The sequence below is a fragment of the Gossypium hirsutum genome, chromosome D04 (assembly GCF_007990345.1).
Source record: "Gossypium hirsutum isolate 1008001.06 chromosome D04, Gossypium_hirsutum_v2.1, whole genome shotgun sequence".
Lineage (NCBI taxonomy): Eukaryota > Viridiplantae > Streptophyta > Magnoliopsida > Malvales > Malvaceae > Gossypium > Gossypium hirsutum.
In genome coordinates this window covers 8294246-8366334 of record NC_053440.1, presented here as the reverse complement: position 1 = coordinate 8366334, position 72089 = coordinate 8294246, and the positions used below count along the sequence as shown (strand labels likewise).

Below are 72089 nucleotides of genomic sequence, written 5' to 3'. Positions count from 1 at the left end.
GATGAAAATGATGATGATAATAATAATATTGTAAAAACAAGATAATAATTACGTAAATAAAGCATACATATGACAATATTTAAGGATTATAAAAGAAATAAAAAAAGCAAAAGAAAAATTAAGATTTAAATATACATAAAAAATAATAGATATAAAAATAATATTAACTAAAAAATGAAGAACAATAGACAAATCAATAGGTAAATAATAAAGTAAACTTAACCAAAGGACTAGATTGAAATTAGAATGAAATTTGAGGCAAAATTCGTAATAAATTTAATGATATAATCGAAATAGGATTAAAATGTAACATGCGTGAAGAAACGAGGGCCAAATGGGCAATAAACCCAATTCCTGGACACGCGTCACTTCCCCAGAGGATTAGCGCGCCAAGGACTAAATTGCAAAATAGAAAAAATTAGAAGTCCAATTTAAAGATAAAAGATAAAATGATAAAAGGACTAAATTGAAACATACCAAAAATGCGAAAAAGCTAAATGTAAAAATATCCCATTAATCAAAAAACACGCGGATCCTTCCCCGGGTAGGGTCAACGCGTAAGTCGTGGCCTTATACAGTGTCGTTTTGGTGCCAGGAGCTTTGGCCCAAAACGGCGCCTTTTTACAAGTCTATATAAATAAAAAAAAAATTTAAAAATTCATTTTCTCTCTTTCACTTTAAAAAAAACAAACAAAAACTCTCTCTCCTCCCCTTTACACATTTCCAGAATCCGGCCAGCTTCGGTGTCGGACCATTGTGGTGGCCGCCAGTTGTCGGCGACGGCGCCGCCGTCCGCTATGGCCAGAAAACCAAAAAGTTACCATTTTTTTATTTTTTTAGTTCCTGGGCCAATGAAACGCTGATTTTCGTCAGAATCAGCACCTCTCTCGCAAACAAGGTACGTTTCGATCTTTTTTATTTATTTTTTGTTTTTTCTTCTAAAAAAGTACAAAGAAAAAAAATAATATAAAAAATAAAAAAAAACTACCTTCGAAAATCTGTGTATTTTTTTCTATTTTCATCCATTCGTCCCTTCTTTTAGAATACAGAAATGGGTTTTTATAGCCCCAAAAATCATATTTTACAAACTATTTTCCTCTTTTTTTTTTGCTTTTAGATTTTTCTAGGCTATTTTGCAGGTACAGTGACGTGGCGACACACGTGGAGGTGCGGCGCGTAAGGGGCGACGACGGCAGCAAACTTTGTTGCTGTTAGGCGCGCGACGGCTTAGGGTTTTTTTGTTTTCTTTTTCTGAAAGTGTTTTGGGCTAGGGTTGTATTGGGCTAGTAGGCTGATGTTGGGTCTGTTATTGGACTGTTTATTGGACTTTTTTATTGTTTTTGGTTATTTGGTTTATATTTGTTTATGCGAGCTCCGGTGAAAATTGGGCCCTATAGCTGCCCCTCTTTGCTCGTTGTCGTGTAACGAGAATGGAGCAAAGACTAAAAAAAGGTCAATTTTGCCCAGTCTTGCCAAGCCTCGACTTCTTTTGGTACTTCACTTCTTCAAGTAACCTCTTTTTAACCCACTATAACTTCAGGAATATAAGATTTACTACTTTCAATCTGCTCCACTGCAACTTCAGAGAGATAAGGCTAGTGGCTTCAATCTGCTCCGCTGCAACTTCAAGAAGACAAGGTTCGCCATGATTTGTAGCTTTAATCTGTTCCACTATAACGCCAGAGAAATAAGATTCGTTGCCTTCAGCTTTAATCTACTGCAACGCCAGGGAAATAAGACTCGCTGCCTTCAGCTTTAATCTGTTGCAACGCCAGAGAAATAAGACTTGCTGCCTTTAGCTTTAGCCTGTGCAACGCTAGGGAAATAAGATTTGCTGCCTTGAGCTTTAATCTGTTCTAATGCAACGCTAGGGAAATAAGATTCGTTGCCTTCAGCTTTAATCTGTTCCACTGCAACGCCGAGGAAATAAATTCGCCATAATGACTTCAATCCATCCCACTGTAACTTCAGCAGTATAGGATTTGTGGTTTCACTGATCTGCTCTCTGGGGAACATGACCTGTAAAATCCATTTCATGGGCCTATTCATACCTAGTGATTAGGATGTTATGATTGGAATGAAATTAAAATCTCCTAACTAGATGTGTATGAATAAATGCAGAATGTCTTGAAAATGATCTCTTAATGTTTGAGTTGTTATTGCTCGTTGTTTATTAAGGCTCCATCATTGATGCATTCTTGTTTTGCTGGTACCTTCGACAAAAGACCCAAAGAAACACTCAATCAGTTTGCCCCACTATAACCTCAAGGTTCAACCGTACTTCTGGGTCACGAGTCTTGTGCTACTGAGACCCGGGGTAGAAAATCTGACACTTTTTTCATCCTCTCCTACTGCAATTCAAGAGTATAGGATGTGAATCCTCTTCCATCACTTTGGTCATTTACACCACTCCTAGGGTGTAGTGATCAGATGTTTATGCACAATTGTAGAACTTTATTCTCCAAGAATAACTTCTTTTTATTGCTTGGCAATCATTGTCTATTTGTTCATTGAAGCTTTGTCACCAACACAACATCTTGTCTGTTTGTTCAATCAATGTCTTGACAACAAAATCCGATGGGATGGTCTTAATTTAGACTTTTCCTTCTTAAATATTTCAACCTTTAAACTTGGTGAATTCTAAACAATAGTTCTGTTTCAGGTTCCTGTATTATTTAGAAACTTCTAGAGTAATATGCAAAACTTCCTTTGTGAAAGTATTATTATTCCATTAATCATTATTCCAATGCAACATGCTTGCAAAAGATCATAACAATGGATAAAAATGGGATTGATTTGGGAGCATGGCTCGAAATGAATAAAATATCAATGATAGTAAAAATAAAAGAGGAATTGATTGGGAACACGTATCTTGAAAAAGAATGAAGTATTCTAAGAATAGCAAATTCAATATAAATAGTACGAAAACTAGGTGCCCCAAATATCGCAGCTTAAATTTCTCTGTACAACCTTCCTAAAGACCATTTTGAGTTTGACATATGTTTAGGAGATCTACAGTACTTTGTCGATGCCCCAAGATGTTGCATACCCCTTTCTTGTTAATTCAGGTATAGCAAAATCACCGCATGCCCCATTTTGATCACTATTTGAGCCGCCTTTTTCGGGTTTTCAACTCAAATCCCCTTTGGTCTCAAGGTGCCCTTTGCAGGTTTTTACCTTGACCTCTCCTTTTTCTTTTCCTTTTTTTTTCTTCTCTTTTTCTTTCCTTTTTTCATCATTTTCATTTTCATCTTTTTCTTTCTTTCTTTTTTTTGAAAAATATTTTTTGATTTTTTTGAAATATTTTTTGATTGGATCTGAACTCATAGGATTAGACAAGTCCTTGTTATCCCTTTCAATCAGAATCAATGTTTTTCTAGATAAAGTCTTCCACACAAGATTCTTCTCATCTTCTTTTATTTTGTATACAAAGGATCTTCTTTGGTATCAGGTTTCTCTCATAGAGCTTTTTGGGGCAAAATTATTTTTGGTACATTTGACTATGACAGAAAACTTTGGATCTTCCTCTAACAAAAACTCGGATGGAAACTCGACTTCAATGGGTAAAACTGTGATAAGCCAAAGAGAAAGGCGTTGCTTCGGTAGAGGTTTTTCACTGTATCGTTCATGATGTTAATCTTGAACATACTACAAATTTCTGATATCGTGTTGTTGTTTAATGCATTGTCATATTACAATGTCAGTGCTTAACCCGGGCATATCCTAGTATGACCATGCGAAGACATCTTTGAACTCTTGAAGTAACTCAACAAGGTCTTGCTTTATTTCTTCGTTTATGCATATACCCTCAAGGTCACAATCTCATGAGGTAAAATTTGTTTCTCTTCTTATTCTACCATCCTCAACAAGTCTGGAGATAGGCTACAATCTATGTCATCTTCAAAGTCATGAGATCCCTCTAAACACATGTCTCACTTAAAGGAGATTCTGAGTCTGTAGCAGTGTCACTCATGTCGTTGATATCCAAGGACCTATTGTAGGTAAAAACGAATATACAAAGAATATATGAATTTAAGAATAATTATCTGTACAGTAAGATTATGAATGAATGAAAGATTGATTTGGAAGAAAATCCAAAAGAATGAAAGAATAAAAAATGATTACTCTTATGGAAAGAATGAAAGAATATTTGCTCAAAATGATTGAAAAGATGTATTTCATTAAAATAATGACGTTCAGACATGAGCCTATTTCACAAAGGAGTTCTTATTGCCTCTAGGCTAAAAGCAACAAGTGTGTTCTGAATATTACTCTAAGTAAGCTCTAAATATTATAGGGACTTCTTCTGCAGTCCGATTGCTTAGAACACTCACAAGTTTATAAGGGCAGATATCTAAGAAGGTCCCTTTTCAGTTGTTTTCATGTACGAGATTAATGTGAGCATTTCCCTTTTTTTTAACCTCTTCATAGAACTCCATCTCTTTATTGTCCATCATATCTTATTGGATCTTAACTAATTGTTCTTGCATTTGCAACTGTAGTTGGTCTTGCTTCTCTCTTTGGAGTCATTCAAGTTTTTCCAATCTTTGGTCCATGTCTTTTGTTTTTGCTCGGGTGCAGTAACGGTGTTTGGTTGGTAGTTTGGTTTCCAGATTAATTGAGGAATGATTTTAATTAACTAGGATACTTTAATAGTCTTTAATGCATATGATGTTATGTAATGCATGAAATGAATGCAAAAAGGCGTTAATTCTGATTCAATTCCATTTAGAAAACAAATTTCTTTACATAAAATGGGCTACAAATAAGGCTTTGCCCTAATGCTCAAAACTTTAATCTTTCTAAGTAATGAAGCTAGTTCTTGCCACCGATCTGATTCAAGTTTGTACTTCACACTCAGCGTATCGGCCTGTACTGCCAAAGTCTGCAAGTGATCGACTGCCTCTCGAATCTGAACCACAGCTTTCCCATAATGTAACCCCTGTTTCTAACTTGGTTCTGAAAATAGTAAATCTTTTCATTCTGACGTTATTCGCTTGCTTCAAGGAACTCAATCCTGCTTTCACAGTTTTGTAGCGCCATCTCTAATTCTTCTATTCTTCTTTTCATCCCTTCAATCTTGCTTAAACTCGCTTTCAGCTCTCTTACGGAATTACGATTTTGGTATTGATAAAGAGATCTTTCCAGATCAGGCACTCTGGCCCTTAATTCTCTTTTTCCATTTCGACTTTCAGACAAACTTTTCTTTCGGTTCTCATTTCACGTCTGGGCCTCCTGAAATTTCCTTTCCCATCTATCAGCCTTGATTTTTTCCTCTTAAATTTCCTGACGCCCCTGCTCTGAAGTTTTCCCCAACCCGGCAGTTCTTATCGAGAGACGTAACTTCTTATAGTCTGTCTTCAAACTATCCAAATCCTCATCAGCTTTATTCTCCCTTTTCTTAATTCTCAGTTTCTAGCTTCTGAACATCCATTTCTAGTCTCACATTCATCTTCTCTTCTTTCATTTGTTCTATCTTCTTTTCTAACTCAGAATTTCTTCTTTCAAAATCCTGTCTTATAATTTCTAGCTCGGAGGGGACAACTCGCAAGTGCTTTTCTATCGGCTGACTGTCTCTCTGACTTGGCTCGAGGATATTATCATTAATCCTCCTACCCCACCACTCAATATATTTAGGGGCCGTCATCAGACCTACTGCCAATCTCTTCATCTGTCGAGTCTGTTCTATGTAACACCCCTAACCCGTATCCGTCAACAAATTAAGGTTACGAGGCGTTACCGGACAAAACACAACTCAATACAGACATTCAGTAGAATTCAAGAATTTAACATTTATGTTAATCTTAGTCAAATATTAAGTAAGTATAATTATAAATTCTACTTTAACCTTTTATAACAAAACATAACATTTCAGTTCAATTAAACCATAAGAAAAATAAGTTATTTTCGTATGGCTATTAATATTATATATACAGTACATTAAAGTACGACTTCTAAAATATTATCTAGCCTATACATGCCATAAGTTAAAATTTAAACATTTCAGTACCGAGACAGTAGATAGAGTGATGATCTTTGCTGACGATCCCCGAGTCTGTAGCTTGGTTTATATATATAAAACAAATGGACAAAAACAATCAAAGTAAGCTTTTATAGCTTAGTAAGTTTATAGCATATCTAAAATACATATAAAGGAATCATATAATTCCTTAAGTAAATTTATTAAGATCACAATTATCAAATATCATTACTTTCCACACATTGCTATCTTAAGTCATTTTGTTTAAATCGAAAAGAATGTATATTTAACTAACACATATAAACGAACATATGTATATACATTATATGCATATAATCAAGTTACAAACATAATCATTAATTGCATATATTGATTGCTAGTATACTTATCATTTGCACTTCATCGAATGCATATCTATAATCTTTCAAATACATATGTCAAAAGCATATATTTATACTTATCAACTACATGTGCCAAATGCACATCTATACTTATAATCCACATATGCCGAATGCATACATATATATATATCCAACAATTTCATAACAACCAATATATGTGCTTACTCACTAAACACAAAGATCCAAACGTTTATATGCTCATCAAATACATATAAACAAATGTTCATATACTTATCCATTACATATAACCAAAATCATATAAATATATATCCAATGCATATAATAACTTAATTTAACAGATTCACCGGCACTTAGCCTGCTAGGCTTATAGCCTGATTCAGATCACCGGCACTTAGCCTGCTAGGTTTATAACCTGATTCAGATCACCGGCACTTAGCCTGCTAGTTTTATAACTTGATTCCGATCACCGGCACTTAGCCTGTTAGGCTTATAGCCTGATTCAAATTGCATAAGATATAATTTATTTTCGAGCTATATATGTATACAAAATTCCTGCACAAAGATTCTGTTTAAACTTTATAACTCATATTCTTTGATACACATGGATATATAATAAACTCGATCATCAATTCCAACTTACTAATTCAATGATTCAACCGAATACATATATATTTATACTATAGATTTCTAATATTACTATCATAATATTCAACTTATTTTATACTTGAATAATATACATTTAACATTCAAACATATTAATATAAACTAGGATAACAATTTCATACTTTTGATTCAATGCAAATCTTATACATATATACATACATATTCGACTTCATATGTACATATATAACTCCAAAACTAACTTCGACACAAGAAATTATACCTGTACAAATATATATAAACATATTCGAATTTATAATATACATAAATAAATTCTTACTTAATTTCAAAACAAGATCTTATATATATACGCATGTATACTTATTCGAATCTAACAAATATATATTTCTATACTTATTTTCGAAACAAGAACTTGTACCTTTATACATTATACACATACATATTCGAAATTAACACATATATATAAATATAATTTCATACTTATACTCAGTATAATTATTTATTCATATATAGATATGCTTATTCAATCCAACTTATACAAATATTTGATACACATATATATATCTTTATATATATCTATTCGAACATCATGTAAACATATGAAACAAACAACATTAACTAAATTCAAACTTTATTGACATATACACATACCTATAGTTCCATACCTAAATTATTTACAAGGACATTGATGTATATATATTTGTATATTCATACTCATTCGAACCTAACATATATATATACATAATTTTCATACTTTTCATTCGATTTATATACTTTTAATTTTAATTCAACATAAATACATTTGATATTCATACATATAAACTGATTTAATAAAATTAAATAGCTAATAAACTTACCTCGGATATCAGTGGACACGATCGACTATTCAACTACTTTCGTTTTCCCCTAATCCAATTCTGTTTTCTTCGTTTCTTGATCTAAACATATTCAAATTTAACCTTTTTATTCATCAAAACATTCAATTAAATCCAAAAATACATAAATCAGAAAATTACCATTTTGCCCCTGACATTTTACACTTTTTGCAATTTAGTCCTTTTTGCACAAAACACAAAATACACAAAATTTGCCCACACTAAGCTAGGGCCGAATGTTCCTTGTCTTCATATAAGTCCACACATTTCATTTATTTCACATTTTAGTCCCTCAAAAATTTATTTTCACAATTTAGCTCTAATTACTCAAATTCACTAAAAATTCAAAGACAAAACATGTTAATCTATCACATATCTTTCATTTTTTCATCATAAACTATCACAAAGTTCAAGCATTCATCAATGGCACATTTCAAAATCATCAACAATTCACAAAATTAAGACATGGGTTTTGAAGTATTCAAAGCAACGATCTCAAAAACGTAAAAATTATCAAAAATTGAGCTAAAACGAACCTTAAATCAAGCTTGAGTATGGCCGAACCTATGCTTGTGTTTTTCTCTTCTTTCTTTTCTCTAGTTTCGGCTAAACAAGGATGATAACAATTGAATTTTACTTTGTTTTTTATTAACATATATTAGTATTTTATTTATTTACCTTATTAACCTTTAATAAATAATTTATATTTCATATAACATAAGGATATAGTTGTCCATAGCCACCCACTATCATTTAAATGGTCTAATTGTCATTTAAGTCCCCCATTTTTAAAAGACAACAATAATTAGGTATTTTTAGATTTAACCCCTAAATTTTCATTTTACACAATTAAACCCTTTTTATCGAATTGAACATTCAAACGATTAAATTTCCACACGAATTTTTCACACCTATAACTTAACATATAATAGACACTAAAAATAATATTAAAATATTTTTTGACTCAGATTTGTGGTCTCGAAACCACTATTTCGATTAGGGTCAAAATCAGGTTGTTACATTCTAGGTATTGGACATCTCTCGAATTTTCTTCTTGTAACCATCACCTTTATATGAGAATTCGCACTGAGCTAGTCCTTGTGTTGCGGGTACGAACTGCCTTGACCTATACTGTCTTAGTACTAGCAACGGTGCATAGCCAATAGCCCCTCAAATCCTAAGTAGAGAGACCCAGTTGAAATCACCACATCTATAAAAGATCTCATCTAGAAGCATCCAATGAGCTCTCCATTCGATGTCCTCTTCTTGAAAATTCTGAAGAATTGCCTTCCATTTTTTTTCGAGATATCATCTTGCCTCGGTATAGCTACTATCTCTTTCAAAGACGAATATTTTCGGAGAAGACCTGATAAAAAACCTTATCAACTTTCCAAAAGTGATTGTGGAACCATGCTAGTAGGAGCTGCACACATCCGATAAATCTACCCTCACCCGCTCTCCGGTATGCGTTTAGCGATCTGAAGGTTTTTGCCAAAATTACCGGGACCGGTGTAACCCTCTTATCAAGTCGGTCAAAGAGATCAGTGATTGCTTCATCAATGTGCCCCAAGGCTTTGGGAAGACAGCTAAACCGTAGATACTCAAGGAAAAAATATCAACTTTCTTCTTCGTATCTGGGTGTGCTAGAATTAAATCCTTCAAGTTCCTCCAAGGAATGCATTTGTTTTCCCCCTTCTGCTTGATCCGTGCTACAACCCATTGGTCACTCATCCCGGTGATATTCATCAGTTTCTTCAAAAATTTTGGGACATTAACAACTCTCGAGTAGGCTTTGTCTACTTGAATCTTTGAGCAACGAAGTAAGGCCATGTATTCCTCAACTGTAGGGACCAGATCAACTCCCCAAAAGTGAAACAACTGTAAGCATGATTGTAAAACTGGGCGAGGGCGCGAAACAAGTGCTTATCCACCTTTGTGTCGAGCAGATAAGGCAGATCTCCACAACTAGAGTTAAAAAGCTGCTTGACCTCATCGTTCCACTGACCCCAGATTTTCTTCAATTCTTGCAGACTAGTCTGGGTTACACTAATACGAGTGAAGTCCCACGACTCTAATACATATCCTTTGGCCAAACTATCACCTTTTTCCCAATGTGTCATCTCAGACTAGGTTCAGACAACCGCATTATCCTCCACCTTATCAAGAAATCCCTTTTCCATGATAAGCTCTCTATCTAGTAACCAAATATGAACCAATGTATTTTATGATGAAATGCCATGCAGTCAAAATGTCATGCAATCAAAGCAAAACACAAAAAAGTTAGTATCATGTATAAAAAATAGAATTCAATGCAAACAGGAAATAATAAAACACCTACTCGGGAATCTACTAGGGTTTGGTATAGTTCTACCTAGGGCGAGTTCCTAAGGTTCACTACATGAGGTTTGGCTTCTAGGGCAAAGGTACCCGAACCAACAAATTCTTCGATCCTCACCCATTATAGGCTCATGCGGACCGAGTTCGATTTAGGAGAACATATTTCCCCATGGCTACACAGAGATGAAAATCTCACGAAGACATAGGTACGGATGTATTCCGAAAGCGATCCGTTATCTTACACGGAAGTGAAGACCTTACGAAGGACTAGTTTCTCACTCCCACTTAAAGGGGTAAAATTGACCAACTTATGTAATGCAAAATGCAAATACACATTAACAGATTTGGACCAACCAAACAAATACACTATGATTAAAACCATAAAAATAATGGATAGAATGCAAAAGGGGAAATTTAAAACAAATTTTGATTTTTCGACAAAAAGACAAAAATTAATCAATTTGTGGCTTGACTCTCAACCAATCCCCAGTGGAGTCGCCAAGCTGTTGAAACTATTTTTTGACAAAAAGTGGTCGACTTTTATTTTGAAAACGAAAATGAAAAAACAAAAGTCGCCACCGATATTTTATTGAGGTGTGATCGGATCAACTTGCAATTTAATCATTTTAATAAAATGTTTTGATCTAAAAAAACAATATTTTGGTCTACGAAATTTAAGAAAAATGGGTTCGAGAGTCGGTTACATGCGAGGAAGGATTAGCACCCTCGTCATGCCAAAATGTTTCACGTTAGTCAAGAAAATGATTAATCCTCAAAACGAGAATAAACAATGAGAATTTATTTATTTTTGGAAATTTTGATTATCCCGGTTTCGGAGAAGAAATCATATCCCGTAAGTTGGGACACGATCCTTTTTTGATTCCCTAGATAATTTTAAAAATCTATTTTTCTTGAAAATAGTTTGTATATTCAAATTTATCAAAAAATCGAGACTCCGTAAGTTAGGGAACGATCTCTCGAATTCCAAAATACGAAATATTACTTTTAAAAAAATGCATTTGAGTCAAAATTAATGTAATATTTAAAATGGTACACGAAATAAATATAAAATTGACCAATGGCTGCAATACGAATGTATTAATAAACAGTTCATAGCATATACAACAACAATGATTACATAACAAACATCATTTTAATACTAATATTATCAATCAAAAAGAATAAAATAAGTAATAACAACGTATAGCAACAACAATAACCGTAATAATAAATTTAAAATTTGAAAGTATTTTAAAAAAAGGCAAATAAATTAATAATGGAAGAAAACAATACTAATAATAGCAAAAAAACATAAATAAAAAATAAAAAAATAAACAAGCCAATATATAAAATGATAAAATAAAAACTAATATAAGATAAATTAAAATTGAAAGTAAGTAAATAAATAAATAAAATATTAAATGAAATATTAAATAAAACAGTAAAAAATGATGAAAATGATGATGATGATAATAATAATAATAATAATAATAATAATAATATTGTAAAAACAAGATAATAATTACGTAAATAAAGTATACATACGACTATATTTAAGGATTATAAAAGAAATAGAAAAAAGAAAAAGAAAAATTAAGATTTAAATATACATAAAAATAATAGATATAAAATAATATTAACTAAAAAATGAAGAGCAATAGACAAATCAATAGGTAAATAATAAAGCAAAATTAACCAAAGGACTAGATTGAAATTAGAATGAAATTTGAGGCAAAATTCGTAATAAATTTAATGATATAATCGAAATAGTATTAAAATGTAACAAGCGCGAAGAAATGAGAGCCAAATGGGAATAAACCCAATTCCTGGACACGCGTCACTTCCCAGAGGATTAGCGCGCCAGTGAGTAAATTGCAAAATAGAAAAAATTAGAAGTCTAGTTTAAAAATAAAAGAAAAAAAGACAAAAGGGCCAAATTGAAACATACCAAAAATTTGGAAGGGCTAAATGTGAAAATATCCCATTAATAAAAAACACACGGATCCTTCCCCGGGTCGGGTCAACGCAGGTTATGGCCTTATACGATGTCGTTTTGGCGCCAAGAGCTTTGGCCCAAAACAGCGCCGTTTTACAAGTCTATATAAATCAAATTTTTTAAAAAAAAATTCATTTTCTCCCTTTCACTTCAAAAAAACAAACAAAAACTCTCCCCACTCCCCTTTACAAATTTCCAGAATCAGGCCAGTTTTGGCTGTAACAGCCTAATTTTTAGTGGTATCAGAAATATTGATTTGGGATCACTAAATCCGACAAGTAAGCTTGAAAATGTAATAAATTAATAATTATGGGTCAAGTGTGAATTTAGAAGAATTTCTTTTTTTGAACAATTTGACTGGATTTATTTATATACTAAGGGAAAACAAAGAAATAAGGGTCTATGTCCATACTGAAGAATAGACTGGAAACGGAAAAAAAAATTTGGGCCTAACAAATACTTCTCGATCCAAATAAACAAAATTAAAATAAATCTCATTCTTATCCTATACCAGTCAAATCAATATAGCTGGATGCCACTTAGACATTTCCTTTCAAATTCACCGACCAGCCTTTATGATAGCAGGTTCCAATGCTTCTGTTTGCAGAAGAGAAAACTCTTCATTTCTTCAGTCCGGAGGTTTCAGCCAGAGTCTCTCCAACGCATGACAGACCATTTCTGGGACTCCCCTCTCCAGGTAAAAGCTTTCTCTTCTCTTAAGAGCCTCCGTTGCAATAGTGTGAGCATAGATGTTTTTTGCTTTTGGGATAAAAGAAAACTCAATCTCCTGGTAGTTGTTTTTCCTGTTTTGAATATCATTGATTATTGCTCCAATAACTGATCTATCTATAATAGAATTTTGACACTTCTTGATAACCATTTTCGAGTCGCCCATAACTTCGATTTTGTTGATTCCCAAGCTAATACCTAGTTTATTGCTTGTAATCCTGCATATGCCTCTGCTGTAAATGGATTTTCAATGTTGGAGTGATGAACTGCCTGTGATGTAAGGATTTCCCCTTTCCTGTTCCATACTATTAGCCTCGATGACGATTTGAACGTCTGACAGTCAAAAGCTGTGTCAAAATGAATCGTTGCCCTTCCCCTTTTGAACACCTGTTGAAAACTGTCAGGAGAGTGGAGAGTAAGTTTTCCTTCTTTTGTTGCTTCAAGTTCTGAAATATAGTTTCTAATTTTCCTTGCGATTTCAGTTCCTGATAGTTGTCTTCTTTCATATACGAGTTGATTTCTACTGAACCATATAAACCAGAGACCACAATAGAAAAGTCGAAGTTGCTCTTCATTTCCTTGACCAAAGACTCCAGTAAGCCATCTCCACATATTCTCACTACTCTGATTCAGTATCCATGACATATTTAAATGATTCTAAACCTCAAACACTGTAGGGCACTGTTGAAAGATATGGCAGTTGTTTTCTTCTTCACAATCGTATTTGGGACATTGAGTATTCGCCACTACCCGCTTTATTTTGAGGTTGAAAAAGGATGGGATAAAGTTCCATGAAATCCTCCATATTATCATTATGATCTTCGACGGGATATGTAATTTCCATAGCTTTCTATAGAAATTTATAGTTTCAGTATGTAAAGTTAAATCATTAGGATCCAAGGTAGACTCATGTAATAGTTTATAGGCGCTCCTAACTGAAAACTCCCCGGTCGGCTTCCCTCTCCAAACTTGAAAATCTTAATGTTCCATCTCCGCCAGTGGGATTTTCAAAATTTTCTCCACTACATCCGGTTGGAAGATATCTCTTACTAACTCTGTTTTCCACCTTCTATTACTTGGGTCAATTAAATCTGAAACTAACTCAAGATTTCCATTAACTTCTTGACTTGGTACCCTAACCATTTCGTTTCCTGGTATCCACAGATTATCTCGAATGGAAATTTTATCACCTCTTCCCACCCTCCAGCAAAGACCTTTTTCAAGCAGACCTTTCGCAGTCCAAACACTTTTCCAGGTAAGCGAAGGTAAATTTCCCAACCGAGCTTTGTAGAAATCTGAATTGGGATAATACTTAGCTTTCAAAACACAAGCCAATAATGAATTTGGGTAATTAACAAGACGCCAACCTTGTTTCACTAATAATGCAATATTAAATTTCGCAAAATTTCGAAAACCAATGCCTCCATCTTTTAATAAACATAGATTCTCCCAGGTGCACCAATGAATACTCTTTTTATTCCATCCCTTTCGCCACCACAAATTAGCAACTATTCTTTCCAATTGTGTACAAAGGGTCTTAGGGAGTAGAAAACAAGTCATCAAATAAGTTGGAATAGCTTGTAGGACCGCTTTAATAAATACTTCCTTTCCCCCTTGGGAGAGAAACCTAATACTCCAGTTGTCAATTCTTTGTTTGAGTCTGTCCTTCAAACCTTGAAAAGATGATTTCTTCATTTTCCCCACTATGAAGCCCTAGATTTCGCTCTATATCATTTGCTCTTCTAACTCCAAGGATCATTGAGATGTCTCCCTTTGCACCCTCTTTTATATTAGTACTGAAAAAGACAGCCGATTTTTCATAATTCACACATTACCTTGAGCTCAACTCATATTCCTGTAGTATCTGTTTTAAAGATTGTGCCCCCATTTCTGTAGCTTCTACAAATAAGATACAATCATCTGCAAGAGTAAATGGGAGATAGCTGGTCCTCTTCGGCTTGCTTTAACTCCTTTAAGAAAGTTCTCTTCTGTTGCAAGCCTCATTAGACTCGATAGTCCTTCTGCACAAAGTAGAAATCAGAATGGACTTCAAGGATCTCCTTGTCTTAGGCCTCTGGATGGAATAATCGTTTGCCCTATGTTTCCATTGACAATCACCTAATATGAAACCGAAGAGACACAATTTAAAACTGAGTCAACCCATCCTGGATCAAATCCCTTTTTTTCATTACCCCTTCCACAAAACCCCATTCAACCCTATCATATGCGATTTCAGTTCCTGATAGTTGTCTTCTTTCATATACGAGTTGATTTCTACTGAACCATATAAACCAGAGACCACAATAGAAAAGTCGAAGTTGCTCTTCATTTCCTTGACCAAAGACTCCAGTAAGCCATCTCCACATATTCTCACTATTCTGATTCAGTATCCATGACATATTTAAGTGATTCTAAACCTCAAACACTGTAGGGCACTGTTGAAAGATATGGCAGTTGTTTTCTTCTTCACAATCGTATTTGGGACATTGAGTATTCGCCACTACCCGCTTTATTTTGAGGTTGAAAAAGGATGGGATAAAGTTCCATGAAATCCTCCATATTATCATTATGATCTTCGACGGGATATGTAATTTCCATAGCTTTCTATAGAAATTTATAGTTTCAGTATGTAAAGTTAAATCATTAGGATCCAAGGTAGACTCATGTAATAGTTTATAGGCGCTCCTAACTGAAAACTCCCCGGTCGGCTTCCCTCTCCAAACTTGAAAATCTTAATGTTCCATCTCCGCCAGTGGGATTTTCAAAATTTTCTCCACTACATCCGGTTGGAAGATATCTCTTACTAACTCTGTTTTCCACCTTCTATTACTTGGGTCAATTAAATCTGAAACTAACTCAAGATTTCCATTAACTTCTTGACTTGGTACCCTAACCATTTCGTTTCCTGGTATCCACAGATTATCTCGAATGGAAATTTTATCACCTCTTCCCACCCTCCAGCAAAGACCTTTTTCAAGCAGACCTTTCGCAGTCCAAACACTTTTCCAGGTAAGCGAAGGTAAATTTCCCAACCGAGCTTTGTAGAAATCTGAATTGGGATAATACTTAGCTTTCAAAACACAAGCCAATAATGAATTTGGGTAATTAACAAGACGCCAACCTTGTTTCACTAATAATGCAATATTAAATTTCGCAAAATTTCGAAAACCAATGCCTCCATCTTTTAATAAACATAGATTCTCCCAGGTGCACCAATGAATACTCTTTTTATTCCATCCCTTTCGCCACCACAAATTAGCAACTATTCTTTCCAATTGTGTACAAAGGGTCTTAGGGAGTAGAAAACAAGTCATCAAATAAGTTGGAATAGCTTGTAGGACCGCTTTAATAAATACTTCCTTTCCCCCTTGGGAGAGAAACCTAATACTCCAGTTGTCAATTCTTTGTTTGAGTCTGTCCTTCAAACCTTGAAAAGATGATTTCTTCATTTTCCCCACTATGAAGCCCTAGATTTCGCTCTATATCATTTGCTCTTCTAACTCCAAGGATCATTGAGATGTCTCCCTTTGCACCCTCTTTTATATTAGTACTGAAAAAGACAGCCGATTTTTCATAATTCACACATTACCTTGAGCTCAACTCATATTCCTGTAGTATCTGTTTTAAAGATTGTGCCCCCATTTCTGTAGCTTCTACAAATAAGATACAATCATCTGCAAGAGTAAATGGGAGATAGCTGGTCCTCTTCGGCTTGCTTTAACTCCTTTAAGAAAGTTCTCTTCTGTTGCAAGCCTCATTAGACTCGATAGTCCTTCTGCACAAAGTAGAAATCAGAATGGACTTCAAGGATCTCCTTGTCTTAGGCCTCTGGATGGAATAATCGTTTGCCCTATGTTTCCATTGACAATCACCTAATATGAAACCGAAGAGACACAATTTAAAACTGAGTCAACCCATCCTGGATCAAATCCCTTTTTTTCATTACCCCTTCCACAAAACCCCATTCAACCCTATCATATGCCTTATTTATGTCCAGTTTGACAGCCATGAATCCTTTTTTCCCCACCCTCTTGAGTTTTAGAGTATATAGAATTTCATAAGCAAGAAGAACATTATCAGAAATCAGCCTTCCTGGAACGAAAGCACTTCATGTTAAATCAATACATTTATGAATCACTCCCTAGAGTCTTCTAGCAATGACTTTAGCTATCAATTTGTATATCACATTACATAAGCTAATTGTTCTAAATTGAGTAATCCTTGAGGGATTCGAGATTTTTGGGATAAGCACAATGTTTGTTTTATTAATTGAACGTAACTGCATACCTTCGTTTAACTTCTGAAGACAAAATTTAGATACGTCCTCTCCAATAATTGACCAACACTTTTGATAAAATAAGGCTGGAAAACCATCCTCTCCTGGAGCTTTTGTAGGTTCCATTTCTGAAAGAGCTTACAGTATCTCATCCTTCGTGTAACTTGCCTTTAGATTATTATTGTCTACCTCTAAAATACATCTTTCAATTCCTATCAAAATTCTCTCAAAATTTTTTTGTCCTCCTATTGAAAATAATTTTTGAAAATACGTTCTAGCGATTTCCTCCTTCTCCTTACACTCCTCTGTCTCCCTTCCATCTTCAAATTGCAACCTATGGATTTTATTTTGTTTTTTTCTCTATGACGCATGCTTGTGAAAGAAAGCTGTATTTCTGTCGCCAAGTTTCAACCAATTAATTCAGGCCCTCTGTTCCCAATAGCTTTCATCCTTTTCAATCTCAAAATTCAGATGGATTTTTGTATAAATAATCTCTGCCAGATTCTCATCACTTCTATTAGATTCAAGTAAAGTTGCCAGTTTTGAAGTTAAAACCTCTGCTTTCATCTTTCTATTCTGTTGGATCTTAGCTCCCCACCTCTCTAAACCTCTTTTTGGTTTTTCCAGCTTATTCACAAAATCCCCTGTAGAATTTTCCCAAATTTGTTTAGTTTCGCTAAAGAATGTTTCTTCCAATACCCACCATGCTTCAAACTTGAAATTTCTTTTTACCGTCCCTCTAGTCCTGTAAACCGTATCCAAAAGAAGTGGACAATGGTCAGAGAATGAATGTGGGAGGTGTCGGATCAGAGAATTTGGGAATAAAGCGCTCCATTGCTCCGTTGCAACTCCTCTGTCAAGTCTTTCCTGGATATTTATTTCAAATAAGTTCCCTCTCTCCCACATGAACCACCTACCTGAATAGCCTTAATCAACTAGGCTGCAATATTATAAAACCTGACAAAAAGCTTCCATTCTTCTTTCCTCCCTAAGCAATCCACCTTTCTTCTCGAATCCATATAAGATTTCGTTAAAATCCCCGCAAACCAGCCATGGATATTCTCCATGATTCCGTAATTGTCTCAACAGATTCCATGCTTCATCCCTGTCATGTGAGTAAGGAGAACCATAGAAACCTGTAAATCTCCATATTTTATCATCTCCTCCCTCCCCGATAATCACATCAATATGTCGATTTGAAAAACTTTGGAGCTTAATGTTAACCTTTTCACTCCATGCTAGACTTAGCCCACCTCTAGATCCAATCGAATCCACATCTATTCCAAACTGAAACCCACAACTTCTTCGTATTTTTTCCATCCTATTTTTGTTTAATTTTGTCTCTATTAAGAAGATCACTTGGGGATAGTGTTGCTTCAGCGAATGCCGAAGTCGTCGAACTGTCCGGGGATTCCTCAAAACTCGGACGTTCAAGCTTAAGATTTTCATTGCTACCGGTCGGCTTGCCTTTTGGCAGCCGTCGATAACAAATGGTTGAATTCAACCTTTCTCTTATTTCTCTCTCCTATCTCATTACTTTCTTCAATATCCCCTCTTGCTCTCTTTTTCCCCTCCTCTCCTATAACCACCTCATTTTCCAAATCATGCTCTAACGCCATGTGATTATTATCGATTAACTTTCTTGTTCTCCCTAGACCTAGGGAGAACCTATTACCATCCAAGTTAAAACCTAAAATAGGATCAGGAATGCTCTCAAATTTTCTTACCTTCCTCCAATCTCTATTTCCCCTGAATTCATCTCTATTATTTCTGCCTACAGATCCTCCTTCCTCCCTTAACCAGGCACTGCTCATTGCTTGGGCTCTTCTTGACTGTGCACGCAAAGAAAAATCCCAACCCATCTCATCAATTTCAACCCCAGCCTCCATCTTTGCTTCACAAAAGGAGTCATTATAACCTAGACGGCCACAATAGAAGCAAAAAAGAGTTAATCTCTCATACATAAATCTAACATAAGATCACTTATTCTTAAACATAACTTGTTTTTTCCTTTTGAGAGGACGACGAATATCTCTTTGTACTCTAATTCGCATAAAATTCATATTTTCTTTCCCCAAACTCGAGCTATCATACTCTTGGAAAATTCCAATAAAATTCCTTAATTGTATGACCAGATTTTCAGAATAAAAAGCCAATGGGTACATCATGGGCTTGTACCCAGAAGGGTGATGAAATTAATGGAACTCTTAACGGGTCCTTTCCCCATGGCAACTTATGCAAAACCAGCAGATGATTATTAAATGTCCAAGGGGACCCTTTTATAACTCTTTCCATATCCATAACATGAAAGAATTTAAATATATACCTCTTTTCTCCCAGATCTCTGATTTGAACACCCTTAACCGGATGCCATAAGTTAGGCATGGTACTTTTCATTGCTGGATAATGGATGATACTGGCTGTAAGAAAACATCCAACCAGACTTAGAACTTCTTCTTCACTTACCGATTCTATATCTCTTTGTGCTTGCAGGATTTCTTCATCATCATCATCAAGGGATAGACTGGCGCGTAATACGTGAAAAACAAATAAAGATAATTATTCAAAACACTGGAGATGTCAGCCGTTGGACCAAAAAAAACTTTTGAAAACCTAGACTTGCCAGAGAAACAGACAGAGACGTGCTTGGGTAGCAGACTAATTGAACTCCACTCGAATTTAGAAGAATTTTTGAATTAGTGAATTCAGTGATTTAGTGAATTTTGTAATTTAAAAAGAATTTAATTGGTAAATTGGGTCTAAAATGAGGTATTGAGACCTCGAATTCATAAATCGAGCCATAAATATTTTTATAAATATTTATGGAGTGTCAATGAGTTATTATAAAAGTTTCATTAGAAAATTTTAACGTTTGGATAGTAAATTAATTAAAAAGAACTAAATTGAAAATAATGCAAAATTTGTTAAATTGTGATTAAATTGTTTAAGTGACTAAATAGGAGGGATTTAAAAGGAAATTAGGCCTAAAGTATATGGGCTGGATGGTTTGGGCAAGAAAATCAACAAGAAAATAAGGAGAAATAAGGGCAAAATTGGAAATTTTGCAAATTAAACATATAAAATAAAGGCAAAATTGAAAAATCTTGAGATATCATCATTTTTCTTCAGCCAAAACGCCATAGGAGAGTTTCAAGCTGGTTTTTCATATTTTTCATCATGTAAGTTCAATTCTTGCTTTTTCTTTATAATTTTTCATGTATTGTGACTTTTACAATTAAGTCCAACTATTGAATTCATTTGTTTTTGATTCTATGAATGATTTTGAAAGTTATCATGAGTGAGTACTAGAATTTTATGATGAATTATCATAGATTTGAAGCTTTAATTTTATTATATTATGATTTTATTAAGTGATTTTAGTAGAAAATGATTTTTAGGACTTAATTGTGAAAAAGTTAGGAATTGGGGTTTTGTACTGAAATTCTGAATATCAAAGGCTGTATAGTAGCCTAAAATTATTAGATAAAGTGTTATTTGAGGAAAAAAATTAGTTCAATTAAAGTGTTAATTGAGTAGGGACTAGATTGTAAAAACTATAAGTTTTTAGGTAAAAGTGTAATTTTGAAAATTGAAGGGCATAAATTGTGAAGTGAATTAGTATTGAGTTAGATGCTAATGAATGGAAAACTTTATATTATAGATCGGGAATCTAAAGATAAATGCAGAAAAGAGAAAGTATCAAAATAGTCTCTAAACTTTTACAAATCCTACAAATTGGCCCAGGTAAGTTCAGACGGCTGAATTTTTATGATTAATTGTTAATATGGGAATGATATATTGTATCAATTTGTATATTTTTTTTGAATTATGATTATGGTAAAAATGAGAAAAAAAATGAGATTGTTAGTTTAAATTAAGGGATACGCAGGATTGAGTACATACGTTCTGTAATCAGTGATGAATTGATGAATAAGCCCTTGGTGAATCCATGGAAAATTGTGAAAAGTAGGTATGGTGTTTCAGTGAATAAAGCCATACTGAGTTGTGAAAAGTAGGTATGGTGTTTCAGTGAAGAAAACCATACTAAGTTGTGAAAAGTGGGTATGGTATTTCAGTAAAGGAAACTATACTAAGTTATAGCATTGTAAAATATTCAAGCAAATCATGCCACCGGGAAAATGATGTACTCAAATCCGTAAGACGATCCTTAATTTGACAAGTATTTATAAGTGCAATTGAAGCTAAATATTGGAATATAAGTTGATATTTGATATTGAGCTCAATTGAGTAAATTCATTGTTTGAGATTGTGGTTGGCAGGAAATGTTGTATTATACTTTGAAATTTCATGAATGCTATGGTATGTTATTTTATATGAATGTTATTAAACTGAGATAATTGTGAAAATATAAATGTTTGAATAAAAGTTCTAATTTAGTGGAACATTGGATTGAGTACTTTTGTTCAGTGACTCATACGCATTGACGGAAAAGACCATGGTTGGACCATGGCAATATGTGATATGTGATTTCCGTATAAGACCATATTCGGGATATGGCATCGGTGTGATATATGCTTCCATGTAAGACCATGGCTGGGCTATGGCTTCGGTGCGTGATATGTGATTATGTGCAAAACCATAGTTATACTATGGCATTTTAAAAAACGAAGTACTCAATTCCGTAACCGTTTCCTAAATTGATTAAGAAAAGGAAGAATTAGTGAAATTATATATTGTATAATTGTTATAAGATGTTCGGTAAGAATTATTTTCCATGCCTATGAACTTACTAAGCTTACATAAGCTTACTCCTGTGTGATTAATGTTCTTTGTAGATTAATGTGAAATCGGTGGATCGGATCAACACATCAGGGCACACTATCCAAATTACTTCGGTAAATTTTATTGTGCATCTTAAGGTTTATATGGCATGTATAGAGTTTAATTGAAAGAAAGTGAAGGTATTATAAACTTAGTTATCAACATTTTCCACTAAAATAGTTTTTGGACAGCAGCATTAACATGAATTTGAAAAATCACCAAAAATGGTGGAAATTGAATTAGAAGCTGAGTGAGATATTAAATTAAATCTGAATGAGTCTATTTTCACATGAAAGAAATATAGTAAGCAAAATAGTTTTATATTTTTAGATATTTTAATTTTAGTGAGATAGGGTCAGAATAGTTTTTGAAATTCCCTGTTCTGACTTTAGAAAATAATTAAAAATTGTACAGAAATAATTGGAAGTTATTATTTATATGTCTAGATTCCTTAGTGAGTATATTTTCAATAAAATCAAACAAGAATATTATCCAAATTCTGTACAATGAGATAATTAATTTTTAGTGAAGAGGGGTCAGAGCTGTCAAACAATGAAATAGGGGAGAATTGAAAGAATAAACTGTACTAATTCGCTAAACCAAAAATTCTGAAAATTTTATGGTGAGAAAATATATGAGTCTAGTTTTAGGGAAAATTTACGGATCCAAATTTCAAGTTTCGTAACTTGAGTTATAATTAAATTATTGACTGTTGCGCAGGTGGATAGTTTTATTATGAATAGTGAAATGAATTGTTTTGATTTGTTTTAGTATTCGGAAAATTATTAATGTTCCCGGTTTGGACCCAAATTGTTTCTATTGTATGATTTAGGGTCTCGAAATTCCTTTTTAGGGACATATTGAATGAACGTGAATGAATTAATTTTAAAAGAAAATTTTTATCCTCCAAACTAGTAAGTTAAATTAGGTAATGCCTCGTGCTCGACTCCGGCAACGGTCTCGGGTAAGGGGTGTTACACCGGTGCCGTACTACCGTGGCGGCCGCTGGTCGCCGGCGATGGCGCCGCCGTCTGCGGTGGCTGGAAAATCGAAAAGTCACCATTCTTTTTTATTTTTTTCAGTTCCTGGACTAATGAAACGCAGATTTTCATCAGAATCGGCACCTCCCTCGCAAACAAGGTACGTTTCGATCTTTATTTATTTATTTTTTGTTTTTTATTCTAAAAAAGTACAAAGAAAAAAATAATAGAAAAAATTTAAAAAAAAACTACCTTCAAAAATATGTTTATTTTTTTCTGTTTTCATTCATTCGTCCCTCCTTTTAGAATACAGAAACGGTGTTTTTATAGCCCCAAAAATCATATTTTACAAACTATTTTTTCTCCTATTTTTTTGCTTTTAGATTCTTCTAGGCTATTTTGCAGGTACAGTTACGTGGCGGCACACGTGGAGGTGCGGCGCGTAAGGGGTGGTGATGGCAGCGAACTTGGTTGCTGTTACGCGCGCGACGGCTTAGGGTTTTTTTGTTTTCTTTTTCTAAAAGTGTTCTGGGCTAGGGTTGTATTGGGCAAGTGGGCTGATGTTGGGTCTATTATTGGACTGTTTATTGGACTTTTATTTTTATTGTTTTTGGTTATTTGGTTTATATTTGTTTATGCGGGCCCGGGAAAAAATTGGGCCCTACAATAGTTGTATAAACAAATTAATTGTAATTATAATATTATTTGTACATTTTACTAATCTATTCTAATTGTAGTTGTAATTGTAAGACGACTTGATTATGTGTTAGTGTCACATGCCACAAATCAAAGTCCGTCACAAATGCGCAAAGAGCATTTTATGGAGGTCAATTGATTAAATGGGACTCATTTGACCCACTTGAACTGACCTAATTTATGGTACATGTGGAGAAGCTCATCTACTTGAAGCATTGGTGGTCTAGTGAAGCAGACATGGAAAATTAGGGTCGCCATGGTAAATATAAAAACTTATCTTAAAACATGTGATATCTTAGAAGATTTTATTTTGTAATATTAAAAAATTGAGTCAATCCCTTAAGAATATCAATTGTAGATAAACGTTGCTTTAATCGTCAATATAACTCAATCTATACCGTTGGTTTTTGGGAGAGTTCAACTATAAATAGAAGTCTTTTATGTCATTTGTAATCAATAATCCTTCAAAGTAATAGAGATACTTTGAGAGCTTTTACTCAAACAATGTGGCATTTTCTGTTCTTTCATTGCTCTTTCATTTTGACTTGTTTCCACTTTATTTTCGGTGTCTTGGAGAATTTTTATCGAGAATTTTCACTTTACGAGAGTTAGACTGACTTATATAGATTGGAACTCAAAAAAAATGTCTAAAACCACATGAATTATAAGATGAAAGTTCTAGCCCCATGATACTAATGTGAGAATAATTGTGGGTGTAAATTCAAATTAGTTTTGAAAAAGGTTGTGATTATTACCCACCAATCAAATTTTGAAAAATTTAAATCAAATTGAATGAAATGTCATTCTGTTTCTATATATTATATGTAAGTTGTTTTTATTAATTTAAATTAATTTATATTTGCATAAAATTTGAATAAATATGTAAAAATGTCTCTCCGGTTTCTCTCAATTTTAATAGTGAATAAATTGATCCTTTTAAAAAAAATTGAAGTAATTTAATTTGTGTTAATTTTAAAAGAAAATAATTAAAGACAACTAATTATGGTATTAATGTTTTCCGTCAATTATACATAATTTTTATTGATATAATAATAAATTTAACCCTCGATATTTATATATTCCGTGGAAATGATACAGGGTAACTTTATCAAATCTAGACGAAATTGAAGTAGAAGCAAGTTGTAGGCTGTAGGGAAACGAAACCAAATATTATGATTTAATTTGATTTTTATTAGCCCAACCATAGATAAAAAGACAATAGATGAAACAGTTTCCGACAAGGTAAATGAGACGAGAAGTAAAGAACAAGTTCCTAAACGGATACCTTTTCAGACAAAGTAACTTTTCTGGATTTGAATTCTCCTGAAAGAGTGGGTAAAGAGTAGCTAAAAGTTAAAAACAGTTTGATCATAATGAAATTTCCTTCATTGCTTCTAAATTACAATTTCTACAAAATTATGGGAATCATAATCCGAAGGAATTCAAATGAAAAAGATGGATTTTTCCATAAAAATCAGATGTTAGATTATGTATCAATTATCCAACAAGGTATCATTTCAGACAAAACCACTTCACTTTTGTTTTTTCTCCAACAAACAACGTTTACAAATGCAAATACATTAGTCAAGAGAGGTAATTATTGTTTTTTGTAGTTGTGGAAATTAAACTCTATAAACCCAAACAAAGTACCTTAATCAACTCCAAGATATGCTTGAATGTAGCATAAAAATCTTGTAATTTAGGTCAAAAGTAATAAAAGGGGACAACCATAGCCCCTTACAATCCTCCAAAGCTTTTCATTGTAAAAGGTCAAACAATGCAAGCGTGAAGCAAAGATTATCAAACTTTCTGGCTAACATCAAACAACACAATTTATAGTCTACTGAACTACCAAAATTTCCATGATATTAAGATTGGAAAAAGAAGTACCGGGAAGAGGAAAACCAGGAAAAAGGTAAAACATTTTACAACAAAAACTTATCTTGGGTGGTGAGGTTAATAATGAGTGATGTAATTCTTTATTTATGGATAGAAACATTTACTCTACGAGAATAATAGTTTTTAATCATGATGTATGATGCGGTAGTTCTTTACTTTATTTTTTTTAATTATGTAATTCAGAATTTAATCTTTACTTATGAGAATGGGGGAATTAATCACTATTGTCGTAAAACACCTGCGACGATGAGACTAGTCACTATTATCGATAGTGGATAGATTGATTTGAAAATAATAATAATAATAATTTTGAAAGGTGACAAATTAATATTAATTTATTAAAAGAAATTACTTAAGTTAAACATGAAATAATAATCTTACTAAAAATTTTATAAGCACACGATAAAAGTGAAAATGTTTATTTTTGACAAATGAAGTAGCATGCTGTACATCCATTCGAATCATGTTTAATTGTTTAAAAAAAGATGAACAAGTTTGCTCAAGCTTTAGTACACCCTGTTCGGCTTTGGACGGGTCATGGGAAGGGGTCGGATTGTTAATCAATATTGCCTCTCACACTTGTGATATAATATTATTGTGGGTAAATTTAAAGGTTAAATTCAGTTTCTTTCTTTATTGATGTTATAAGTCGGATGAAAATTTATAGAGATTTAATAGTTGTGTTGGGATCTTAGGTTGTTAATTGCTTAAACTATCGATTAAAAATGGAAGTGTTTGCTTGTAGTTGTTATTATGGTTTGGCATTGTGAAAACTGTGTAAATAAAATAATAAACAATATCAAGGTTTGTTTACGCAATTCGATTTTCCTACGTAAGCGAAGCCTAGCTCAATGAGTAATTCTACTATCTTTAATCCTCAAAGTAAAAGTGACTCACACTCTATCATTCCCCAAGTATAGAGATCTCCCTCAACTTTAAATCCCCCTCTAAGAATTTAGACCGTAAACATTTAAGGTTTACCATTCAATTGCACTTACACAATAAGTGTTGGAAAATTTAATTTAGAAAATAGTGTTTTTAGACACAACGAAAGTTTAAATGATTTCTTAAAATTGAGTCATTGTGTTATTTATAGTAATAAACTTTAATTGAAATTATACATATGCTTTGTGCGAAAGTAGTCTAGGTTACTTCTTGGCTTTCAATCGATCAATCTTTTCCACTATTTTTGAACCTCGAATTACTCTGAGTGTGGCCTCAAACAAATCAAATCAATGCATAGAATGAAAATTTTATGGGAAATTTTTTTTATAATTGGAATTTATGTGTTTTTCCTAGAAAATAAAATTTGAAATAAATTTCCACTATTTTTTTATAGAATAACGACACTCAAATATGTGTATAATATGTTCAACGCATAGTTCCTATTTATAGAGAATTGGTGCAAGAGTTATGTTCAAATAAGGTCTAATTAAATAATAATATTTTAATAGAAAACATAACTTCTACTCTAAGTAGAAGTACTAGGAGCGGCGACACCTTTAGGGAAATACTATGATTTGCCACCCTATGTAACAGTGCTTAGTTGAACCTTTCATGTATTGGATCTAATTATATGTGTTATCTAGACTTTTATCCAACGTTTATAATTTATCCAACCCAATAACTATTTTCAATTTCTCAAAAGATTATTTATTTAACAAATTAATTTAATTAATTTATATTAACTAAATTAGTTTTTTAATTGAATTATTTTCTAAACCCAATTCAAATTCTATTAAAGTCATGGTAATTTTACTGTGTTAGAACCTATGAGGAAATTAATTTAATTGCTTTAGTCAACAAATATATGATGATTAATTAATTCAAGTGTTTCTTCAAACTTCAATTATTTAATTACAATTAATCAAATAATAATTTGAAGAAATTAAATTAATTTTTAAATCATCTTTTTTACTTAGAGAGAGAACACATTCACTGCCAATAGTGATACATGCGATCTATTTCTCTTACTTATTGTTTCCATTCATTCCACAATCTATTGATTCTACATGCAATTTGTTCCAGGTTATTTTGAGCTAACAGATGGACCGCTTTGACATATATAATTAGAGCTCAAATAATTTGTAATTAAGTTTTGGCTCTTTGAATATTAATTACAACTTATTTAATCATAGAGTTATTCTACTATAGTACCATGATTGAACTTTCCCTTATTATATATCATTATAAAAGCTATTTTATTAAATGCATGCCCAATGACCTTGTCAAAAGTTTGCTGCCCTAATAAGATATCCTTAATATCTTTTGAATAAAATTTGTTCTCCCAATAAGATTCTATTTTATCTCATTATTTCCATTACATCTTCCGATAAAATCAATTGCTAACACATAGTAATTAAATCATTTTTCTTAATAAAAAATTACCGATGGCCACGTTCTTTTTTCATCAATCATGTAATGCCAACAAGAGGATATCATTTATTCTCTATCGAGCTTTGAATTCCACTGTTGTAGAATGATGTTACATCATACAGAAGTTGTATACCCAATACACCAGCTTTCGGATCTAATGATTGTTGTTTGTATCAAAATAGAAATTTCGAAATTCAAAGAGTATAAGAACTAAGAATGATTCAATTGTAGAACATAAACTAAATCTATAACTTTATGCATAATACAAAACCAATAGCAAAATTTAACCAAACAAATTTAACTGCTATAGTTTAGTTTGAATTGAAATTTCAAAATTCGAAAATTATAATGACTAAAATTGGCTCATTAGAAAATACATAGACTAAAATTAATCAAATTAAAATACTTGAATTAAATCTACACCAAGTATAGGGACTAATAGAGAAGTTTAACTAAAATCGAATAGATTATTTTTTGGTAAAACGATAAATTCAACCCAGATTATTTCTAAAAAAATTCAAGCGAAGAATAAATCACAGTTTGTATGATAAATGATGTGACGTCGACATTGATTTAGAAGCTTATTTGGATTGGAAGGATAACGCTATAATTTTTGGAACATTTTTCTTTTAGGTCCTTCCTCTTTTCATGTTTTACATTTAGGCCCTTTTTCCATTATTATGTTGGATGATGTCGACTATATATATATAATTAGATGTTATTATTTACTACTATAAAATGTTAGTTTATATTAAAAATTAAGTTTTAACGAGGTTTGGTTGTTAAATAAAGTATTGGTAAAAATATGTATATATTCGAGTAATTAATTTTTAATTGATAATTAATCAGTTAGAAGTTAAAGATTAACGTGAAAAAATTGTATATAAAACTTTTCTGACATCTTATATTAAAAAAAAAAGAGAATCACATTCTTTAAAAGAAAGTATGTGCTAATTTTGAAATATTTAAACCACAATATATCAATGAATTTAGATATGTTTCCTCTTCCGATCCTTGTTATTGATGATCTAACATAACAAATCCTAATTTAAATAGGTTTTAGGTTACAATACATATTTACGAAAAAAGAAATAGAAAAATAAAATAGCATTAAAGCAAAAAAGGCGTTTGCTAGTGCAAATCTTTTTTATTTACAGTCCCACAAAAGGGAAGCATAGTGTCTCAAAATATATAGTATGTGTGCACGATGTAATGATTCATTAGAGCCTAGCTAGTGAAAACTAAAGTATAGAAAAAGCAAAGAAAATTGAAGGAATACAGAAGGAGGTTTTTTTTGTATTAATTAAATAAGTAAGCTTCGGATGATGGCGGCTTCGGCACTGTCGGCATCGATAGTGGCTAAGAGCTGGGACAGCCGGTCACTCAGATCATCAACTTCACGATGCAAGGTTTTTATGTAAGTGCATGTCTGTTTTAAAACCTTGGCCGCTGATGATGCCTGCAGAGTATATACAGTCAAAATCCAATGGCAGCATGTTGTTATTGAAAGAGATGGAGAAGTAATATACCTTGTGAGAATGGGAATGAGGAATCTCGGGAAGAAGTTGGCGTAAGGTGGAGAGAAGTTGAGTGATCTGCTCCTCTGAAATATTGGTCCTGGACGACTCCCTCCACCTTCTGCTTGACATCTTATCACTGCCTATAACCCTAGGGGTTCAGTATGTTGTATGGAAATCAATGGCCTTAGTGTCTTAATTTGTGGGCACAGAAAGAAGGGGACAGTCAGCCATAGTGTGTAGATTTTGTTACCAATTTAGGGTTTGATATAAAGTGGGCTTTGAATATGTGTTTGTATTCAAGCTTACATTGTGGGCCTTCACGTGCATGTCTTAATACGCCATCCCCAATTTTAAATATGTTGGTTTTCAAAAAAAATCACATTTTTGTGAAATTTAAAAACACAAACACATAATTATTTTCTTTACTGAAGTTCAAAATTTTGTATTAAATACCAACCCATTTTCTTTTTTTCAGTATAATTTTGGTTAAAATATGTAATAAAATTTTGTATTCTTCATAAATTTAAAACACCGTATTCTCATTTCTAGAAATTTAGTTCATTTATTTTTTAAATTTCAAAATTTAAGTTCAACTATTAACGCCGTTAAATTTATTTTGTTAAATCCAATTTCATTACAACGTTATTTCTTTAGTTACATGGATACCAATTAAGTTTTTTTTTTAAATTTCAAAATGTCTTACCCACAATTTTTTAAAAAATAATAAGGTTAACAACTAGACCCTAAATTTTAAAATCTAAAAAATAGAAGAATTAATTTTAAATTTTTAAAAAAATACAATAATTAAATTCTAAATTTATAAAGAGTACAAAAACTTATGCTACATTTTAACCTCGTGAAGGACTACCAAGTGTGTACACAAATAATAATCCACTCATCTAAAAGCAATGGCGGTGCCATGCTTTCTCTGAAAGTTGTGGTGGTGCTATTATTTATGATTTTAGTATCTTTTTTAGTTTTCGTTAAATTTAGTTTTCGTTTTAGAGAAGATATGAAAGAGGTCGGTTATTTGAGGACTAGTTCCGCGCATCACCAACGTAAAAGAGTATTTTAAACACCTTTGACATCGACATCACGATCGACCAAAGCATTGTTATACCAAATGTCTTGGTGTAGATTACCACCTTGTTGCCATTGGAATATACTTATTTTCATGAATGGAAACACATGACACCTTCCATTTCTGGATATCGAGTCCTTGCTTACAGATATCACAGCCTTGAAGGATGCTCATCGTTATCATTATCATCAATAATATTTAAAAGACTAACTGAGTTGGTACCGCTTATGAATCAGGTTTCAACTTAATTAAAAAAATTAAAATTCACTATTAGTCCTTGTACTTTGTAAAAGTTGTGGATTTAGTCCATGTACTTTAATTTGATCACTTTTAGTCCCATGTACTTTTTGAATTGGTCAATTTAATCCTTATACTTTTTGAATCAGTTATATTTGTTTAGTTAAATTAAATTACTAATCATGTACTACGCATACAATTATAAATAGTTCATATTCTCCAACTGAATCATTCTAAGCCCCTATACTTTTCGAATTTTGAAATTTCAATCTTGACGCAGATAACCTACATTAATCCCTTCACTAAATTTTTAGCGAGTAATATGTGAAAATAATAAGCCAACATGGCATTACACATATGATAATATATTTGTTGCATCAGATTTTGAAAATAACATATCCCAACTTAATGGATTTAACAACTACCATTTGGCGAGGACTGAAATTTTAAATTTTAAAAAGCATAGCGACTAAAATGATTAAATTAAAGTATAAGGATTAAATCCACAACTTTCTCTATAGGGACTAATAGTAGTATTTAACAATTAACAAATTACCGAAAGCACTCAAATCTTTTATAAAATAACAAACATTGCTATAAGAATATTTTTGTCATTTCATATTTTATGTTGTCATTTTATATTCTATACAAAATTTATTTAAAAAAAAGTGCACATAGGATTTCAACCAAAAATGCCATAATCCTCAATATTTTAACTTCATTTACGCCGGCCTCATTTATTTTTTATATCAATTTTTAATAATATATTTGTTATATAATTTTTTTCACCCACGTTGTGAGTGTACCATAATCTACTTATTATTATGTGCCAGATTGAATTGATGTCATAAGTTAATTAAATGCCTCATGACTAGTTGACAAATCACTAAAAACCTCATTCTTTTACCAAAAAATATATATTTTGAGAATATTTGTGCTTTTATATTTTATATAAAATTTATTAAAAAACTATTTAAATCAATAGATGGTGAAATTTGGACACAAGCCATCATGATTTCCAAAACTTTAATTTTACCAATCCAAGCAAATCTCATTTATTTTTGTTGTTGTTGTTGCTGTTACAACCAAAAAATGGCTTAATAGAAAAAGAATTACTAAAAGATATTTTAAATTGACACACTCTTAAAAAACCAAGACATAAACAAGGTTTTCATAATCAGATCGATGGTCAAATTGATTAGGCCATCGATTCTTCGGTCCAATTGGTCTAATCAATTCTTCCGATTTGATTCAATAAATCATAAAAATTCATGAAAGAAAATTCAGTACAATCTGTCGAAACCAACTTTATTTTGGAAAAAAAAACAAAAATTAGTTGTCGACTTTAAAAAAACAAAAATTGGGAGTCGCCACCAATCTTTTATTGAGGTGTGATTGGATCACCTAAAAAATAGCTTTAGTTTACGAGTTTTAGAAAAATGGATCCGGGAGTCAGTTACGTACGAGGAAGGATTAGCACCCTCATAACGCCCAAAATTGGTACCTAGTTAATTAATTAGTGTCTTAATGTCGAAAATTTAAAAATATGATCCTTAATAAAAACTTAAAAAACGTTACTTATTAAGACTCTTATCATTTCGGAGAAAGAAAATGTCACACCCAATGCGTTAGGGCACGACATTCTAATTTCTCAAAAATGAATTAGTCCAAAATACTCGTGTAATAAAATTTAAGAGAATATTCATTTGTTTAAGATTTATAAAGAAATCGCGGCCTAATACGTTAGGGCACAATTTCTCAAAATCCTAAACTTGGAATATTTCCCTTGTTATTATTTTTTTAAAAAAATATTTGTCTCGAGAAATCAATACGTCACATCCAATACGTTAGGATACAATATATTAAATTCCCGACAACAAGCTTTTCATTTTATTTTTTAATTAATGAGTAATTCTTGATTGTTAGATTTAACGAAGAAAATTGGAACCCAATACGTTATGGCTCAATTTCCTTGAAAATCTTAAATATGAGTATTATCTCAATTTTGAAAATTTTAAAATCGAGTAAAAAAATGATGTAATGCTACATTAAGTGTAAAATACAATAATAAATACAACAATGGCATAGAAATAAACGAAATTAATGTACATAAAAAACAACGACATGTAAAGTATCAAATGAACAAAATATAAATGAAAACAAAAATCAATAAGCAAATGAAGGAAATAAACAAAAAAATATATAAAGAGAAAAAAAGGTACAAAATATATACATGAAATTATAAAGAATAAAAGACATACACATGGGTTTACATATAAAATTTTGGACTATAGAATTTATAACAAAATATATATATAATGCATTTATGAAAATAAAGAACATTATATAAATATACATATATATATTATAACATATGTGTTGAAAATATAAGTTTGTATTTAAGCAAATAAAAAACATAGACATGTGCATATATATATATATAAATATTCATTAGAAAAATATATAAATACATACATGTACATATATACAAAAGTAAAAAAAAATTGAAACTAAATATAAAAGTATATATATGTATATAAAAGTTAGGAAGTAAAATAAAAACATATGTATAAAATATATATAAGCATACGTATACTATATATAAAACAATATATATTACATAAAAACGATGCATGCGCATGAATATAAAAATAATAATAATAATAATAATGATACAAGATTAATGATGCCACATAATAGTATTAATAATATTAAAATAATTAATTTAATAAAAAAATTAAAATAACAAATAGAGAATTAAATAGCATCAATAATTAAAGACCAATGAATTTAATACAAAGAGTATAAAAAAATATAAGGCCAAATAAAATGTAAACAAATTTGAAAATAATGAATTTGAAAATGAATAATAAGGGAAAAAGAGATTTGAAATCAACAATATAAAAATCAATAAATAAATTATACACAAATCAATAAAATAAGAACGCAAGAGAGAGAGAAATTTGAGTAAATACTCTTAAGAATTATTATTACTCCCCACTTCCGTCCTTTACAATGAAGGGAGAGGCATCTATTTATAGTTGAGCCTCCCCAAATCCAATGGTACAGATTAATTACATCAACGGCTAAGATTAAAAGGTATCTATAAATTAAATCTCTAAGATTACAAAATCATATCTTCTAAGATTACATATCATATCTAAGATTGCATATCCTTGAAGATTTATGTTTCCATGACCTTCAACATTTTCAAGTAATGGGCCATCCCGATCGGGTCAAATGATATAATTTTAGACTTTATTTTATTATTTTGGGTTTATTATTTTTTTATGAGCCCAGGTTAAATTGGCCTATTACACAATCAATCTATACTGATTCTTAAGTCAACTGATTTGATGTCTCTCTCTAAAAAAAATACCCCATAATTCTCAATCTAACCAGCCCAATTCGAACAACCATGGGCATAAGGATTATAAGTTTAAATAACTTATAATTTAACCCCCATCATATTCATATATATGAATCTTTGAATATATTACATGATACAATACTTAAATTATTTATAATTCTCCAATAAAATATTACACGTTTAAGCATATGTAAATTCAAAATTTTCAAATGATTACAACAAAAATAATAAGACAAGATTCCGTCCATATTGTATTTACTTTATTTATATGGATAATTGATTTGAATATTTGAATTCGATACTCATTTACATATTTAATTCTTGTTTAAATTTATAAATATATTTTTCAAAAGAAATTAATAAATTTGAATATCTAACTTATAATATTCTAAAAATTTTAGTATCAACTTTCAGGTCGAATCAAAATAAATTAAATAATTTTTAATACAATAAATTATTTCAAAAATTTTATATAAAATGATTAAATTTAGGTTTTCAATATCTTTATGGGTTATGGACTTATTTGATTTTTTTATTTTAATTTCAAGACTAAATTAAAATTTGATTTTTAATGATTAAATTGATTTCCAATTTATGGGAAATTGATCTTGAAGCTAACTTTTTTTTAAAGGGATTAAAGTGGCTTGTTTAGATTATGTTGAGCTTTGGGTTTAATTTTATTTGACTAATTGGTATTTTGAGAATTAGTCTAATTTAGAATATGATTAAATTAAACTTAATTCACTATAAAATAATTTTAGTTAGGTTTTAGATTAAATTATAAATTAATTTGACTTAGAATGATTAAAACTTGTTTAAGATTAAAATTAGACTAATTGTTATGAAGATGAAAATTTAGATTTAGCTTTAATAAGTTTTTATGTTTTCTAAAATGAAACAAAAGGGGTAGAGGAATCGTCGAAAGCGAAGGGTAATAAAGATTGATATCTTCTAAGCCTCAAACACTTAGAAATTTGGTTTGTGATCCTTGAATTTCAATTGCCTTTTATTGTAGTTAATTTAATTGCTTGATGTGGTAAAACTACTTCGTGAAATTGATGGAAAGATTTTATATGTGTTTTCAGATGATTCTTGAATATCTGGTAAAACGTGTCTGGAAGCTTTCAAATATAATCCATATGTTGTAGAGTGTAGGGATCTTCATATTGTTTATTGCCTTGTGCATTTAGGAGTATTGCTATTGTTGCGCTTTGCGTATTGATGTTCAGTTAATTATTAATTAAGTCACATATAACGCACACTAAAGTATTGTTGTTGTTATAAGATATTCGTGTGTTTGAACATATTTCCTATATGTGTTAGAGCGGAGAATTTTAAATTATGAATTTTATTTATATTGATACGTTATGGAAATGGACAGCCAATAAAAATATTTTATGTAATTAAATGAGTTGAGAAATCATTCAACCGTCATTTTCGTGGACTTGAAGTGTTTAAAAATTGTTTTTAAATGAATTTCAATATTTGGTAAAGCTGACCTTACTCGAAGTATTCAAAATGTGTTTTTAAATTAACTTTAATGTTTTTTAAAGCTTAAATTTGGACAACACCATTAAATTGGGTAATAATTAACTTTTGTGCGATTATTAATGAGTTCGTGATTGAGTAATACCGTCAAAAAATCTCTGCAAAACTTTGACATATACTTAGGTCCATAAGATTATTTTGTCATTTTTAAATCCATTAACTGATAGGTTATTTGTTAAATTATTTTTATTTTTTATAAACATGATTTTATTAAATGGTTTATTAATTATTTTTATGTTTATATGTTATATTTTGATGTGTGTAATTGAAAATTGGATTAAGTGAATTGCTTCCACCATGAGTGTGACGTGCCGCATCTAGTCGGAGCATTGGGCTGGGTTTGGGTTTACATTAGTTATATAATAAATAATTTCAAATTTCAAATAAATTGATGCATATAAATATAATTAAAAAATAATATTTAATTAATTATTAAATTAACAAGATAATTGCATAACCTATCCTAAAATAATTATTTAAAAATATTCATACTAATATGGGGATGAATAATTTTGAATAAAAGTTTATCCCCATTTTTTCAAAATTGCAACTTATTTTTGGATAATTAAGGAGAATTTTTATTTACAAGAAAACAAAAGAAAGAAAATTTTACCGACTACGTTGAGCTGTAGAATGATTCCATTGTACATTTGATACTGTTTTGTACATCATGATCTACAGATGAAAAACAGGATTTCTCCATCTAATTAAAACCCTAACTAATTAAGATTTCATAATTAAACGCTACTCCATTCAATTCATCTTCAAGCTTTCCCACACTAATTAAGCTAAACACTGCAAGTCTCCCTCAATGCAAGGTTCGCTAATCCTTCTCTAAAAACTCCCTGCCGTAATTTCAAATTAATGCAATTATTAAAAAAATCATTCTCGCGAGGTTCTGATTATTAGAATTCAAAAAGAACGAACGTTTCTTCGCATCCAAACAGGTTGAGGAGAAAACAAAGAAAGTTTTTAAGAAAAAGAAAAATAGAAAACAAACCTTGATTGATTTCGGTAGGTTCAGTGTAAGGCCTTTTAACGTTGCCCTTGCCGCTGAGAGGCGAACAAGGCAAGATCGGTCTCGAAACAAGAACCACGTTGACACGTCGTCGTCGTCGTCGTCGTCTTTCATCAAAGCCTCCACCGCCAACACCTCCTCCATATACGACGTCATTCTTATTATTCTCGTCATCGCAGCCGAAGAAATCTTCGCCGAGATGCGACTCTTCCTCTCTTATCCTTAAAACCTGATTATGAACTTTCTCCACTTTCTTCTTCATCTGCAGCACCACAGACCTCGGCGACTCCGATTCCGCCTCCTCCGTCGACGAATCACCACTCTCCACCTCCATAATCGGAACCTCCTTCTTCGCCTCCATCTAGTGGGTATCTCTTATTAGTTTTTTTTTTTTTTTTGGTTCTTCTTTCCTTTAACGTGGGATTTTTTAGGGTGGCGGGGGAATTTATAGGAGGGAAAGAAGAGATTAAAACGGTGAGTTTTCTGTGGGGTTCTGCAATTTCTTGTGGAAAGACACGTGGCAGTAGAGTGAGACAAGAGGCAACTATCACTTGGTGTACGAAAAGACATGTGATGAAAAGGACTAGTCAAAAGGGTTCTGAAACGGTGCCGTTTTATTAGGCTTGGAGTTTCATAGGGTATTTAGCGATTCGCCACGTGGCTTACTATTGCCACGTTTAAGAGTTTGAGCTCGAGATCTTTTTGCCCTTTAAGGTAAGCTTTAAAATATGGAGGTGGAGGGAAATAAGTGGAGGATTAGTCAATTTCAAAAAATCCTATTTTGCATGCATGATTGAGCATTAAAGTCTGAAATTATTTGATTGGAGTACACGTGGCAAGGTCGGTATGCGTGTGGGAGAGGTTCATCCACTGTACGCGTGGCACCAAATTACCATATACTTTTTTTTTTAATTATTTTTATTTTTCATGTAGATATTGAGCTAATTTTGTGGTTTTTGTTGAATGTTCACCATTGCTTCGCTTTCCAAGTTGTTCAAAGACACGACACTTTCAAATTTATAATATATATCTATATCCACAATCACACATTTACGTAAAATTTCCTATCTCAACATTCTCAATATTTTAATTTTACTTATCGAATGTTCTAAACGGAAGAGGAAATTTTATTGAGATTAAACCATCACAAATAAATGAAATACAGATTGAAAATCAAGTCATACCAAGGAACACGAACATATCACATATACAAATTATATCACAAGGCATCACAATCTCAGCACGTTTGATTCGCTGTAATGGAATAGAGGCGTAATAGCAAATTAATTGTTTGGTTGAATGTAATGGAATAGAGGAGTAATAATATTCTTGTGGTTGGTTGAATGGAATGGAGGTATAATAGCAAAATGAAAAAAACTAAAATGACTAGAATACCCTTAGCATAAATTTGTTTAGGTAAATAATTATTGTTATTGTTATTAAATTTTAATAAGATTATTAATATCAATAATAAATAATTTAATCATATTTTAACATAATTATTATTAAATATATTATAATTAAAATATAGAATTTAATAAAATTCTTAATAATCAATATTCTTATATGAATTTACTAAAATCATAATATATGATACTATAAAATATAATTTGAAATAATTATTATTAAATATATTTTAATTAAAATATATGATTTAATAAAATTCTTAATAATTATTACTAATAAATTTTCTTATATGAATTTGTATAATTTAAAATAATTATTATTAAATATAATTTCATAATATATAATTTCATAAAATTCTTGATAATAAATTTTCTTATATGAATTTATATAATTTAAAATAATTAATATTAAATATAATTTAATAATGATATATAATTTCATAAAATTCTTAATAATAAATATTCTTATATGAATTTACTAAAATCATAATATAACTTGAGAATTATATTCTGCATAAACATAATTAGCTTATATTAACAAAAGGTTAGATGAAAATGAAATTCTACATCATAATCCATATGTTATATAGTTTTACAACATCAAAAAGTTTGAACATTGATTTTTAATGGTCAGAAATAATTCTTCTGACCCATTCCAATCGCGCATCAGAAGGTAAACTAAAGAAAACGAGCACTTGAGTTGGATGATCTGGAATTTTACTTAAAGCTCGATACCGCTCATCAACGGTTAAACCTTCAATTTCCCATAAGGTTGAATATAAATTTGTAGCTTTCTCTTGGATGATCTGGAATTCTTCTGACTTCTGCTGAACTACCACATCGGAGGCAATACTCCTACTGATTTGTTCACCAATGGCCTGCATGTTTTCGGCCAATAAAGTGGCAGCCTCATTAAATGAAGAAGACATATTATCATGAGCATCAGATTTCTTCTTTTTCTTGTTTGAAGATTAGGAACCCCCTTGGTCTCTATCTCGTCGCGGCTCCGTAGCAGAAACATCCATGTCATCCAAAGAGACGTCAGCTTCGCAGTCATAGAATGAGTTTCTTTCTTCATTCATATCTATAGTAGGTACACCCTCAGCATTTATTTCTTCAAGAACATCAACAGCTGTTTGAGCATCTTTCCCAGTCGCTCGATCTCTTGCGTATATGGCAGTAAGTTGGTCGTAGTAAGGGAAAGTACGATGTCTGAATTGAGCGGCTTCTTTGTAACTCTAAAAAAATAAGGAAATCATATTAGTTATAAGTTTGGTAAAAATAAGATAATAAAGACTTGAAATAATTCTTACCTTTAAATAGGAGTCCCAAACCACATCTTCAGCAACAACGAGCTGCCTATGCTCGTCCCAACCAAAACCGCTATTGTTTTGGCCATTAAGCATGTCATACACAATTGACCACTCCCTTTTTAGTAACCTAATCCTCGATTCAATATTAGGTTTCGCCTTCAACATTGCATTTGGTAAAGCCTTTTCTAGCTTTTTTTCCAACTCGTTTAAATAACCGGCTTTGAACCCGGTATCAGCATTAAATGTTCCAACATTGTGCAAGTCCACCATGCAGGAAACCAATGCTGCATCTTCTTCTGGAACCCATTTTCTTTTGGTTCCTCGAGAAGCTTGAGAAGAAGCATTTGATTCTAGAACACCTGACATAATTATCTTAAGAAAAAAAACAAATTATATTAATTACTATTAATATCATGAATCAAAAGGTGAACACTTTATAAAATTATAATTAAGTTCAATATCATGAATCAAAAGCTCAATACTAAATTTAAAATTATAACACATGCTGAATGAAAAGAAATTAAATTATAATTCAACAAGTTTAGTACAATACAAAAATCAATTCAAACACCACCAAAGTTTCACAAACTAGATACATAAAATAACATAAACAAATTAACTCAAACTCATTTTGTCCCTAAACCTAACTAATTTCTAGATGCTTGCCATTCATTGAACATTTGGTTGGCTAGTTCCATCCTCCAAGTAGCCCAAGCATCCGATGGATGAATATTTGTGATATTCGGTTCATCGTCATCCACCACATTACTAGGTAATCCTTCTCCCACATCCGCTTCAATAGGATCAATACTCATATGGGTTCGAATAAAATTATAGAGCAAACAACATGCAATAATAATTCTATTGTGCACCCTTACAAGATAGAATGATGGACTCCTAAGTATTTCCCATCTAAGTTTTAATAACCCAAAGCATCTTTCAATAACATTACGTGCTGAGGCATGTTTCATATTAAAAAACTCTTGCGGAGAACTTGGCTGATAACCCTGATGCCACTCGTTCAAATGATATCGTTGTCCTCTAAAAGGTGCAAGAAATCTCTCACAATTTGTGTATCCAGCATCAACTAGATAATAACAACCTATAAAATAATTTTTTTAAATGATTAATTCAGCACAAAAAGTTTGATCTTAATGAATAATTCAAAGTCCTCTAAATATCCACTTTACCATGAGGAACTTTTAGTCCATGACTTCTACTAATGGCATCTCGAAGAACCCATCCATCAGCAACTAAACCTTCCCAACCAGGAAGAACATAAACAAATTGCATATCAGGTGTACAAACACCTAGCATATTTGTTGCTATGTCACCTTTTCGCGTTCGATATCTAGGTTTATCAACTGTTGGAACCCTAATATTGATGTGGGTTCCATCAAGGGCACCTAAGCAATTCTATATCACATGATATAAAACCTTGAGTTAGAATACTAATTTAAATCTAAATCAACTAAATGTTGTACAAGCTATATATAAAACTCAGTCCAATACCTTAAACTATTTCCACCTTGTGTCAGAAGAATCAGCTGTAATTGGCTCCGCCTTTTTAAATAACACATCTTGTAAGCGTATGACAGCATTTAAAACACTATGAAATGCTCTGCTAACAGTTTCCCTGGACCTTCTAAAGTGATGCTTGATAACTCGATTTTTTAGGTGATAGGAGATGATATGTAAAAACATTGCCACTTGCTCATCAACAAGCATGTTTCTTGACGACTTCAATCCCCCTAACAATTCTAACATCTCACATAGTTTAAGAAAGGCAGTTCTATTCATCCTAACTTGTTCAATACAGGTCTCGTCACTAGCATATACAAGCCTTTTCACATAATCCCGTTTTGCATAAAAATCTAAGGTATAGGACCTAATCCTTAGTCTATAAGTATGTAGGTTAAAGCTGGCACCCATTGTAAATAAGAACCAAATCGCAATTCTACAGATTTCCAACCATATTGTCAATGCAATACCAATTCTTTTACGCCTCACACTTTGTGCAATTAAAGGCAAACGAGCCACTACTGCAACATATTAAAATTAGAACACACTATCAAAGAATTGAAGTTGCAATTACACATTATCAAATAAAAATAAACAATACAAATTTAGAATCTTTACGAAGCAAAAAAGTAGAACTTAAATGATATCGTTGCAATTTTAATTTCATTTCTTTATCAATCACCCAAACAATAAAGAAAGAAAATATATTTAAATACATTTTAAATATATTAAAATTTAAAGGTATATGTATAATTGACCTAAAACTAATTGTTGGTATTTGTTAGATTATAACTAAACTCATTATAATTTAAAATTATAAAGCATGTTCAAAGTTTGAACATTGATTAGTTTATTTATTGATGATTAGTTAAATTAAGGTTTTCTAATTTTAAAACAAATAAAATAAAGAATGAGGATTTGGTTTAATAATGAAATTGAAGTTTTAAAACTTTTATAACATTTTAAATTTAAATTTCATTTCGTATAAATATATATAACTGTTTTTTTTTTGTAAATTTAATCTCATTTACATCTACAAATAATTACTAAAATGTAGTATTGTATTTGCAATTATGATTGTGAAAGAAACAATAATTACACTTTTTTCGATATTTTGTGCTAAAGTCGAATTTATGGGGAAAAAAATAGGTTTGATATTTAAATTGACTTAATTTCACTTTCAACTTCTTCTAAATGCTGCTATTGACATGTGTTATAGTTAAAATTCGTTAATGTGATATTTTAAAATTTAAAAAAATTCACTTCATAATTATATAAAAATAATATTATAATGAATTTGAATTAAACAAAAAAATGTTAATATTATTATCAAGTTTAAAAATTAACGTTAGCATTTTAATCGGTTAAAGTATCTAGGCTAATATTGATGTACCAAATTATATTAAAAATTAAAATATAAAGATTTAATCTTAAATTTGAACATTATATAAGCATCGAAATTGAAATTTGATTGTTTTTACATAATTTAAAAACAGAGAGTTTATTAACTAAAAAAATCCTTGTAAAATAATTCAATAATTATTTGAGTCTTTAATAGAAAACAACATAATTAACCCTTAATCGAATATAAATAATAGCTCAAGTAACTCGTTTACATCATTTGATTTCAAAATCTAAATCATAACAGAACTATATCCTACTATACTTGCAACTAATAATCCCCAAAACAAGCAGGAACTAGAACAAATCAAGAACAATATCAAAACAAATGCAACAATTTCTAGTTTCATCTTCTACTCACTAACAACGAGAAGCTAATATCTGAATTGAAAAAATAGCACTATCAACAATTTCCATTCTAAACTCTTTCAAAAAATAGCGGACTATCAAAAAACTGTCTGAATTGAAAACAACAGACAATTTCCATTGCTCACTGCCTCAAGTTTGCAGTAAGCCTGGCATTCAATAGTTATGGAATCCGAAACGCCCAATGTATAAACATCAATACAGACTCTGGTTTTAGAAGACATTGTGCACAAGACACAATTTTAGAGGCTGATTTTAGAAATTAAACCAGAAGTTTACGAAGCGCACAAGGTATAAACATCAATACAGACTCTGATTTTAAAAGCAGAGAATTTTGCAGCATTTCTTCTTATCAGTTAAACTGTTATGTTTTGTATGAATTTTATATGATTACTTGTCCTACTAGAAGAGTAAACATTTAAGTTAAATAATTCAGTTTGCTAAATAAGATTTATAAATTCTCACTATTAAAAATTTAGAGTTGTAGCTTGCATGCATTCATGAGTATGCTACTAGCAAAAGCTCTTTGAATATGAAAATTACATAAAGTAGAAGCTTATTAACTTATTGCAAGCAAAATAAATGGTTCTGTACCTATGAAATAATAAACCTAGCTTAAACAACTTCATATAACATATGAATATTTTAGCACAATGTATAAAAATCAATACAGACTCTGATTTTAGAAGACATTGTGCACAAAACACAATTTTATCAAATTTATTTTAGAAGTTAAACCAGAAGTTAAACATCAATACATACTTTCCCTTATGCCTTAAAACTCTTTGGATTACATAACAAAGGAAAAGAAACAACAATACAAACATGCAATCGGGAAAAACTAACCTTTCAATCGAACATGCAATACAAACATTGAAAATACCTATGGAAAACTAACCTGTAACGAGTAAATCGGGGAAGAGTGCGATGAAGAAGTGTTGGAACAAAGAACCTGTAATGAGAAAAGAGAAATCGATTAAGTGAACAGTGCAATAATCGATGAAGAAAAGGAAGAGTGCGATGAAATGAAACCATATATATATATACATATATCATGATCAACAACCAAACAAATAATGAAAAAAAATCATAACCAGCAAGAAACGAAATGCCGATTTACCAAGAACTGAAACAATCGCACCAAAAACTTATCGTATTTATAAAAAAAATTGCAATAACACCCATTAAAAATGCATGCAGAGAGGAAAAAAATAGAGATTACTCACAAGCGGAGATTACTCACTTGCCGCTTCAAAGCGTCCGGAGATCTGAGACCGTGGAGTCGGCGAAAGATGCAAAGATGAAAGTCGGGAGCGGCTGGAGGTTTGGTTCGCTGGCAGCTTCTGTTGATGTTGGGAGAGAGAGGGTGGGGTGGAGATCGATTTCGGCAAGGGGAGGGTAAAACAGAGACCCATTACCTAATCTTTGCTTTTGGAAGGGTTTAGAAATCGGCGCTGAAGTAGAGAAAATGCCGAATCCGTCCGCAACGTAATAAGCTCGTATTAGGGCAATACAGCGAACCAAATGTCGTATTGAGTGGGGCCACATAATAAAGGTATAATGGCTAATCCATTAGGGCCACAGAATAAAGGTGTAATGGCTAATCCATTACACCCAACCAAACATGGTGTAAGTAATTGATCCAGCACTCACAATCTTGTCATTGAAAAATCAACAAAACCTCAAATCCTTTAAATTAGGCATAGGCAAAAACAAGTTGGGTTGAACCAAAAAACCAAATCACCATGGATTCAAAAACCCACCTAAAATATCTCCCTAATGGGAGAAGCCAACAGCCAAACCCTACACCTAATTTAAAATTTAATAGACTAGAGGTTGAAGAGATGTCCGAAATGGAGAAATGAAAAGATGAAACAATGAAGCAAATGAGAAAGGAGTGATCAACAATCAGAAGAGCCGTCGTACTGCTGCCTGCCTATTGTCCCAACAATGAGAGGGGAAAAGGGAGATGGTAAAGACTAAGGAGGCAATAAAGAGAAGAAAGGAGAGAGATGCCTTTAAGCAGCAGCTGGAAAAGCACAGTTTTCTCTTTAATTTATTTTGGAACAGAAACAGGTGGAGAGGAAAGGCATTTGATGTTAGCCATAACATCTTATATTTATTATGTTAATTTTTCTTTTGTATTTATTAAATATATCTTCTGCATGTTGATTATACAAAATACATATCTATTATCAATCAAAATGGTGGAGCTTGATAGCATAGAGAACACAATAATAAAGATGTTTTTTTTTTTAATCTTAAAACAGCACACTTAATTAACTTCAAATCCGACCAAAACAGCAATAGTAAATGCAAAACATATATCAAGATCCACTACAACAAAGTTCTGGAAACAAAACTCAAAACCATGTCTACCAATGGAGGATATTGTAAGTTCCAAACAAAGGCTTTTAAAGGGTTCCTAGTGGTGGTTGATAGTAGCCTAAGGTTTACTCTTCATCATCTTCATCACCATCTCCACCAGCAGCCTTCTTGGCAGCTGCTCTCTGGTTCTTTCTCTTCACTCTTCCAGGGCGGCCACCTCCAAACGGACTAGTAAGAGAGAAATCAATATGCTTTTGGGAGTCGACCCTCACCATGAAGGACGGGATGTTCACAACCTGCCTCCCGACCCTATCAAGTAAATACCGACCATCAGGATAAAACATTCAGAGCATCTATAACACCAGGATACAACTTGATCAAACTCGAGTAAGCTTTGAACCTCAAATTTCAAGTTGACTCAAGCTTCTTAAAGCTAGAGCTCGACCTGGTTATACAACTAGGCTTAACAAATATGAAAAGGCTCAACAAGAAATCATATATAGGAATATGCAAAGCACAAGGCAATAAATTGCAACAACTAGCAAATCAGCATATCAGAAATCGGTTAGGAATTTGGCAGATAACTAGTTGCAGCCTAACAAATAAATGCTTCAAGGGAAAGAATGTTTTCCAAGTGTATATCATGAAAACATACAGCTTCTCTAAACCAGAGCCTCATTCAAGCTGTTGAAGCAAACTCATACTGTTCAAACTAACACTAATCACTTAAGGGCACATTACAAAAGAAGGCTGACAGATATATAAAATGAACATGAGGGAATAAAACAAATGAATTGTTGCAGGCAAACTACCAACTTTCACATTTAAATACATTGACAGCTGTATCTACAATGTCATTTGAGAAGCAAAATATGGGAACGCACTGTATAATAAGAAATATAGTAAGCTTCTACCTTATGTGTCGTTGCCTGATCAACACACGTGCATGGTGAATTGACTTGGCCATACCAGTCTTGAACACGAGAGTTTGCAAACGACGCTCAAGGAAGTTTTCAACAGTCAAAGCCAAGACATAATCAAGCTTGTTCTGGCTCTCATCCAAAAGTCCATACCTGTTCATCCTACGAAGAAGGGCTTCACCTTCAAAAATACGACGAGGGTTCTTCTCATCAAGAGTGAGAAGGTCCCTAGCAGCATTACGGATGCGGCTCAAAGCATACTGAACCCTCCACAGCTCCCTCTTGCATCGGAGCCCATACTCTCCTACAAGCCTCAACTCAGCATCCAATCGTTCCTTCTCATACGGACGTCGTGGCTTCTTAAAGGTCTTCCCATCTACAACCACACAACAATTTAACAATAGAAAAAAATAATCTCCTTTACTTAGGAAGTCAGGGACCAATAATCTAAAAAGTACTTCACAATTAGGATCCAAGAATACCATCAATTAGCCAGCATTTCTCAAGATTCAAACCCGAGATTTGAAAGTTGGTATCTTTCTAACAGCTAAATCAATTATACTATAATCTTCTATTTATTTACCAAAATGTGTTCAAATTAAGTATATCAACATCTAACAGATAGATCAAAGCGGCTAATAATTACTAAATTTATAGCATAATCCAAGCTTTAAATCATTTCTAACATTCTAAACTAGATTAAACAAAATAAACCCAGCTACATTATTAACCAAAAATGAGAATAAAAGTATCATAATATCTAAATGCAGATACCCATTTATAAGAACCAAATATAATTAAAATGGAAAAAAAATAGAACTTCAATACTACAATCTTAGTTGAAACCATAGATTGAGCTAAAAATTCTGAATAAGAAAAAAGGTAAAGCGAGGAAAAAAAGAGGAGAATGGAGTTATCTTACAGTTGCGGTAGAAACTGACGTGAACCATGGTAGCGTCGGCTCCTCGTCAAAGGCGAGAAAATAAAGATACAAGGAAGGGAAGAAGCCGAGGTAAGGAAGGGAAAGGAGGCGAAGCGAGATCATTATATATTAGGGAAACCCTAAACCCTAATGTTTCCATCCTCTTCCATTTTGGGGATTTAGTGGGCTGCTCCATTTGAATAAAGGTGGGCCTTTGGGTCTTTCAATTTTGGGCATATTGAAATTTAATAACCATAACTAAAATATGTGATATCATGTATACAGAATAACTTTAAAACTCGTGGTTAATGTCTACTTGAAACACGCTTAATGTTAATATATTAATAATTTTTTATTCTATTTTTTAAAAATATTAAAATATTATCAAATATTATAATGTTGAATATTACTAAACATGCATGTTTAATTATATATATAAATTATTATAAATTATTTAATATTACAAATTTATTTTAATAATAAATTTTAAAAATAATAATTTTAAATTTTAAATAATATTTTTAATATATTAATGAAAAATATTTATGTTTATATTTTAATAAAAATATGTTGCAATTTATAAATATTTAATAATAAATATTTTATAGTTCAAAATATGAATATTTCAATTATATAAATATTAGTATTTATTTAAATCATGCTTAGCTTCATTTATCCTCCCAACTCTAATGTGTCACTATCTACTGTCATATATTAATATATGTAATTTAAATTAAATTTTAATTAAGTATGGCTTATTATTAAATTTTAATTGTCAAAAGGAAATGCTATTATAATATTTTTTAACAAATATATTTATGTTGTGTTTGTTTCACAAAGAACAACTTTTAAAAAATAATTTTAGAAAAATTTATCAAACAACGAAAATATTTTACACAGAATCATCCAAATATGAGAATATATAAGCTTTTTCAAAAATCAATTTCCAAATGATGTTTTCAGTGAAACAAACGTGACCTTATATTAAGTCTACACCAACTCAATTGTGAAATTACTAAATTATCCTCTTATATACAAATTAAGTTACATTTTATAAGAATATTTTTGTCTTTTTATATATAATAAATCAATAAAATTTGATCATAATGAGACTTGAACCCAAAACATCCTACATAACAAACATTTAATTTTACCACTATAACCAAAAGCATTAATTGATACTTTTTTTTAATGCAAAGGTAAAAAAGTCAAGAGACTTGAAACGTTCCAGCAACAAAAAGTAAAGTTTTCGAGAAAACCAAAAGAAAATTAAAACCAGAAAACTAAAGAAAACCTTAGACACAGACCTCTCCTCTCTTGCAGAACGAAACGTTCGAAGCTAGTTGAAATCCTCTTTGAGATTGGTTAATGGGTTTACATGCAGCATTAATTCATTTTTATATCAACTTTTGATAAATATATTTGTTATATAATTTTTCACAGAATCACTAATAAAAGCTCTTTTTAAAAAAAATTTACCGAAATGGGTCGACTTTTTGATTATTTACCGGAATAGGCCATTTTCCGCAAAATCGCGTCTACGTCAGCGCGATGTCAGGGTACGTGTCAGACATCGCGTCCACGTCAGCGTGATTTGTTGACGTAGAAGGAAATCGTGCCCCCTAGGACGCGATTTGCTGACGTGGCATGAACAGTGTGTTTTTAGCTTAGAAAACTTTGAAAGGCCATAATTTTTGGCTCGGTTGTCCGATTGAGACGAATTTTTTTATTTCGAATAACTTTTCGAGATCTACGCGCTGGCAAACTGCTTAGAGATGAATAGGGACTAATTTGTAAAGTATAATTTGTTAGTTACGAGTATAGGGACTAAAGTGTAATTATTTCAAAATTAGCATGAAATTTTTGTATTTAAGAATATTTGAATGTTATGGAAGGATGAAATTGAATTTGAATTGAAAAACGAAGCTTAGATTTGAAAATATGACTATTTAGGTTTTAGGGACTAAATTGAATAAAATAGAAAATTTTAGGGAACTTCTCAAAAGTGGAATGAGCTGACTTATACCTATAACAGGATGATATAAGACAATTCTGCAAAAAAAATCCGGTGTTTACTTCAAATAAATGAGGAAAATAACGATTTGAATGTTTCAAAATTCAATTTTAAACCGAAAAAATCAAAATTTAGGGGCAAAAAAGGATCTTTTTCGACGAAAATGCTCGTAGATCTCGAAGAGTTATTCGAAATAAAAAAATTCGTCTCAATCGAACAACCGAGCCAAAAGTTATGGCCTTTCAAAGTTTTCCAAGCTAAAAACACACTGTTCATGCCACGTCAGTAAATCGCGTCCTAGGGGGCGCGATTTCCTTCCACGTCAACAAGTCGCGCTGATGTGGACGCGATGTCTGACACGTACCCTGACATCGCGCTGACGTGGACGCGATTTCGCGGAAAATTGCCTATTCTGGTAAATAATCAAAAAGTCGGCCCATTTCGGTAATTTTTTTTAAAAAGGGCTTTTTTTGGTAAAATAGCCCCATAAATCTAGTATTTATTATAACCGATAAAATTAAAATTTGAAATAGGTAAACTACATCCAATGTCACTAAACTATTAGTAGGTTTATATTTCGGTCATTAAACTTTAAAAAGTTATAAAATGATCATTAAACTAGTTTGAAAGGTTTTATTTAAGTCACTGGACTATTAAGATCGTTACTATTAAAATAATTCACTGACCATTTTTGTAACTTTTTAAAGTTGAATAACCAAAACGTAAATATACTAATAATTTAGTGACCTTTGGTGCAGTTTATCCTTTTGAAATTTGGGTAATCCCTCCCAACCCTGTGCCTTCGCCTTGTTCAAATGGTTTTAGTGGCTTTGGAATAATCTATTCTGTTATTTTTTTGTATATAAGGGCCCAGTTTCGTCTGACCCAACAAAAATCAAACAAATAAATAAAAATAAAAATAAAGTCTATTTACAAAAAATAATGGCCCAAATATAAAAAAATTTTAAAAAATAAAACCCAAGCCCACAACTTAAACTTTTTCATTTTTTAAAATAAAATTCGATTTCAAAAAAGATTTCGACTATTTGAATTATTATTTAATTAATAAAATATTTTTATCTAAATTTAATTATTAAAAATAAATATTAAATACTTTAAATAATAAAACATGCTTTTAAATGTAATCGCACCCAAAATAGAATTAAAAATAAGTATAAATATATATATATATTCTATTCCTGGTTATGGCAGCCATGGACAGTACACTTTGCATATAAATGCCCTGAAGATAGCTACAAATTAGGAGTAATATATTAAAAAATCGCAAATAGATATATTTTTGGATATTATTGATCCCTACTTGATTTGACAACATTAACTTTTTTTATATATAACTGCCTATCTGTGTTCATTCCTTTGATCAGATCACCATCATCATCTTGTAATAAAAATCGATCATGGCTGTGACCATCAAGCGAGCGGCCCTTATCGTTGCCGGTCTTGGCGTCTTATCATTCATATTGGGAGTCATAGCCGAAAACAAAAAGCCAGAAGCTGGAACCCCAATTCCTGGTAAAGGTGTGGTTATATGCAAGTATCCAAGGGATCCCTCCCTGGCCCTGGGCTACCTATCGGTTGCATTTCTGATGCTATCGACTATCGCTGGCTATTGGTCTCTGTTTTACCCTTACAAAGGGAAATCTGTTCCACACTCTGTCCTCTTTCAAAGCGCCAGTTTCTTCGTCTTCTTCAACATTGCCTTGTAACCCACTGCTCTCTCTCTCCATCATCATTATTATTATGTGATTCAATGATTTCCTTAATTATGTATGGCAGGTTTACAAGTGGGGTAGCAGCCACACTGCTGTTGTGGCCAACGATCACGGAGCACCTTCACTTGATTCGCAATGTTCATCACAATCCCACCACCACATGCCCTACTGCTAAGACTGGACTCCTTGGTGGTGGTGCCTTTGTATCCCTGGATTCAGCCCTCTTCTGGTTACTTGCCCTTATGTTGGCTGATAATGCCCGACATGATCACTTTTATGATGTTGAAAAACACAGCAAAGCTCAGGTTCTCCCAGATGGCTGCTGATTACCATGTCAATAGGGGTGCTGTGTAATGTAGTTCATGCCTCATCAACACCCAGATATCTGTCCCCAACTATCTTTATCTTTATCTTTCTGTATATGGTTTACACTTTGTTCCTATTTCACAGTATTTCTTCAGAAAAAGAAAATTTAAATTTCACCTTCTTTTACATCTGAATCTTAAATTCTACACTTTGATCATGATAATTATTTATTATATTTGGATCATTCAGCATTATTGCCACTTAAATTAGTAAATAATATGAAAGACAGAACATAGCAAGTGTTAAATATTTTCGGTCAAAAATAATAAATTAATAATTAAAGTATTCTCTATATTATTTTTTAATTCATAAAATTTAATTTTTGATGATTACTCAACACTGGTTCTCTCCTTTTTAAATCTCATAAAAGAAAAATGGAAAACAAAATTCAATTGCTTTATTTAATTTATTTGATTAACTTTTTAAAAAGTGACGTGTGATGTGAAATTTAAGCCCTTCAAATCTTTTCCTTTATTTCGATATTATATCTCTTTTGTAAATAAATTGAAATTACCATACAAAACAGGGTAAATTAGAAAAAAGAAAATATCGGTTTTAAAATATATTTAGTAAAGTACATCATTTTATTTTTCAAATTTAGAGAAATAGACAGATTTTAGAGAGAGAAGTACAAAATACGCAGCTAACGTGTCGGAAAACACTTTCTGCAAAACACGTTTTCTTTTATTACATTAGATTTTTTAGTTAGATGTTTAAATGATAATGGTATTGCTCGAGTTATTGGTTCGATTCATCTCCTATTCACATCTGTATTTTTCTTTTCATCTTGTTTTAAATTTCTTTTAAATTTTTAATTAATAAGTATATTGTTTTCAAGTTTTTTAATTTGACTTTTTAATTAATAATCTTTTATTTATATAAATAAAATGATAAATACGTAATTATATAATAAAAATGCATATTATATATATCATTGTGTTAAAAATATTTTTAATTAATAACTCCTTATTTATATATATAATAAAAATTAATTTTAATTTTATTATATTAGAATTTATCATACCCACAATGTAGATGAAAAAACAATGATATTTGAAATATTTTATATATAAAAATAAAAATAATAATGATATTTGATTTTATAGTATTAGAAATCACTATACTGCAATGTAAGTGGAGAAAATAAATATTTAATATATAAACAATTATATATAAAGAAAAAATATATCAAAAAAATTAATTTAAAGTAAAATATATTTAACATAATAATAAATATAAAAAAATGTATAATTTCATTATATAATAACATATTTATTATTTCATTTACATAAATAAAAGATTATAAATTAAAAGATGAATTAAAAAAATTGAAAACAATATATTTATTAATTAAAAATTTAAAAAAGAAACAAGAAATAGAAAATATAGATGTGAGGAGGAGAGGAATCAAACCTAAGACTCAAAAACAAAGTCACTAATGTTTAACCATCTAACCAAAGAAACTCGTTTTGTAGAAAATGTTTTCTGGCATGTCAGCTTAAAACGCTTACTGTAGAAAACGTTTTATATTTCTCTCTTTAAAATCGATTTATTTTCCTAAATATGCTCGGAATTTGATATTGTATTACAAGTGAGTTTACATTTACAGTCCAAAAGTCCTTCAAATGTCCAATAGATCCATTCACATTAATTTTATAAATGATAATAATATCATTTATTTCCACAAATTTTGCTCAATTAATAATTTGATAGGTCTATTCACATATTTCAATAAGCACATTAAGGCATTGTATAATTTATTAAATGGATAATTAAAAAAGAATATTAATATTTTAAATAATCAAACCAACTTTTTATTTCGAGCTTATCAACACTCTTAACAATAGAAAAACAAAATAGTGGATAAGATTTGGATTTAAACTTAAAAAGCAATCAAAGTTATTGCAACTATAAATATTAATAAAAAGACGAAGAATATAATTTTTCTCTCATTAGCCTCCCTCTCTTCCTAGTTCAATTAAGTGTTTGTACATTAATTGCATTTTACTAATTCAATTAGGATTTTACTTCCCCTTCCTATAAATAGATGACACCATCAATATTGTTATTCTGCCTGAAAATAGTGAGAATTTATTTCTAAGTATAAATTCTATTTTTCGAGAATAGTAATTTTATCGGTTTCTATAAGAGAGAGATTAACTTTCTTACAAATTTAAAATTGTTCGAGCCCACAATTGAAGTAGTTCGTGATACGAGAATAGCGGAGAAGACCATTCGGTTGAAAGCCGGGAACGTCAAGGATTCGTCTTGCACAAAGCACAGGTACTTTTCGAGAAAAAAATTATTGCTATAAATATCACAAACCAGCTCGATTTTCAAATTTTATTTTTCACTTTGCAAGAAAATTGATTTCAAACCGACAAAATACAATCACTTTCATTGCACATTTGCAATTCTGTCTGTTGGATCTGGTGCCCTGAGTGTAGTATATTCGTTTGTAAACTTATAATTTTTTTGAACAGATTGAATAACAAAACAAATTCATTGATTACATTAATATACTTTGTATGATTGTCCTCATATGGTTTTTGCATGCAAAGCAAAATGGAAGCAAATGTTGCTCATTGATTTTCTAATGTTTAAACTAATACTAAGCGATATTACGTTGTCAGATCATAATATGGAAAGACAACTTATATTAGTAGACAAACCTAAACGTGTCCTTAGTTTAATTGGAAATGAGCAAACCAATTGAAATTGTCGTATATCAAGTCCAATTAGGGAGATACTTTGTCTTGGGCACCGAAGCAGATGACTCCTAGAAGATAAAGACATAGATGTAACTAACTGGACTGACAATACATTGGATTGGACCCAAGAAAATAGATCTTGAATCCGTTTATGAATTTATTCATTTGTGACGTTCATAGTGTGGCATACCTAAATCCTAAGTGGAAGATGGGTTATGTATGCATGACTCGTATACTTTGATGTAAGTAAAAACCTGAGTTCGAATAGATAATGAACTGAAAGCTGGTGCGATGGGTGCACAACTTCAATAGTTTGTAGTGTCATTCACATTTATAGTGGAATTCATAATCCGAAACATGGGTAAATGATATCATCTCATTGGCATTACATGGTTGATGAAAGTAAACGTGGTCATAGGTCATTTATCTTTGTGATGGATAACTTGATCACTATTTGATGTGATTGACATTTTAATGAAGAAAGATGTAATGATTACCATGAGATAAAATAGGATCATATTGGGAGAACGGATATTATCCCAAAGATATTAAGGATATCCTATAAGGGTAACACACTTATGACAAGGTCATTGGATGAGCACCAATCGAGTTGCTTTTGTAATGGTATGCTGTTGAGGAGAGCTTAGTCACGATACTATAGTTGAATGACTTTGTGACTAAATAAATTTATAATAAATAGGCGAAAAGCTGGAACTTAATTATAAATCATTCGAGCATCAATTGCATATGTCCAATCAGTCCATCCTCTAGCTTGTTGAAACAAAAAATGAATTGCATGTTGAATCAAATGAGCAGAATAAATAAAAATGGTGAAATGGAGAAATAGAAAACATTTGGAAATTATTAAGGTTTTCTCAAAAATGAAAATGAAAATAAGAAATGAATTTATTTAGAAATGAGTAAGGATTTCTCAAAAATGATCGAAAGATTGAGTTTATATTTTTGAGCTATTTTAAAGCCCAAAAATGAAAATGAACCACACGATCATGGTGAACAAGTTGAATGATGAAATATTAAATATATTTTCTCAAAAATTTTATCAGGGGTAAAATCATCATAATTTTACTGAGAGTAAAATTGGGATGAGAAATTTATTTAATATAAATATTGAAGCTTATTTTGGGAAATAGAAAAATAGAATCGGGTGGGATCAAATTACAAAGTACTGAGTCAAAAAGTTCAGAAAGTACTTATAATTGGACCTGATGTGAGAGAGGCCCAAAATCCCCTCATATAACATGAAGGGGCAACCCTAGTAGGAATACTAGGGGTGTGCTGCTCACCCTAATCCTACTCTAAGTAGAAAGTGTTTTCCTATTTGAAATAAACTTCTCTAATTCCATAAGGGTTCTACCTTCTCTCCTTATAAACAGATGGCATCGATAGAGCTATTCACACAACTTTCAGGTATCGTTATTCTGCCTGAAAATAGAGAGACTTTTATTCACTAAAAATTAAATATATTTTCCGAAATAACGATTCTGTCGATTTCTATTTGAGAAGAGAATTTTCGTTTTCACCCCAAAAGAAAAGAAAACTATTTTTATTTTTTGTGTTTGATTTGAATCGTTCAAGCCCATACTCAAAGCAATTCGTGGTACGAGAATAGTGGAGAATATTGTTTGGTTGAAAGTCGGGAACAATAAGGATCCATCTATCCAAAAACACAGGTACGATTTCGGTCTAGGGTTTCTTGCTATAAATATTACAAACTGAGTTGGTTTTCAAAATTGAAAATTTTCCAACAGTGTCATCCCGGATTGCCCGACAACGATGACTACTAGAACATGTACATTTTACCACCTCGGGTTTCCAGACAACGATGGCTTCTAATTATTATACATGACCCTATAACATGTCAATTATATCCGACTCTACCCGAACAGCTAATAGGATAACCAATGTTTCAATTTCATATTATAAACAATTCAATATCATAATACCATACCATTTCTATCAACAATTCATATCACTTATCACATGTCATTTAGTAATATAAATCATACTCATTGCATGTAATTTCCACACTCTGATTTTAGTAAGTTTTGATCTCATTAAGGTTTAAGGAGTACCAGTTGGAAATGAACATGTTTAGATCACATTGTATGTAATTTCCCTGATCACATATTGTATGTAATTTCCATGCCACACATCCATACTTGATCTATGTCATTTGGTTGTGTTAATATATGTGATCAGGGATGGATTTAGTTACGATATATGTAACGAAAATCGTCTTGGTTTTATGTTAATATAATTAATAGACGAGATTATTTGGAATACCTTTTAGATATGGTAGTAAGGTTTTGAGCTCATAAGGTTATATAATGACATGTAATTATAAAGTAATCTATATATATATATGGTCCAAGGAGATTGTTGGAAAAATATGGACATCACATGTTTAATAGGCATAATTACGTGTTATTATTTACTATCATAAAATATTAGCTCAAATTAAAAGTGATCTAATTTGGTTAAAGTTTATCGGGCTTTAATTATTAAAGAAAGTATGAGTTAAATATATGTAGATACTTTAGTAATTAATTTCTAATTGATGATGGGCTGATTAGAGATTAGGATTAATGTGTGAAAGTTATATATTAGGGTTATGGTCCCCAAATTACACATATAGGTAACTTTTCTAATATCCCATATTTGGAAAATAGAGAGTCGCCTTATCAAAATTGCTTCTGTGTTAATTTGGAATATCAAAACTATAAGATTCGAAGATTTCAAAAAATTGATTAATTGAGTTATGTTTCAACATTTAATTTTATTCTTGATGATTTTACATGATAAATCTAAGATAATACATTTTATATTAGATCTTATTTTTATGGTTCTAATAAATGATGCTCTAACACTCTCTCTACTAGGCTTGGCGTATGGAAAAGAAGATGCCTAACCAACCCTCACTGTGAGATATGCGGAAAAGCAGAGGAAACAATTGAACATTTACTTTTGAATTTGGTTAGAGCTGTTTGGTTCAAAGCCTGTCTAGGGTTGAGAATCTAAAGAGAGTGTATTAGTACTTTTGATGTTTGGTTCACTCAAATGATAGGTGCTTTGGGTAAACATATAAGGGAGAAGGATTAACTATCAGAATTGTATACACTGCCTGCCTGGTATATATGGAAGAAGAGATGTGAAAAAATGATGCAAGATAAAAATGTGGATGTCTGGTCTACGATTAGGAAAATAAAGATAGCAGTTACTGAGTCGGGAAACATTAATGAACAAGAAGGGGAACAAAGGGAACCTGGAAGTTCTAATATTATTACCAAGAGATGGATCAAACCAGAGGAGGGGTGGCTCAAAATGAACTGTGATGGTGCTTTTGACACAGGGCCTGGTTCTGCAGGACTGGAAGTTGTGGTTAGAAATGGCCAAGGTTCGTTGGTTGATGGAGATGGAGCTAAAGTAATTGCGGATTATCCTGAAGTTATAAAAGCTTTAGCTGGGAAATTAGGTGTTGAATTAGCTGTAAAGAGGAAGTATGGTAAAATCATTCTTGAATCTGACTCAAAGATTGTTTGCCAAGAGCACTCAGCATAACTCCAGACGTAGATGGAAGCTCAAGCCTATACTTGTTTAGGTGGACGGGCTCATTTCCCAAATTCAACAAGTGAGAATCCAACATATTAAGCGAGAGGCAAATAGAGTAGCAGATTGGGTGGCTTCTCACTATAAGAGGGAGACGTGCATTGATGGTTGGCTTGACAGCCATCTCCCTTGGTGCATCTCCTGGACAAAGATAGGCTTCCAACTCCTCCTAGTGATCGTTAATTTTCCTAGTTGTGGTCTAGGAGAGAGGTCATGGTTTGTTCTTTTGACTTGAGTTTTCACTTTTTGACTCTTGTTTACAAGTATTTTGTACAGCCCAATTTGCCCGGGCCCGCACCAAATAAATAACAGCCCAACTGGCCCAAAATACTAAAACCCTAGCCCAAAACACCCTAAACCAAATCAGAAAAAAAAACCTAGCCTCCATAACCCTAGCCGCCACCCTAGCCTCTGCCATGCCTACCAACGCCACCAACTCTGCCACCGGCCAACCACTCCCTGCAAGGAAGAACAAGCACGCAAGAAATGACAAGAAATAATACAAAAACATTGTAAAAAAGGCTATAAAAAGCCATTCAAATTTTTGTAAGAGGGGCGAACTTCATCACTGTATTTTGGGGATTTCTTTTTGAAAATAATAAAAGAAAGCAGTTAAATCAAAGATTAAAAAGGTGGCTTTCTTATTTTTTTCGTTTTCGTTTTTGTTTGTTTTTTGATTTTTCGAAATATTGAATAAAAAAGTAAAAGGGAGAGGCCTTTTACCTTTTTTCTCCATCATCGGAGTGTTGGAGGCCGAGGATCTGCATCGGAGAAAAGAAGGAAACTTTTGGACTCCCCGCCGCCGTGCACGGCGGCGCCGGCGACCGGCAGCCAGTGCGGTGGCTCTCGGCCGGACCCTTGGCCAGATTTCGGGGACGGAAAGGGTTTGAGAGAGTTTGAAGTTTTTTATTTTGAAAAGAAGAAGGAAATGAATTTTTTGTAAAATTTTTGGAATTTATAGGGGTGTGAATCGGCGCCGTTTTGGCTTGGCACCAAAACACCCAAAACGACGTCGTTTTGCCTTGGATCGGATCGACCCGACCCGAACCACCAGAGGATTCGCGTGTTTTTGGAAGTTGGGTTATTTCTTCTTTTGGTCCTTCTTCTTTTAAATAATTTTGCAATCAAGTTCTTTTTGTTTTTAAATTCGTTCTGTAATTTATTTTCATGTACAATCTGGTCCATTTTGAAACGCAGTGTTTTAGAGGGTGGGGATTATTTCCCATTTGGTCCCTTCATTTTTACGCGCGTCACATTTGGGCCCCGATTCGTGTTTTCTTTTTTAATTTTGGATCTTTAATTTTATTTTTATTTCAAATTAGTCCCTTTTGTGTTTTATTTTTAATTTGGGCTCTCAATTTTATTTTAACTCCATTTTAATACAGTTTTCATTTATTATCATTTTTTTCTCTCACGAATATGTACATACATACTTATATATATTTTACGTATTAAAATATGTATACCTTCATATATATATATACCTTTTTCTTATATGTACATATATATTTTCATATTTTATAATTTTTTTATCTATTCTCTTTATTATTATTATTATTATTTTTCATTTATTTAATTATTTATATGTCCATTTATTTAATGTTTTAGTTTTTTTATTTTATTTATTTACTTGTTATTGCATATACATGATTGATTTGTTTTTTATTTATTTGTTTGTTTTTGCTTATATTATTTACATTATCATCATTATCATTATTTTGCTTCTATTTTTACTCTGATTTACCAAAAAACGAAAAAATTTCAAAATAAGTAATACTCGGTATTTGGGATCTTCGAGAAAATTAAGCCCTAACGTATTGGGTTTCGTTCTTCTTCGTTGAATCTAAATAATCGAGATTACTCCTTTAAAAAATTAAAAAAAAACTCATTATCGGGAATTCAATATGTTGTGTCCTAACGTATTGGATATGACACGTTGTTTTTCGAGATGAGAATTTTCCTAAAAATAACCAAGGCAATATTCAATGATTCGGAATTTTGAGAAATTGTGCCCTAACGCATTGGGCTGCGATTTCCTCATTTGACTCGAACAATTGGATATACTTTTTAAATTTTATCATATGGGTTTTTAGACAAGCAATTTGTTTCGTATAAGTTTTTTAAAATAAAGGACCGTATTTTTTAAATCTCTTTAAAGTTTTCAAATTTCGACATTAAGACATTAAGTAATCAACTAGGTATCAATTTTGGGCGTATCGAGGGTGCTAATCCTTCCTCATGCGTAACCGACTCCTGAACCCATTTTTCTGAATTTCGTGGACCGAAACTGTTGTTTTAATAAAATCAAATCGTTTATTAAAAACAACCACTTTTCAGGGTGACCCAATCACACCTTATCAAAAAGGATTGGTGGCGACTCCCGTTTTCGTTTTCATTTTCAAAACCCAAGTTGACCCCGTTTTTCCATCCAAAAAATGGTGTCAACATATTTCTTAATGAAACTTCTTTTGGCCAAAAAAATAAAAAGAAAAAGAAAGACAAAGAATTATCCTAAAGCTTCTATCAAAGTTCATCCTCTTGCATGAGGCTTAGCTACAAATTAGGGGTAATATATTGAACACTTGGCATTAGTTATTTTATTTACATATTTTAGCTATTATTGACCCCTACTTCTTTCTTTTTATAATAACTTATTTTAAATAAATTTTCATGTATTCACGATAATTACTTAAATTTTTTTGATTAATTTGGATACATGAATTAATTTAAATCTATTTAATTTGAATAGAAGAAAAAGTCTTAGTTTCTGAATTGTCATTATACACGAAATTTACTTAAAAGTACTCTTTTTTTTTTTAATTCAGGAAGTAAGACTGATTTTAAGGTTAAAAAATTAGTATATGATACTAGAAGGTTGCTTTGTCATCTTGTATCTGATTTTTTCCAGGAGAAGGTTTCCATGAATTAAAATTGAGTGCATGAAAACAATTTGATCTTCAAAAAAAGGAATTGTTGATATTGCGGTCAGATTCAACTCATTAAATTGGATTGAAACAAGTTTCGTATTATCTTATTGTGTTGAAAATGAAAGGAAAATTGAATTAATTTCTCAATACATTTGACTTGAGTTTCCATTAAAACCCAGTGTTTAAGCTCCAGTTTTCAGCAAAGTCATCTTCCTCAGTAGTTGCATTCAATTTAGAAGAAACATGGATGCTGTTGAAAAGGTTGAAGATGTGATGTTGCCTGGTTTTCGGTTTCATCCCACAGATGAAGAGCTTGTGGAGTTTTACCTCAAGAGTAAGATTCAGCAGAAATCTTTACCCATTCAACTCATCACCCAACTTGACATTTACAAATATGAACCCTGGGATCTTCCAAGTGAGTACTTTTCTTCTTTTTTATACTCTTTTACACTAATCTTGAGAATATTAATGTTTGACACCCATACTAATACATAACAGGGTGTTTTGATTTTGTTAGAGCTAGCAGCATCAGGCGAGAAAGAGTGGTATTTCTACTGCCCAAGAGACCGTAAATACAGGAACAGTGCAAGGCCTAACAGGGTAACGAGAGGCGGAATTTGGAAGGCCACTGGCACCGATAGGCCTATTTACTCTTCCGATGCCACCAAATGTATTGGTTTAAAGAAATCCCTTGTGTTTTATCGAGGAAGAGCAGCCAAAGGGATTAAAACTGATTGGATGATGCATGAATTTCGACTACCTTCCCTCTCGGACAAAACCCTTTCTGCTAATGTAATGATATTAATCCATTCACTTGTCTCCAATGTTTGTGTTCTTTGATTATGAACTGTCTGAAATTTTTGCGTTGTTTTTCGTTACAGGATTCGTGGGCTATTTGTAAGATATTTAGAAAGACCAATTGCATGGCTCAAAGAGCTCTTTCCCATACTTCCATACCATCTGATATACCCCACCATTACGGCCCTTTCAATCACTTCAATGAAGTGCAACATGCACAACAATGGACAACTTCTCCATTGCCTGTTCCCAACGGAGACCTTCACAATAACTACATGTTTTTACAGTGCACGGTCGATACTTCTTCCGTGGTATTGAGCCCAGATGCAACAATGATCGCTGATGATGTTAGGAACAACTCCGAGAGTATAGATTTCAAGGGGAAACAACAGAGTTTCAATGGCTTCTCAATCAGGTTGCCCCAAGATATGGAAGGCACGAGGAATGATGATGGGGATTGGGGGAGTATTCCATTAATGGGATTTCCATTTAGCTTGTCGCCAAATGTGCTTGATTCATGGAAGCCTAATCTACCATGGGATACATCTCTATATCCAACTGAGATGTCCACTACATATTCAACCGACAGATACCATACATAAATATACTTGCTTGTTATTTTACTCTTCACTTCTCTTTTCTTTTGTAAAATATCTGCATACTCTTCTCAACATATTGAAATTTTTGAAAGGAAAAAATAAATATACATACTTATATATCACTATAAAACTATAAAAAGTAGCGGATTCATTTATGATTATAGAATCAATTACTTAATGTGTTGTTTAAGTTGTGTTTTGATCATAAATTTTTAAAATTTATGACATGGTCATTAATATTATCAATTTATTACATTTTAATCACTTCATCGTTAACGCAAGCTGACATAACATGTTAATATTAAGTTGAATTGCACAACTAGTTCCTATACTTGTTTTTTGAGTACTTAAAATAAATATTTTCTTCACAAAATATTTGGGAACGCAAAGCAAATAATTTGGTCTTATAATTCATATTAAAATTATACAAAGAGTTTGGTCATCCATTTTCTCTTTCATCTTCTTCCAGCAAGATTATTACAATTACCCATCACTTCTTCACTAGATCCACCATGACTTTGCTTCCCCTTCCCGATTCATCCTTGCCACTATCATCCAAACTCACTCCCTCCCATGCTCCCTACAGTCTTTGCCACCTGTTCCAAGATAACCCAAATTTAAGAAACTCACTCTTCCTCACAGAGACCGACATATACAAGACTGATTAGATTGGAAGGGTTGCATGAGGATTATGAGAGACAATTGATTAAGGTGGAAGAGAATGTAGGTCGTCTATACCGTTCAGCTGCCAAGCAAATAAGAAGCGAAGATGAAGTGAATGCTTGAAAGAAGCTGAAAATGGATTTATGGATGAAATAGAAGAAAATTTAAGTAATTTTAATTTTCTTTTTTAACCAATAACTAATCATCTAATTCGCTTGATGTTGGTAAAAAAAAATATTAAAAATTTTCTTCTTATTCATCTCCTTTGCGTCTCAATTTTTTTTAAAGAAAGAAATTCGTAAAAAGGAAATGTAGAACTAATGCAATTTAACCTTAATTTTTTTGTCTAAAATGATGATATAACATGTCTGTGTAAATGACAATTAATGACTCAATGATCAAAATACAAAAAAGTAATAACATTAGCGATCATACCATAATTTTTTTTTAAATTCGATGATCAAAACGTAATCCAAAATTATCAAAACATTGTAAACATTGAAGTCCATTTGCCAATAGAAAAAGAGAACCTCTAATCTTCTGAAGTCATTGGTGGCACTTTCCAAAGCCTTGCTGATCACATATCAGAATTGAAATGATGATTCGACATCTAATTTCTTAGCTCTTTGAAGCTTGCTTTTCCTTGGACTTCTGGATCTTCAGAACCTTCTTCACAATTTTCTGCTCTTCCACCAAGAAGGCTCGAATTATCCTTCGAAAACAATCGGATTTTGAATCAATGACAACCGTCAAACACCAGAACTAGCATCCATGATCATATAACAGCAAATAAATAATGCACTACTTTCTATTTATACCTCTCTCTAACAGCACTGCAGGACAAAACACCACCATAAGCACGATTCACAGTCCGGCGGTTCCTTGGCAATCTAGACCTTTTGTATTCAGCAGGTCTCAAGTGAGGAATCTGCAATGAACCCATGTAAGTAACCCATAAGACCACCCTCAAAAACCTCATAACCTAAATCTTCAGTAAGACCCTAGTTGATTGAATCTAAAGAAACAACCCCATGATGCTATTTTGGTCAAAAAGGTTTTACATTTCAACTTAATATACAGATGAAGTACCGTAATAAAAGGATACAAAGTGAAATGCTCTAGTGGGTTCCGTCATATACAGAAAACATCCTTATGATGAAGTATCTTATATAAGTATGCTAAAGTGGGTTCCATCCATCATATATGATTATGCAATCTGGGGATTTCAATATCAATCAAGATATGATGTTAAAGCAAATATTTACACCGATATACTGCTATGGCTTTCATTACATCCACAAGCACGAAAAACACACCCGACCAACAACACATTAAATTTCCAACAATCCAAAGTTCTTGCCGGTTCCGAAATGATTTGATTAATACATTTCCTTATTTTAGGATTTGAAACGTTTAAACTCTATACATAACATTTGACAAACTATTCATACCATTAGATCTTAAGCAATTATATAAAACCATCCCAAGTTTTTTTTTATGCTCAATTCGGAACCTAAAACCCATTAAGCAAACAACAGCAGCAACATGAATATAAACAGAGAGAGTATTATTTTTGTGTAAGCAAAAGTATACCTAAATATCATACTCATGGATCAAAATAACAATAAACTCAAGATTTCAACCCAAAATCCAAATTTTTCACCCCCCAAAAAAATCTGAATTTAAATTCAAAAGGAAAAGAAAGTACTTACACCCTGAATTCTCTTGCCAGTGACAGGACACTTAGGCCCACTTGCTCTTTTCTTAGTTGTCTGATAGACCAATTTCCCACCTTTAAAAGGAAAAAACAACATAAATTTCAATTAAAAATTAGACCATAAAAATGCGGCACCAATTTCTAAACTTGCAGACTTACCAGGGGTCTTAACGACACGGTGTTGGTTGGATTTGGTAGCGTAGCTATGGCGAGTACGGTAAGTGAGCCTTTGAACCATTTTTGATGGTTTTCAAACTTTGGGTTTTACCTTCTCTGCTCTGTTTTATGGGAAGACTTAAGAGAGACAAAGTGGAGACCAAAGGGTTTTGTACTAGAGAAGACATTGTATAAGTATGGATTCTTTAGGAAGGAAGCCCTAGATCGTACGATTATGTTTTGAGGTTTTTCTATCAACGGTTAAGATTATGCGGATTTGTTAGTAAATTATATAGTTGGTCATCTAATTTTAAAACTTTTCATTTTGGACACAAAAAATATTTGCAATAAGGCATCACAATTTTCATTTTGGTCACACTCCATGAATTTAGGATTACGCAATATTATTTTACACTCATTTTAATCACTCATTTTATCTTTTTTTTATTATTTTCTTTAATTTTTTAGAAACTTAGATAATTTCATGTATTGAGAAAAACTAAGACTCTAATTATTTTAGAAAATATGTCATTTTCATTTTCTTAGAAAATAAAAAGCATCAAAGAAAATGTGCTTTAATTAAAAATGTTAAAATAATTTTTGAAAAATGAAACTATCATTGCGCATAAAAAAACTTAAAATTTTATATATTAAACCATATGAAACTATCACGTGCAAGATTTATATCATATTATGGTTAAATATTTTAAAATATTTAATAATTTATACTTCCTTGGTCATCCTTTGAAACAATTAATTATAATGTTTTATGGGTTTGTTTAGATTATACTTGACAGTGCGAGAGGAATAGATATACATGCTGTATTAATTTCAAAAATATCAACATGGGAAAAGCAAAAAGGATGGTTCAACATTAATCTTCCTATTAACAAAGTTAATCTTGCTTAATTTGGAATGGCACCATAAAAGTTGGTCTCTTGTCACATTAGACATGTTCAAAACTCTTGCCACTAATTTCAAATCCACTTGAGAGAAGAAGTAAAGCACTTGATCTGAATTCTCCTCTTCATTCTTCTTCAATTTCCTTAATATGCAGTTCCCACTCCTTACTATTTCCCTAAGCTTCTTATCCTTCTGCAATTTCATCATCCAACATGTTACTTCTTCAAGTAACTCGAATTCTAATACTTGAATCAAGTAAAGACTAACCTTTTGTAAGCTAGTTTGAAGGGTTGCTAGAAGTTGAAGCTCATCAGGCTCTGTAGGTTCCACTTGAGCACCTTTCCTCATCTTACGGATCACAATGTTAGCATCTTTATCAGCTCGAAGAAATCGCCAAAATATTCTTATTGCTTCCTCCATGATCTCCACTAGCATATCAGCTGTAATTGCATTGTCATCTTCATCTCTTCCTTTTCTTCTACCTTTCCTTTTATCCTTCAAGCTATCCTCTACACCACAATCACAGCTTCCATTAGTAACTCATTGAATTTATGGTTGATTAACATGCAAGAAGAACAAAATATTTACCTCGGATGACGGGAACTTGAAGGAGATTCCGTAGAACACATCGGTTCTTGATGTAGTTTCGTACCCTTGGACCTTCAAAGGGTTCATTCTCTACGAACCTTTGAATCAGAACTTGGAACTGTTGAAATTCACCGGCAACTTCATTGTATCGACGCATGCAGTAAGGATCCGATTCCCATATTCCAATGGCTTTCTCGTATTGCCAATGAAGTATTTCCCAAGAAAGGCACAGTTGCCCTACGTACACCATTTCCAGATCACCGTGGAGTTCGTTGATGAACTTCGACATGGGGTCAGAATTCGATGTTTTCCGCCTTCTTGGCCAAAGGTTTTGAGGGAGGAGAGATGTAATTGGTGGAGCTGAAGATGATTTGTGGGTTGAAATTGATTGAAATGGATCCTTTGAATGAAGAACCCCTATGAAATTGTCAAGAAACATGAGTTAACTTTGCATGAAACCTAAACTATAATTTAACCAAAATAAAGGTATAAAACAGGCAGAATTGGCCACTTACACATTAATCATAATCTGAAAAGCCACTTGTTGAAAAAAAAAAGTTCAAAGTGATTTTTCATGAAAAACAGCTTTCCAAGTTGTCTTTTGTTCACATTACTTTTAAAGTGCTTTGAAAAAGATTTTGTGGAGCATGGTGTTAGGTAAAGCTTTCTCATAGATGGTTGGTGTCTTGAATGGGATGTTGGAACTAGGCTAATATCCTAAGACATGAGCTGTTGGCACGACATTAATATGCAAACATGCAAGACATATGATTAACAAATCAAAATTTATGTTTAAATATAAAAACACTTTACATGAAAAAGGATAAGCAGGAAGATAATTCATGATTAAGCATTGAATTTTGTAATGATAGGCAGGAAATGAAATGAAAAGATAAGACTGACTGACCTATTGCATACATCTTCTGGTAATTCAAGATGTCGAATTTCCTCATCCTTTCTCTATAACTCTTGTAGAATTTGTGAAGTTCACTCATTCTATCTGCATATTGGAACTTCTCATCAATTTTCCATGGCTTCAAATCATCCATTATCTTTGGGGATTCTGATTCTTCTAAGATGGTTGGCAGGCCTGTTGCTTTAACCTTTTTCAGCTCCATTTTCAGCTGTTCTATCAGTTCTTGATGTTCCCATAAAGTTTCCAAATCAGTTGAATCCTCAGGATCTGAAGCTAATGGATTCTCTAAATTGGACTTTTCTGAATTATCTAAAGCATTTATATCCTTATTCTTGCTCTGAAGCTCTTCCATTGTGTCTTCATCTTCAATGTTCCTTGAAGAATCAGCCTCAAAATCTTCACAATCACTCAGGTTTTCAGGGCTTGAAGTAATGGAACCCATATCAGTCTCTGGAACAGTGGTGTCCTCCTCTGAAAGAAACTCAAGATTCCCTGGAATATTTTCGCAAACAATTGGTTTACTTTGTTGGGTATCAACTTCATTCTCTGATGAATCGTCTTCCATGAAATCTTGTTCTGACAAGAACCCATTGCTGGAATCAGCATACATTTCTTTCACACAAAAGCTTAAATCCTCAGGCTTCTCCATTATACAACTAAGATCATCCCCTGACTTGAACTCATACTTGTTCGTGCTTGTATAAGGAATTGAAGGAATTGAGTCTAGGCCAAGGTTATATTTCTCTTTTGCTTCAAATTTCTTGCTGAATTCTTCGAAAGTCTGAGTTTGAAACTGAAACTTGAAAAAGAATTTTGGAGATTCATCTTCTTCAATGATTCCAGTGTCTTCAACCTTCGGTTCAGTAGCCACAGGTTTGATTTCCTTCGTTTTCTCTTCTGTGACATCCTCTGGCTCTGTTTCAATTGGAATCGAATTATTGAGCTTAGAAATCTCATCACTCTGAATCCTGACACCATGAAAAATATATATAAAAAAATAGAAGGAATTATTTAAGAAAGAAACTATTATTTCCATTAAAAAAAGAAAAGTTAAATAAAAATTGATTTACCATGACAAAGCTTTGCTGAAGATAGCAAACAGAGAGGAAAACAGGGCAGAGATGGAGATCAATAAAAACCCACCAAAAGGAACCAAATTTTGAAACAAAAACAAGTTAAAAGAACTCATATTCTTGAAATTAAAATGGGTTTTGATCATAAAATCATTCAGGGTACGCATCAATATAAACCATCAATCTCTTTCTTTTTTTTAAGTTGAAGCAAAAAAAAAACAGAGTATCAGAAATCCCTTGGAACTCTAAGGGTCTGTTTGATTGACGGAATTGATTTTCTGGAAAATTATTTCCAACCTTTTCAGCGTTTGATTGGCGAAAAATATTTTCTATTTGGTAAATGAACTCCAAAACAAGGGAAAATGGGTTATATTTTAGGGAAAATGTCTTACCCTTTCAATTTCCGTAAGACATTTTCCGTGCTCTCCTCTTTATCGCCTCCTTCATTACTTCCTTCATTTCCGGTAGAAAACTGCTTCTGTTTATCGATTTTTCAGTAACTTGTTTTTTTAATTATTCAATACTTGTTTTTTTAACACAATTACAAATAATTTATTTGATATTAGTTTTTTTCAATTTATAACGATTAATATTGTAGCTTAATAATTGAGTATTATTATAAATAAATCATTGCAATATATGGAAAAATAATTTAAAATATAAAAATTTATTAATATATATTAATATATGTAAAAACAACTTTTCCAAAAATATTTCCAAAAAATCTGCCAAGCAGCAGAAAATATTTTACACAGATTCAATCAAACACCAGAAAATATTTTCCAGTAAATCATTTTACAGAAAAGTAAGACATTTTTCAGAAATCATTTTACGAAAAATATTTTACTCTCAATCAAACAGACCCTAATTATAACTTTGAAAACTTGGATTCAAAAATAGACACTTCACCTATAAAAAAAACATAAACCCCATGAACATGATGAAATTCAAGAAGGATCAAAAGTGATTGAAGTCTGACCTAATTACGTGAGAATTAGAAAAAAATAAAAAAATAAAGGGAAGAAAAGAACATGTCAGCTACTATAAGGTGTTATTTTGATCTAATCTTTGGATTGCTTAAAGCCCTGGGAATTCTGAAGACCGTTATATGAGAGATTTTTGAGAGAAGATTATGATTTTAGTTGAAAGGTCGGTTTTGTTGCCTTTGTATTTTAGTGTGCAAAATGTGTTTTGTATGAAGAGCAAAAAATAATTGGGTTAAATCGAATGTTTACGCCTTTCATTATTTATTTATTCTTTTTTTTTTTAGGGTTGAATGTGAAAATTTTGGTTGGAAAGATGAAATTAGTTAGGAGAAAATTTTTGACCAAGCAATAGGAATACTTGAAGGCCAAATATATGAAATTGTGATTCTATGTTATTAATCAATAAGAAAAATCTGATTGAAAAAAGATAGAAATGACATAAAATTACAATTTTATATAATTCTTTCTCGAATTGAGTGTTAAGACACTGTGAACTATGATAATAATTTCTTAGAGAATATATGTAATTATAAATTTAAATTTCTTACCATTACAATATGAAGGGAAGATGACAATATTAGTTTTTGGGTGCCAAATGGAGTGGTTTAAGTATTGCTCTAAAGGGGTATTGGCAAAATATAGTTGACTTTATTCATTTAACCATTATTATAAAAATGATATTTCATTGGGTTTAGAATTCCAATCTAACATTTTTTTTCCTTATTCTCACTTTGTAATTTCTATAATAATAAAATTTATATTAAATACTTGTAATGATAAATAATTTGTTTTGTTCACATAAAATTTCAAAGTCCATTTAATTTATCTTTTGAAATATTTAATACGGGTGTAAAAGTAAAATTAAGGTGGGTTTATATCTTTTTTATAATTCTTTATAAAATTAATATTTTAATAATTTTATTGTTATATTCTATAGTCCATTCATATAGATTATGCATGTCAAATTTGACATAAATTTAAAATTTCTAACTATATAATTTATGTAAAATACTTTTAATCATTCAGTTACAATATTTTAAATCTGACATGATAGAGATATCAGATTAGTTCAAAAATTTATATGCATGATAAGTACAATTATATAGATAAATTCAACCGCTGAATCATTAAAATATTAATCATACAAAAATGTACGAAATGATGTAAAATTTATATATATAAATATAAATAAATAATTATTTGCTACATTAGTTATGAAAAAAAGTTTAATTCTACAAATAGATTAGATTTTGTCCTGTACCTTTAAACTCTATTTAAAAAATTTAAAATATATACTATATAAAGTTTGGAATTCAAATATAGCATTAACAACACTCTTTTTATTGTGAAGATGAAATATTGATTGAATGGAAAATGGTAAGAAAAGCAGCTAAAGTGAGAACATGGAAAGTAGACATTTGATTAGATATGTGGGCATGCTACGTATGAAATCACATGAACCAAAACAAAGGAAAATATGAAAGAGGGGAAAGCTTTGTTGAAATTAGAGGCATTTTTAGATGGAACTAAAGTGCCACTTAATTTCCAAGTATTTAACAATTTCTTCCTAACCAAGTTTCACTTACCATCAACACTAAACCTAAAACAGAATTAAGCCCAATTTGTGTAATTAACAAATTTATTTGTTCATTAAAAATCTTAATATGAAATATAAACAGAAACAAAAATAAATTGAAAGCCGGTTTTAAACTAACCTTGATAACAAGTCTTCTTCTCCAACTAATAAGTCAATTATAGTGATTGAGGATGCCTCAAGCCACCAAACCTTCCACGTGTAAATTAATTGCTGGAACGCCCAACAACTAATCTTTACCGAACAAGCAACCACAAAATACACATCCATGATTTAGCTCTACGGTGGTCTTGCAAACTAGAAGGACCCAACTTAAACTAATGACCTCAACCGCACCAATCATTTAAATCCAATTGTTATTTCCCTTGATGGATCCAACCAACCACTTAATTAGACATACCAATATGTTCTTCGGTAGACCGAATACGACAGAAGATCGTATTATTCCTTCCAATTCTACGCCTAACAACATCGAATCAATGAGCTCTTTTTGACTTGGTGCCAATATATAAAAATATTAAAAATCCAAAAACCAAAAAAGGGCGTCCAGTTCAGCGGTGTTTCGTCCACGTCAGCGTGCTTTACTAAAAAAATATTTTATTAACAAAATCAGGTTCCGTTGTCAACACCGTTAGAATTATTTTATTAATTTTTTTGGTGTGATATTTTGAAATAATAAAAATACTGATCACTTGGTAGCCATGCAAAAAAAGAAATGACATTGTAAAGGGCTTGAATATAACAAAAAAAATTTAGCATTATTAACAATTGAACTTGTATTTTTAAATCCAAAAAGTAAAAGAATTAAATTACTGAAAATAAAAGTAAAACTAAATTCTAAACATTTAAAAAATACAGAGACTTGAAACATATTGTAACTAAACTTCTTATAAATTTCTAGATGTATTAAATTAATTTATAAAATTATTTTAACCAAACATATTTTTCGTTTCTTTTAACTCTTGAGATTGCATTATTTGTCAAATCACCTTAAAATATATAGATTTGTTAACTTTGCAGACATGACATACACGTAAATTGTCATGTATATGCACATCAACAATTAATTCTTGAGATGGCTTCCATATGACAATTCATGCGAACGTCGTCATGTAAGCAAAATTAACAAATATTAATTTTATCATCTATTTTGATGTGATTTAATAAATTTAGAAGTTAAAAATAAATTGTATCTTAAAAGAGTGGATGAATGTGGAAAGGTTCAACACGCTTTCTTAAGACGAAATATAAATCCAGAAGCATACAGAAACCAAAGTCAACGCACGTACGAGGAAAATTAATTTGGAACTTTCTTTTCACACACCTCCACCATTACAAATTTATATGCACAAAATAGTTACTTAATAAAATAATCTTCTGTTGGTGGACAGGTCAGAGATAAGACCACAATTTTGATCTCTTCCAAAATTGAAATCAAACCTATAATATATATTTAGATTATGACAGGCTGAGTGAAATTTTTAAAATTTATATAAAGTTATTAATGCTCATATTTATAGTGTTGTTAATTTAAATTTTTATTTATTTATAAAAATAAACAAAACACTCTCGTAATAATAAAACTTTGTAAAACATAGACTTTTGATAACTTCAAAGAGACACCCAACTCAACCAAAATTTCATTATAGTTGGTGTGCTTATAGGGGAGGGATCTATATATTTACATTTATGTAAAACTTTTAGTTTTACACTCTTTTGTATCTTATTGTATGATTAATATTGTAATGACCCAACAGTTGAATTTAATTTCACGGTTAAATAATCATACAAAAAAAATGTAAAATTATTTTAATTTTACTGAATGTTTCCCATATACAAAAATTTTGATCAAAATTCA

The 72089-nt window shown here is 31.6% G+C and overlaps 7 protein-coding genes across 11 annotated transcripts; 2 read left to right on the top strand and 5 right to left on the bottom strand.

Moving 5' to 3' along the window:
* Positions 1-29124: 29124 nt before the first annotated feature.
* LOC121216301 (transcription factor PRE6) lies at positions 29125-29625 on the bottom strand. Its single transcript, XM_041091891.1, has 2 exons — positions 29439-29625; positions 29125-29368 (listed from the first exon to the last, which is right to left on the bottom strand). The coding sequence occupies exons 1-2, from the start codon at positions 29556-29558 to the stop codon at positions 29213-29215; spliced, it is 276 nt and encodes a 91-aa protein (XP_040947825.1). The 5' UTR covers positions 29559-29625; the 3' UTR covers positions 29125-29212.
* Positions 29626-36264: 6639 nt separating this feature from the next.
* Positions 36265-37100, bottom strand: LOC107888125 (uncharacterized). The gene is made up of 2 exons (XM_016812267.1): positions 36666-37100; positions 36265-36510 (listed from the first exon to the last, which is right to left on the bottom strand). Exons 1-2 carry the CDS (start codon positions 37042-37044, stop codon positions 36500-36502), a joined length of 390 nt encoding a protein of 129 aa, XP_016667756.1. The 5' UTR covers positions 37045-37100; the 3' UTR covers positions 36265-36499.
* A 7869-nt stretch (positions 37101-44969) lies between these two features.
* LOC107886863 (40S ribosomal protein S9-2) lies at positions 44970-47054 on the bottom strand. The gene is made up of 3 exons (XM_016810951.2): positions 46861-47054; positions 45933-46314; positions 44970-45327 (listed from the first exon to the last, which is right to left on the bottom strand). The coding sequence occupies exons 1-3, from the start codon at positions 46886-46888 to the stop codon at positions 45144-45146; spliced, it is 594 nt and encodes a 197-aa protein (XP_016666440.1). The 5' UTR covers positions 46889-47054; the 3' UTR covers positions 44970-45143.
* A 3088-nt stretch (positions 47055-50142) lies between these two features.
* LOC107887767 (uncharacterized) lies at positions 50143-51099 on the top strand. Its single transcript, XM_016811996.2, has 2 exons — positions 50143-50597; positions 50672-51099. The coding sequence occupies exons 1-2, from the start codon at positions 50293-50295 to the stop codon at positions 50931-50933; spliced, it is 567 nt and encodes a 188-aa protein (XP_016667485.2). The 5' UTR covers positions 50143-50292; the 3' UTR covers positions 50934-51099.
* A 9102-nt stretch (positions 51100-60201) lies between these two features.
* Positions 60202-61795, top strand: LOC107888126 (protein FEZ). Its single transcript, XM_041091890.1, has 3 exons — positions 60202-60653; positions 60756-61030; positions 61120-61795. Exons 1-3 carry the CDS (start codon positions 60482-60484, stop codon positions 61636-61638), a joined length of 966 nt encoding a protein of 321 aa, XP_040947824.1. The 5' UTR covers positions 60202-60481; the 3' UTR covers positions 61639-61795.
* Positions 61796-62010: 215 nt separating this feature from the next.
* Positions 62011-64424, bottom strand: LOC107886864 (60S ribosomal protein L34). Of its 4 annotated transcripts, XR_001680935.2 has the most exons (6): positions 64175-64371; positions 64011-64090; positions 63117-63226; positions 62829-63010; positions 62374-62380; positions 62011-62231 (listed from the first exon to the last, which is right to left on the bottom strand). XR_001680935.2 is itself a non-coding variant. In XM_016810952.2 (4 exons), the coding sequence occupies exons 1-4, from the start codon at positions 64251-64253 to the stop codon at positions 62917-62919; spliced, it is 363 nt and encodes a 120-aa protein (XP_016666441.1). In that variant the 5' UTR covers positions 64254-64424; the 3' UTR covers positions 62731-62916. The 4 variants fall into 4 exon arrangements, 1 of the variants encoding a protein (XP_016666441.1); XR_005912417.1 differs by having other exon boundaries at positions 62011-62380; XR_001680934.2 differs by lacking the exon at positions 62374-62380.
* Positions 64425-64979: 555 nt separating this feature from the next.
* On the bottom strand, positions 64980-67938 carry LOC107886865 (uncharacterized). 2 transcript variants are annotated; one of them, XM_041091889.1, is made up of 5 exons: positions 67649-67930; positions 66570-67546; positions 65663-66079; positions 65342-65583; positions 64980-65266 (listed from the first exon to the last, which is right to left on the bottom strand). In XM_041091889.1, the coding sequence occupies exons 1-5, from the start codon at positions 67816-67818 to the stop codon at positions 65012-65014; spliced, it is 2061 nt and encodes a 686-aa protein (XP_040947823.1). In that variant the 5' UTR covers positions 67819-67930; the 3' UTR covers positions 64980-65011. The 2 variants fall into 2 exon arrangements, with proteins under 2 accessions (XP_040947823.1, XP_040947822.1); XM_041091888.1 differs by having other exon boundaries at positions 64980-65583; positions 67649-67938.
* Between the last annotated feature and the right edge of the window lie 4151 nt (positions 67939-72089).

What these genes read in the sequence shown, in the direction of transcription:
- LOC121216301 (XM_041091891.1), bottom strand. Translation starts at nt 29,558, where the DNA reads ATGTCAAGCAGAAGGTGGAGGGAGTCGTCCAGGACCAATATTTCAGAG. An exon ending in CTCATTCCCATTCTCACAAG is followed by an intron (nt 29,369 to 29,438) that starts GTATATTACTTC and finishes TATACTCTGCAG; the next exon opens with GCATCATCAGCGGCCAAGGT.
- LOC107888125 (XM_016812267.1), bottom strand. Translation starts at nt 37,044, where the DNA reads ATGGAGGCGAAGAAGGAGGTTCCGATTATGGAGGTGGAGAGTGGTGAT.
- LOC107886863 (XM_016810951.2), bottom strand. Translation starts at nt 46,888, where the DNA reads ATGGTTCACGTCAGTTTCTACCGCAACT. An exon ending in CGTCAGTTTCTACCGCAACT is followed by an intron (nt 46,315 to 46,860) that starts GTAAGATAACTC and finishes GTGTGGTTGTAG; the next exon opens with ATGGGAAGACCTTTAAGAAG. An exon ending in ATCAGGCAACGACACATAAG is followed by an intron (nt 45,328 to 45,932) that starts GTAGAAGCTTAC and finishes TTTACTTGATAG; the next exon opens with GGTCGGGAGGCAGGTTGTGA.
- LOC107887767 (XM_016811996.2), top strand. Translation starts at nt 50,293, where the DNA reads ATGGCTGTGACCATCAAGCGAGCGGCCCTTATCGTTGCCGGTCTTGGC. An exon ending in GTCTTCTTCAACATTGCCTT is followed by an intron (nt 50,598 to 50,671) that starts GTAACCCACTGC and finishes TATGTATGGCAG; the next exon opens with GTTTACAAGTGGGGTAGCAG.
- LOC107888126 (XM_041091890.1), top strand. Translation starts at nt 60,482, where the DNA reads ATGGATGCTGTTGAAAAGGTTGAAGATGTGATGTTGCCTGGTTTTCGG. An exon ending in TGAACCCTGGGATCTTCCAA is followed by an intron (nt 60,654 to 60,755) that starts GTGAGTACTTTT and finishes TGATTTTGTTAG; the next exon opens with AGCTAGCAGCATCAGGCGAG. An exon ending in ACAAAACCCTTTCTGCTAAT is followed by an intron (nt 61,031 to 61,119) that starts GTAATGATATTA and finishes TTTTCGTTACAG; the next exon opens with GATTCGTGGGCTATTTGTAA.
- LOC107886864 (XM_016810952.2), bottom strand. Translation starts at nt 64,253, where the DNA reads ATGGTTCAAAGGCTCACTTACCGTACTCGCCATAGCTACGCTACCAAA. An exon ending in CCGTGTCGTTAAGACCCCTG is followed by an intron (nt 64,091 to 64,174) that starts GTAAGTCTGCAA and finishes TTCCTTTTAAAG; the next exon opens with GTGGGAAATTGGTCTATCAG. An exon ending in TGCAGTGCTGTTAGAGAGAG is followed by an intron (nt 63,011 to 63,116) that starts GTATAAATAGAA and finishes TTGTTTTCGAAG; the next exon opens with GATAATTCGAGCCTTCTTGG.
- LOC107886865 (XM_041091888.1), bottom strand. Translation starts at nt 67,818, where the DNA reads ATGCGTACCCTGAATGATTTTATGATCAAAACCCATTTTAATTTCAAG. An exon ending in TTCAGCAAAGCTTTGTCATG is followed by an intron (nt 67,547 to 67,648) that starts GTAAATCAATTT and finishes TCATGGTGTCAG; the next exon opens with GATTCAGAGTGATGAGATTT. An exon ending in TCAAGTTCCCGTCATCCGAG is followed by an intron (nt 65,584 to 65,662) that starts GTAAATATTTTG and finishes ATTGTGGTGTAG; the next exon opens with AGGATAGCTTGAAGGATAAA.